Here is a 72,089-nt window from a genome sequence, read left to right as displayed (position 1 = left end):
ATGTATATATATTTTATTGCATTTTAGATTCTGGGGTATATGTAAAGAACATGCAAGATTGTTGCATAGGTACATACATGGCAATGTGGTTTGCTGCCTCCATCCCCCTTACCTAAATCTGGCATTTCTCCCCATGTTATCCCTCCCCAACTCTCCACCACCCCCGTCCCTTCCCTAGTCCACCCAAACAACCCTCAGTGTGTAATGCTCCCCTTCCTGTGTCCATGTGTTCTCATTGTTCTTCACCCACCTATGAGTGAGAACATGTGGTGCTTGATTCTCTGTTCCTGTGTCAGTTTGCTGAGAATGATGGTTTCCAGGTTCATCCATGTTCCTACAAAGGATGGGAACTCATCGTTTTTTATGGCTGCATAGTATTCCGTGGTGTATATGTGCCACATTTTCCCTCTCCAGTCTATCTTGGATGGGCATTTGGGTTGGTTCCAAGTCTTTGCTATTGTAAACAGTGCTGCAATGAACATTCATGTGCAGGTGTCCTTAAAATAGAATTATTTATAATCCTTTGGATATATACCCAGTAATAGGATTAGAACTGTCTCAGAGAATTTTGCTTCCCATCATAATCCAAAAAATAATAATTAATTAAAATACTAATCTCACAAAACATTGTTAAGTATGTTAAATTACTTTATTTTAAATGCTTTGATATTTAAACGCTGAGTCAGCTCTTGTAAGCACCTTCATGTTAGAAATTTGCCTCAATTCCTTACCCATTGCACTCCATATGTGCTGACTGCTGTGATTTCCCCAAATGTGGGAAACTCAACTGAATAATTTGTGGTAGTGGGGGACTGCGTTTGCAATTTCCCCTGAGGAAAAAAACAATTGCCACGATTCTTGCATAATTTAATCTCGGATTTAGTACATTTCAAATACTCAAAAAATTTATTTGATACAATTTATCATATTTTGCAAAAAAAACGTTTTAATGTTGTCAACAAACAATTCTAAAATAACTATAGTATATGTATATGCAATTTATTCTTCTCAATCTGTTTAGCAAAATATAAAAAGATTAACAATTATTTGCAGAATAAACAAATAATTGCATACTAGAAGAAATTATTTGACTTGATTAGATTATCCATTACCTTTTGGTAGACAAAATACTAGCTAAAGAACAAGAGATGTGCCTTCTAAAAAATGTTTACAAGTTTAAAAAAATGAGGCATATTTATTTTCTGGTAATAGGATTGTAAAATATATAACAAAAACACAGCCAGACTTTCTTTTACCATTAGCAGAAATCAAAGACATTTAGAGACAACTTCTAGAAGAAAAGGAAACATTTTATAAAATCTTTTTAACCTTGAAAACTCAGAAAAGAGACAAATGTTTCCATTATATATTAGATTGGGGGGGGAAAAAAACAAAAAAAACCTCTTAGAGGCTTCAGAATTGGCAGTCTCTAAAGTTAATGAGTAGGAGCTGTGGGGAAAAATGTTTTCTCACTTGGCATATCTACATTGTAGTTATATCATTTTCTGCATTGTATTGCTACAATATTCTAGCTACATATTGGCTAAAATAGCTCTTCAGAGTTTCTCTCTGGTGTCTTTTCATTAAAACACAATTATATTTCCCAAATAGCTATAAATTTGTTCAAGGTCATTCTGAAACTTTTGTGTGTAGTGGGAGAGTAGTGAGCCAAGTGATTTGCTGATGTTTAATGTCTCTAGTATTTAAGTAAGAATATATATGATGGTTCTATCTGAAAACATAAACAAAATTAGACATTTTACAAAGAAGGCAAGATAACCAAAATTTAAACAAAATTATGGACACATGTAAATATAATTTTAACTCTTTGATCACTAAATCTAGTTGGCACTCATATATCTGAGTACAAATAAAGGTACAGTCAGAGTTTTTATTTTCATGTATTAATATTACTATTTTAGATGGAGTCTCTCTGTGTGGCCTAGATTGGTGTGCAGTGGTGGAATCGGCTCACTCCACCTCCAAGGTTTAAGCAGTTCTCCTGCTTCAGCCTCCCAATTAGTTGGGATTACAAGTGCATGCCACCACACTCAACTAATTCATATTTTTAGTAGCGATGATTTCACCATGGCTGGTCTCATACTCCTCACCTAAAGTGATTCACCTGGATTGGCTTCCCAAAGTTCTGGGATTTCAGTTGTAAGCCACAGCACCTGGACAACAGTCACAGTTTTTAAATGAATTATACAAAACTTCTGAGGAAATTATATGCCATATCTTATACAATTTTTCTTTTTTCTTTTTTGAAAATTGCAGAAGGGTAAAACCTCTCACATATTTTATAATATTGATAGCAATATTCCCCAAAAGTCTGTGTGAAACAGTCACATATTCATTAAAATAAAAGTATACTTAATTATCAATGTGCAAATAAAATGATGATAGAAGCAGGAGAAGTTTTTCTCCTTAGTTAAGCTAAATCTAGGTTCTTGTCTCACGATCAGGAAAAATTGGGCACACAGACAGACTGAAGGATGAGGAGGTCAGAATTTATTAGGTGAAAGGGAAGCTCTGGGTAAAGAGAGGGATCCTGCATGCAGATTGGTTCCACCGAATTCCCTCAGTGCATGTGGCCTCTAGTCCCTGCAGGGGTGCCTAGGAAAATCCCCTGTGCAGGTTCCCTTATCTGCACAAAACATTTGGTGTTAACACTTGGGCAGGTTGGAGATTCTCCCAGGACCCTTTCTTATCTGCCTGTGAGTTTGTCTGCCTCCTTTGTATATCAATAACACATTGTAATCATGTAGCTTTTAAACTTGAAGAGCATGAGTGATAAACTATTAAGAAAATTGTTACTATATATATGAATATTAACCGAATATTACTCTTTGTCCATATTAAAAACACTTAACATATTCCAATAATAGAGACTTTTGGTAAACAACCAAAATATCTACATAAAACCTCTAGAAATAATATTATTTAATGTTGAATGATTAGGACCATTTTCATCTTAATTAAAACGTTAAGATTAAGATAAGAACTCTAATTACCTGACTTTCTAGTGACAATTTCATTGGCAATTCTAGCTGACATTCTAAAACAATAAAAAGTAGTATAAAGGTTAGAAAGCAATAAATGTAATTTAAAAAAGATAGGATTAAATATCAATAAAGTCGTTGTCTATATAAAAACTTACAGCTAATAGAATTCTAGTATACACATTCTGGGACCAGGCATGGTGGCTTATGCCTGTAGTCCCAGCACTTTGAGAGGCCAAGGAAGGTGGATTACAAAGTCTAAAGTTTGATGCCAGTCTGATCAACATGGAGAAACCCTGTTTCTACTAAAAATACAACAAATTAGCCAGGTGTGCTGGTGCATGCCTGTAATCTCAGCTACTCAGGAGACTGATGCAGGAGAATCGCTTGAACATGAGAGGCGGAGGTTGCAGTGAGCTTAGATCCTGTCATTGCACTCTAGCCTGGGCAACAAGAGTGAAGCTCCATCTCAAAAACAAAACAAAAAAAAAGGATCCACATTCTGAAAGATCATTGCACTAAATGTATCAATGCTCTTTTGTAACTACAAACAACATAGGAATAAACAAAAAAATATAAAATCTGACTGTAGCTATAAGTATTACCTTATGAAGGAAATAGAATAAGGCAAACAAATAATAATTTATACTTCTAATGAAATTTAAATCTGTATATATCAGCCATTCTACTTTCAGGAAAAACTTGAAAAACCTGGATAAACTTTCACCAATCTATATAGGAAAACTTGGACAAGGGTATTTATTTATTATACATTTTATGAGTTTTATAATAAACAAATTGTGACCCTTGCAGTGCAGCCCTCCGGCGGCTGGGATACTCTGCTGCCTCCCGTAGCCGCTTGTCAGCTCAGGGCCCGGCCTTCAGCCCACGAGTGGAAACCTGCCTGTTGCTTTGTCTTCTTCCCTCACAGTTTTCCCACCCTGAGAAAAGTGAGAGGCGCTTTCTCCAGTGTTTCCTCTCAGGAAGGGTCGTGTGACTGGAGCCGCGAGTTGGGCGCAGTCTCGCCGGGGTCCGGGAGGCGAGCGGGCTTCGGGACACTCACCCAGGCATCCCTCGGCATCCCCGCCCCCTCTAACTGGGCTTCCCCGGCTCCAAGCCGCGGCCGTAGCCTTTAGATCCGGGGCCCATCTAGCCCGGAAAGGTCCATTTCCCCCTGAGGCGGGTCCTCCATGCGCCCTGCAGCTTGACCTCAGGACTGTCCCCACGCGCTCTGCGTGCGCGGGGAGAGGTCACTTAAAACTGCGTTTTGAACATTGGGGTACCGACGGACTCAAGATGGCACTGTGAGAACAATCCAGGATTGGAGCTCTTGTTGAATCTGCAAACGGTGAGTCGAAGCTGCATTTCCAGACTGATCTTTGCTGCCCACAGAACGGGGAAACTCCCAAGTATAAAAAGGACACGGGACTACCTGGCGAAGCTGGCAGCCGGGGTGGCGGCAGCTGGCCTACCCAGCAATCCCCACAGGGCGCGCTTGTCCGGGTGCCTTGTTGAACCGGCAACCTGAGACTTGAGAGGGCTGAACTTGAGACTGAACGAGACTTGCACAGTAGGCCAGCCCAGGGGATTGCAGGGACAGATCGTTTGGGACACCCAGTGGGACGAACAAAACCGCGATTTCAAACTATCCCGAGCAGACGGTCCGAGACGCTCTGTGGGGGAGGGGCGTCCACCACTACCGAGGCAACCCGCCCCAACTGAGATACACGCCCACTGCTGACGCAGCCAGCCGTTGCCGAGGCAACCTGTCCCTACTGAGATACACGCCCACTGCTGACGCAGCCTGCCGTTGCTGAGGCAACACGTTACAACGAAGAGACTCCACCGCAGGGTGTGGTGGAGACCACAGCAGAGCCTGCAGGAACAGGGTGAATCACACAACAGCAGGGCAGAGCCTCGGCAGCCAAACAGTGGCTAGTCTGCCTTCTAGCTGGGCAGGACACCTCATTGGACATTAAAAAATAAAGCCCGAACCCCCCAACACAGAGCATTTGAGAAAAAAAGGGTTTTTTTTAATGAGCTCTGTTGCAGCAGAATCAAACATAGCAGCCTAACAGCCCTGAATGAACAACAGAGCTCCCAGCTCAGCAATTGAGCTCCTATAAAGTACAGACTGTCTTCTCAAGCAGCTCCCTGACCCCTCTATATCCAAAAGACTGACATTTGGCAGGCATCATCCTGGGACAAAGATAGCAGAAAAAGATTGGGTAGCATCCCGCACTGTGCCACAGCTGCTAGAGGTGCCCCCCAGACAAGCAGGGCCTGGAGTGGACCTCAGCAGTCATACAGCAAAGGGGCTAGGCTTGTAGAAGGAAAACCAAGTAACAGAAATACTTCATCATCAACAATCTGGGTGTCCACTCAGAGACCCAATCGAAAAGTCAGCAAATACGCAGACGACAAGCAGATAAACCCACAAAGATGGGAAGAAACCAGCGAAAAAAGGAGGAAAACACCCGAAACCAGAATACCTCGCCTGCTAGAAAGAACCAAAACTCCTCACCAGCAAGGGAACAAAGCTGGACAGAGAATGACTGTGACGAAATGATGGAATTAGACTTCAGAAGGTGGATAATGAGAAACTTTTGTGAGCTAAAAGAACATGTATTAAATCAATGCAAAGAAACTAAGGAACATAAAAAAAAGATATGAGGAAATGATAACAAGAATGGATAACTTATAGAGGAATATGAATGAATTAAAGGAGCTGAAAAACACAATATGAGAACTTCGCGAAGCATGCACAAGTTTCAATAGCCGAATTGACCAAGCAGAAGAAAGAAGATCTGAAGTCGAAGATCAACTCAATGAAATAAAACGAGAAACCAAGATTAGAGAAAAAAGCACAAAAAGGAATGAACAAAGTCTCCAAGAAATGTGGGACTATGTGAAAAGACCTAATCTACGTTTGATAGGTGTACCAGAAGAGGACGAAGAGAATGAATCCAAGCTGAAAAATACTCTTCAGGACATCATCCAGGAAAACTTCCGCCACCTAGCAAGACAGGCCAACACTCAAATGCAGGAAATACAGAGAACACCACAAAGATATTCTGCAAGAAGAGCAGCCCCAAGGCACATAATCATCAGATTCAACAAGGTTGAAATAAAGGAGAAAATACTAAGGGCAGCCAGAGAGAAAGGTCGGGTCGCCCACTAAGGGAAGCCCATCAGACTCACAGCAGATCTCTTGGCAGAAACACTACAAGCCAGAAGAGAGTGGGGGCCAATATTCAACATTCTTAAAGAAAAGAACGTTCAACCCAGAATTTCATATCCAGCCAAACTGAGCTTCATAAGTGAAGGAAAAATAAAATCCTTTGCGAACAAGCAAGTACTCAGAGATTTTGTCACCACCAGGCCTGCTTTACAAGAGCTCCTAAAAGAGGCATTACACATAGAAAGGAACAACCAGTACGAGCCATTCGAAAATCACACTAAAAGTTAAAGAGCATCAACATAATGAAGATTCTACGACAACTAACAGGCAAAACAGCCACTTAGCATCAAAATGGCAGTATCAAATTCACACATAACAATATTAACCCTAAATGTAAATGGACTAAATGCACCAATCAAAAGACATAGACTGGCAAATAGGATAAAAAGCCAAAACCCATCAGTGTGCTGTATCCAGGAAATCCATCTCACATGCAAGGATACACAAAGGCTCAAAATAAAGGGATGGAGGAAGATTTACCAAGCAAATGGAGAGCAAAAAAAAAGCAGGAGTTGCAATTCTTATCTCTGATTAAATAGACTTTAAAGCAACAAAGATCAAAAAAGACAAAGAAGGCCATTACATAATGGTAAAAGGATCGATACAACAAGAAGAGTTAATGATCCTAAACATATATGGACCCAATGCAGGAGCACCCAGATATATAAGGCAAGTTCTTAATGACTTACAAAGAGACTTAGACTCCCACATAATAATAGTGGGAGACTTTAACACTCCACTGTCAATATTAGACAGATCAACCAGACAGAAAATCAACAAGGATATCCAGGGCTTGAACTCAGACCTGGAGCAAGCAAACCTGATAGACATTTACAGAACTCTCCACCCCAAATCCACAGAATACACATTCTTCTCAGCACCACATCACACCTACTCTAAAATTGACCACATAATTGGAAGTAAAGCACTGCTCAACAAATGCAAAACAACTGAAATCATAACAAACAGCCTCTCAGACCATAGTGCAATCAAGTTAGAACTCAGAATACAGAAACCAACCCAGAACCGCACAGCTTCATGGAAACTGAACAACTGGCTCTTGAATGTTGACTGGGTAAACAATGAAATGAAGTCAGAAATAAAGAAGTTCTTTGAAACCAATGAGAACGAAGACACAACATGCCAGAACCTCTGGGACACATTTAAAGCAGTCTCTAGAGGAAAATATATAGCAATAAGTGCCCATATGAGAAGAATGGAGAGATCCAAAATTGACACCCTATCATCAAAATTGAAAGAGCTAGAGGAGCAAGATCAAAAAATCTCAAAACCCAGCAGAAGACAAGAAATAACTAAGATCAGAGCTGAACTGAAGGAGATTGAGATACGAAAAACCCTTCAAAAAATCAATAAATCCAAGAGCTGGTTTTTTGAAAAGATCAAAAAAATAGACAGACCACTAGCCAGATTGATTAAAAAGAAAAGAGAGAACAACCAAATAGATGCAATAAAAAAAGATAAAGGGGGAAATCACCACAGATTCCGCAGAAATTCAAACCATCATCAGAGAATATTACAAACAACTCTATGTGCATAAACTAGTAAACCTGGAAGAAATGGATAAATTACTGGACTCCTGTGTCCTCCCAAGCCTAAACCAGGTGGAAGCTGAAAGTATGAATAGACCAATGACAAGGTCAGAAGTTGAGGCAGCAAATAAGAGCCTACCACACAAAAAAAGCCCAGGTCCAGACGGGTTCACAGCCGAATTCTACCAGACACACAAAGAGGATCTGGTACTATTCCTTCTAAAACTATTTCAAACAATCCAAAAAGAGGGAATACTTCCCAAATCATTTTACGAGACCAACATCATCCTGATACCAAAATCCGGCAGAGACCCAACAAGAAAAGAAAACTTCAGGCCAATATCCATGATGAACATAGATACAAAAATCATCAATAAAATATTGGCAAGCCGAATGCAACAGCAAATCAAAAAACTTATTCAGCATGATCAAGTAGGATTTATCCCAGGGATGCAAGGCTGGTTCAACATACGCAAGTCTATAAACGTAATTCACCAAATAAACAGAACCAAAAACAAAAATCACATGATTATCTCAATTGATGCAGAGAAGGCATTTGACAAAATTCAACAGCCCTTTATGCTAAAAACCTTCAATAAACTCGGTATCGATGTAACGTATCTCAAAGTAATAAAAGCTATTTATGACAAACCAACAGCCAATATCATACTGAATGGGCAAAAACTGGAAGCATTCCCTTTGAAATCTGGCACTAGACATGGATGCCCTCTTTCACCACTCCTATTCAATATAGTTCTGGAAGTTCTAGCCAGAGCAATCAGGCAAGAAAAAGAAATAAAGGGTATTCAAATAGGAAAGGTGGAAGCCAAATTGTCTCTATTTGCAGACGACATGAGAGTATACCTAAAAGACCCCATCACCTCAGCCCAAAAACTCCTGAAACTGATAAGCAACTTCAGCAAAGTCTCAGGATATAAAATCAATGTTCAAAAATCACAAGCATTCGTCTACACCAATAACAGACTTAAAGAAAGCCAAATCAAGAGCGAACTGCCATTCGCAATTGCTACAAAAAGAATAAAATACCTTGGAATACAACTCACAAGGAACGTAAGGGACCTCTTCAAGGAGAACTACAAACCACTGCTGAACGAAATCAGAGAGGACACAAACAGATGGAGAAACATTCCATGTTCATGGTTAGGAAGAATTAATATCATAAAAATGGCTATACTGCCCAAAGTAATTTACAGAATCAATGCTATCCCCATCAAGCTACCATTGACTTTCTTCACAGAACTGGAAAAAACCACCATGAACTTCATATGGAACCAAAAGAGAGCCCACATAGCCAAGTCAATTCTAAGCAAAAAGAACACAGCGGGGGCCATCACACTACCGGATTTCAAACTATACTACAAGGCTACAGTAATCAAAACAGCATGGTACTGGTACCAAAACAGAGATATAGACCAATGGAACAAAACAGAGGCACTGGAGGCAACACAACATATCTACAACTATACAATCTTTGATAAACCTGACAAAAAAAGCAAGGGGGAAAGAATTCCCTGTTTAATAAATGGTGTTGGGAAAACTGGCTAGCCATGTGCAGAAAGCAGAAACTGGACCCCTTCCTGACACCTTACACTAAAATTAACTCCAGATGGATTAAAGACTTAAACATAAGACCTGGCACCATAAAAATCCTAGAAGGAAATCAAGGCAAAACTATCCAGGACATAGGAGTAGGCAAGGACTTTATGAACAAAACACCAAAAGCATTGGCAACAAAAGCCAAAATAGACAAATGGGACCTAATGAAACTCCACTGCTTCTGCACGGCAAAAGAAACAGTCACTAGAGTGGATCGGCAACCAACAGAGTGGGAAAAAATTTTTGCAATTCACCCATCTGACAAAGGGCTGATATCCAGAATTTACAAAGAACTCAAACGGATTTACAGGAAAAAAACAAACAAGCCCATTCAAAAGTGGGCAAAGGATATGAACAGACACTTTACGAAAGAAGACATATATGAGGCCAACAATCATATGAAAAAATGCTCATCGTCACTGGTCATCAGAGAGATGCAAATCAAAACCACATTGAGATACCATCTCACGCCAGTTAGAATGGCGATCATTAAAAAATCTGGAGACAACAGATGCTGGAGAGGATGTGGAGAAAAAGGAACACTTTTACACTGTTGGTGGGAGTGTAAATTACTTCAACCATTGTGGAAGACAGTGTGGCGATTCCTCAAGGCCTTCGAAATAGAAATTCCATTTGACCCAGCAATCCCATTACTGGGTATATATCCAAAAGACTATAAATCGTTCTACTATAAGGACACATGTACACAAATGTTCATTGCAGCACTGTTTACAATAGCAAAGACCTGGAATCAACCCAAATGCCCATTGATAATAGACTGGATTGGAAAAATGTGGCACATATACACCATGGAATATTATGCAGCAATCAGAAATGATGAGTTTGTGTCGTTTGTAGGGACATGGATGAATCTGGAGAACATCATCCTCAGCAAACTGACACAAGAACAGAAAATGAAACACCGCATATTCTCACTCATAGGTGGGTGATGAAAAATGAGAACACATGGACACAGAAAAAGGAGTACTAAACACTGGGGTCTATTGGGGGGAAAAGGGGAGGGCCAGTGGGAGTGGGAGGTGGGGAGGTATAGCCTGGGGAGAAATGCCAAATGTGGGTGAAGGGGAGAAGAAAAGAAAAGCACACTGCCATGTGTGTTCCTACGCAACTGTCTTACATGCTCTGCTCATTTTCCCCCAAACCTAAAATCCAATAAAAATTTAAAAAAAAAAATAATAAACAGATTGTAACTCATATAATGTATGGTGTGATTATAGTATACGAATAAGGAGGAAACCCATAAAATATTAAATAGTGGTTACTCTCAGGTGAAAGAGAGAAGAATAATACTGGGGAGTCAAACAATGGAGATATAGAAGAATTAAACAAGATGATTAATGAAATAGACTTATGGATAGGCATTGAATATACATGCTTATAGCAGAGGATGTGTCACCTTTTCAAATGCACATCAATATTTAAAGATGAATATATATTACATCATAGAGAACATCAGTAAGTTTCTTGAAATAGAAATATATCACTCCCTGATCAGAAAGCAAACAGGAAATTTTCAATAAAATAAACACAATAACATACCAAAGGCCATTCCAGCAGGATATTAAGTAAAACCTTTTACTAAAATAAAAACAAGAAGAAAACCTCTTGGGCAAAAAGGGAAATGCAAATCTTAAAATCCAATCAGATAGCTATAATGTTCATTTTTTAAAACCAACAAGGGACAGATATTTTATGAAGCATTTCTTTAAGCCATTATTAAGAGACTAGAAAAATGTCAATATCAAACTGGCTAATCTTACAACTGCAAGCCAGTATCACTTCTGCATTTAGATGTAAATATTCTTAAAAAATAAAAATGAAAATATCTGTTCTGTAGAAAGATAACAAATCAGAGCCATATACTACTTACAGAAGGAGTGAACATTGGTGAACAATCTAAAAAACTGTAATTTTATTAACTGTATTCACATATAATAGGAGAAAAATGTCATGGCCAACTTAGGAGAAATTCCTGAAATCCACTTTATAAAAATAAAAGCCTATTTCCTGACAGAGTGAGCACCAAATAAACACAAAAACTTTACAATAGCAGTTTGTGTTCATGTTAAAAAATGTATAGGACATCCAATCCCATTTGATAAACTTTAAAAAAGTAGTTTTAACATATATAAAGATGAGACCAAATTGCCATTTGCAGAAATCATGATTAAAACCAAACTCTTATCCATCTGTTTGATCATATTTTGGCGATATCTTCTTGCAATACACTTGTAGCAGATAAAGCCAAAAATGAGACATGTACAGTACACAAGCATATACACACATCCTAAAAGTAATAGAAACCAATTTACATTTATTGAAGTGACAGAATGACTCAGATCTATTCACAAGAGAAATACTGATTTGGCATTTTCTAAGTACTGAAAGAAAATAACTACCATTGTAGCATTTTATTTCCACTGGGAAATATCCACTGGGAAATATCCACCAGAAATACTGACAAATAAAATACAATTTCAGACAAAAAAATTGGGGAGGCCCTTTACCTGGTACCAACACTAGGATAAAGTATGTAAATATAGATGTATACATATCTATGTTTACATTCGTGTCTGTACATATGTGCTATTTATCAATTTATGTACTAATATTTTAGTAACTTTATTTTCTGTCACAAAAAAGGTGATTCACACTCATTTTTAATTCTCCATACTTCAGCAATGGAATCAGCATTATTAAATTTATTTGAGTATATAAGCTAGTAATATAAATATATATTACTATATATAAGCTAGTAATATAAATACATACTCATTTATAAAAATATAAATAAAATATACAGATATTAAATTGTAACTAATATATAAACTAGTTATATGTTTCCAAATGTAAAAACTATTCAAAATGGAAACTCTGAGATTGTCATCTCCATTTATCTTTTAAAACTTGTTTCCACCCACTCTTTGTAAGTGATCAATATGATTAGCACTTGCTTGCCTGCTCTGTTTTTGCTTTTACAAAGAAAAAAAAATAAAAGAAAAGAAACATTTGTATGTTTTACCACACTTTTTATTAAATGTAATTCATCACTGATTATTAGAGAAATGCAAATCAAAACCACCTTGAGATACCATCTCAAGTGGAATAGCAATCCATTCCAGTTAGAATGGCAATCATTAAAAAATCTGGAGACAATAGATGCTGGAGAGGATGTGGAGAAATAGGAACACTTTTACACTGTTGGTGGGAGTGTAAACTAGTTCAACCATTGTGGAAGACAGTGTGGTGCTTCCTTAAGGTCCTAGAAATAGAAATTCCATTTGAACCAGCAGTCCCATTACTGGGTATATACCCAAAGGATCATAAATCATTGTATTATGGTATTATGTCCTTATGAACACATGCACACATATGTTCACTGTGGCACTGTTTACAATAGCAAAGACCTGGAACCAACCCAAAAGCCCATCGATGATAGACTGGACAAGGAAAATGTGGCACATATACACCATGGGATACTATGCAGCCATAAAAAAGGATGTGTTCATGTCCTTTGTAGGGACATGGATGAATCTGGAAAACATCATTCTCAGCAAACTGACACAAGAACAGAAAATCAAACACCACACGTTCTCACTCATAGGTGGGTGTTGAACAATGAGAACACATGGACACAGGGAGGGGAGCATCACATGCTGGGGTCCATTGTGGGGGGTAAGGGAGGAACAACAGTGGGTGGGGAGGTCAGGGAGGGATAACATGGGGAGAAATGCCAGATATCGGTGACGGGAGGATGGAAGCAGCAAACCACATTGCCATGTATGTACCTATTCAATAATCCTGCATGATCTGCACATGTATCCCAGAACATAAAGTGTAATATATATATATGTATAATACAGCATTATATACATATATATATATTATGTATATATATATGTATACATATATACATATACATATATACATATACATTATATACATATATATGTATATATATATGTATATATATATATATATATAATGCTGTGTGGCACTAAAAAATTACTTGTTATAAATTTTTTTTACTTAGCACCTTTAATTTGAAAACATATCTCAGAAATAATATTATATCAGTTATAGACAGTTAATAGAAATTTTTCTGCTTTTCACAGATACAAAATGCTTCATTATGGGGATGTATTAATTTATTCAATTCACTGTTCTGTTTATGGGCATAGTGTTTTATTTTTCCTTTATCTTCATTTAGTTACAAATACTACATGAATATTTTAGTTTTGGTTGATATATCATTGGCTGTAATTCATAGAAATAAATTTACTGGACCTAAAATTAAATGTCAATGTACTTTTGTTGGATATTGACAAATTTCTCTCCAGTTAAAACTGTGTATGAGCAATGTTTTATCCATAGGCTCATTCTCAGATCATCATCATACAGTTTTGTACTAATCTGATAGGTTAAAAGTGAGAAATTAAACTACAGTGTAGTATAATTTGCATTTCTCTAATTATAAATAATAGCAAAGTTTTTGTTCTTTGCTTTTGTGTTTTAGATATATCTGTGAGCCAGCCTGAAAACTACACCAAAATTATTCTTGCCATAATACCATAATGGTATTATGTCCTTATGTAGTCCCCTTCTACTCTGAAACAAGGCTTGCTCTTGTGACCAACAGAATACTATATATGTGTTGGTGTGTGACTTCTAAGAACAAGCCATACAAGGCATGCCTGCCATAAAAAATAAACTTTCAGACTCTTGCTTTGTTCAACCTAGAATAATCCAACTGCTATTCTGTGACAACACTCAAGGTGTCTCTTAGAGAGAACCTATCAATACAACTGAAGTATTTAATAAATAGTCAATACCAACTCTCAAGCCTGTGGGAGTGATTCACCTTTATATCAAGTCATCCAGCTGCATTTCAGCCTTCATATAATTCTAAATCTGGATGATTTCTGAATACAACCTCATAAAAGATTTAAGTCAGAAATTCCCAACCACTTTATCCTAGTGTTGGCTCCAGGTAAAGGGGCTCCCCAATTTATTTTGTCTGAAAATGTATTTTATTTGTCAATATTCCTGGAAGATATTTCCCCATGGAAATAAAATGCCATAATGGCAGCTATTTTCTTTCAGTACTTAGAAAATGCCAAACCAGTATTTCTCTTGTGAATGTCTGACTTATTTTGTCACTCCAGTAAATGTAAATTGTAGGTTTCTGTTCATTTTAGGATTTTTGTCTGACTTTCTCTTCAAACAGTTTTGTTATGATGCTAAATGGGATTTTATTTGATCTATCCTATCAGGTTTTGTAGAACTTCTGAAGTCTTTGTAGATGGATGTATTTTGTCAATTATTTTTTAGTTTTGTAAACATCTCATTCATTATTATTTATAATTTTGTCTATCTGCTTCAAACTACATTTTTCTGTTGATAAATAATTCTGTTCAAATATTGTCTCTTTAGTTGTCTCTAACCTGTTGTTAAGCACATCTACTGACTTCATAATTCAAACTTTTTTATTTTTTGAAGTACCATTCATTATTTTTATAAATTTCAATTCGGTGCTGAAATTTGCATTCATTTATATTCTTGACCTTGCCATTGTCAATTAGCATTTTTGACAGTACTGATATCTGTATCATTCAGGAGTCCTTTTTTGGTGAATCTTGGTTTTATCTCCTGATGTGACCCTAAGTTTGCATTGAATGTATATTTGTATAAATACACATGCATACACAAACACAGAAAAAAAATGAGAGACTCTAAATAATGTCACTTTCCTGGCAAGAGTGGTTATTTTGCTTCTGGAAGCCATCAAAAAATGGGTAGGTGATCTTAATTTGTCTTGTGGTGATTCTAAGTTTTATTTTATTTTGATAGGCAATTTCTAAACTGTTCTTTCTTTAGTTTGTCTCATTTCAGAATCTGTACTAAAACCCTACAGCGTTTTCTAGAGATCCCCCATCTGCAGTGAAGTGACTCCATAGTCACCTTCCAAAAGCTGTTTTAGCCTCAGAGATGCTTAGCCACTGCTTATTTGCTTAGTTACTAGCCTTTTTTACTGCTACATTTAAAGAACAAAAATACCCTGGAAGGAAGGAGTGATGCAAGATGTAAGGCTCATTTGCATTTCTGTTTTCTCTGTGATCCTGTAAACTCTGTATCTGTCTACTATCACGACCCTGGACTCTAACATTTGTCTCGTTAGCGCTGATTGAAGACAATGCTGTTGTATTCCACATTCTCTAAGTTTTGGTTTTCTACATAGCTCTTCAGGACCTTTACCTCTTCAGGACCTTATGCCAAATGCCTCTAGAGAAAAATAGCAAAAACTTGAAGTATATATTGTTTTGTTTCCTCCTTCTTGCTGGAATGTCAACTTCTGATTCTAATTGAATCTTATTAACATTTTCCTTTTTAGAGCATAAGGTCCTACCAGCCAGTTTTATATAGCTAGAAGTGGGCATTTACTTGCTCTCTTGTTTGCAATATTCACAGTATCAAATTGTACTTAAATTATTTTCCTAATATGGGTAAATATGTATGTTAGCCTGTTTTGTTTTTTTTCTAACTGGTGTGAGATGGTATCTCAGTACAGTTTCGATTTGCATTTCTGTAATGACCAGTGATGATGAGCATTTTTTCGTATGTTTGTTGGCCTCATATATGTCTTCTTTTGTAAAGTGTCTGTTCATGTTCTTCACCCACTTTTGAATGGCTTTGTTTGTTTGTTCCCTGCAAATCAGATTTAGTTCTTTGAAGATTATGAATATTAGCCCTTAGTCAGATGGGTCTATTGCAAAAATTTTTCCCATTCTGTTGGTTGCCACTTCACTCTAATTATTGTTTTCTTTTGCTGTGCAGAAGCTCTGAAGTTTAATTAGATTCCATTTGTCTATTTTGTCTTTGTTGCCATTGCTTTTGGCGTTTTAGTCATGAAGTCTTTGCCTATGCCTATGTCCTGCATGGTTTTGCCTAGGTTTTCTTCTAGGGTTTTTATGGTGTTAGGTCTTATGTTCAAGTCCTTAATCCATTTAGAGTTAATTTTAGTGTGAGGTGTAAGGAAGGGGTCCAGTTTCTGCTTTCTGAACATTGCCGGCCAATTTTTCCAACACCATTTATTAAACAGGGGATCATTTCCCCATTGCTTGTTTTTATCTGGTTTGTCAAAGATCAGATGGTTTTAGATGTGTGGTGTTGCTCTGGAGACCTCTGTTCTGTTCCATTGGTCTATGTCTCAGTTTTGATACCAGTACCATGCTGTTTTGATTACTGTTGCCTTGTAGTATAACTTGAAGTCAGGCAGTGTGACGTTGCCAGGTTTATTCCTTTTGCTTAGGATTGTCTTGGCTATGTGGGCTCTTTTCTGGTTCCATATGAAGTTTAAGTCATTTTTTCCAGTTTGGTGAAGAAGGTCATTGGTAGTTTAATTGGGATAGCATTAAATCTACAAATTACTTTGGGCAGTATGGCCATTTTCATGATATTGATTCTTCCTAAACATGAGCATGAAATATTTTTCCATCTCTTTGTGTCTTCTTTTATTTCCTTGAGCAGTGGTTTGTAGTTCTCCTTGAAGAGGTCCTTTACTTCCTTTGATAGTTGTATTCCTAGGTATTATATTCTTCCTGTAGCAATTGTGAATGGAAGTTCGACCTTGATTTTGCTCTCTGTTTGTCTTTTATTAGTGTATAGGAATGCTTATGATTTCTGTACATTGATTTTGTATCCTGAGACTTTGCTGAAGTTGCTTATCAGCTTATGGAGAATTTGGGCTGAGATGATGGGGTTTTCTAAATATAAAATCATGTCATCTGCAAATAGAGGCAATTTGACTTCCTCCTTTCCTAATCGTATCCCTGGTATTTCTATTTCTTGCCTGATTGCTCTGGCTAAAACTTCCAATATTATATTGAATAAGAAGGTGAGAGAGGCTATCCTTGTCTAGTGCCTGATTTAAAAGGGATGCTTCCAGGTTTTGCCTGTTCAATATAATATTGGCAGTGGGTTTGTCATAAATAGCTTTTATTATTTTGTGATATGTTCCATTGATACCTAGTTTATTTTGAGTTTTAGCATAAAGAGCTATTGAATTTTGTCAAAGGACTTCTCTGCATCTATTGAGATAATCATGTGGTTTTTGTCTTTGGTTCTATTTATGTGGTGGATTATGTTTATGGACTTTCATATGTTGAACCAGCCTTGCATCCCCAGGATGAAGCCTACTTGATCATGATGGATATGCTTTTTGATGTGCTGTTGCAATCGGTTTGCTATCAATTGCAGATTTAATGACATGCCTAGTTCTTTTTTTTAAATCATATTTGCTTAAAATGTTCTACCTTTATGCTTTGTTGACAGAGATATTTAAATTAATTAATTGACTACATAAGATACTCAGACTAGGCTGGGTGCAGTGGTTCCTGCCTGTAATCGCAGCACTTTGGGAGGCAGAGGCAGGCAGATTACAAGGCAAAAGATCAAGACCATCCTGGCCAACATGATGAAACCCTGTCTCTACTAAAAATACAAATATTAGCTGTGCATGGTGACACATGCCTTTAATCCCAGCTACTTGGGAGACTGAGGCAGAAGAATTGCTTGAACCAGGGAGTGGAAGGTTGCAGTAGGCTGAGATCTTGTCATTGCACACCATCCTGGCAACAGAGCAAGACTCAATCTCAAAAAAAAAAGATACTTAGAGTAGCAGAAAAATTCGAATAAGAGGGGAATATTAAAGCAATTGAACATTTAAAAAAGAAAAAGAAATTAAATATATTATTAGAAGAAATTGTATAAAAATGTTTATAACAGATGTGTACTGGGGGGACGTAGGCCAAAAAGGTATTAAAACCAAAAATAACAAAGGCTACAATGACCTCATATCATTAAGAATAAAAGAAAGCTTAGTTGGAATACATGATTTTTTAGAATTATAAAATTTTATGTTACAAAAACAAGTCTCTCAACTGATTTTAGCTAAAATAAACTTCCCCAATTCTTCTATATATAAAAATTTTAATGAAAAGTACTTTATAAACTTTAAAGTCCATACAAATGATAAATACTTAAGATTATTTTATTAAAAAATGCTAATAACATTATCTTTTTAAAAATATTAATATACAAAGCTCTTTAAATATCAAATCTCTAAATATCACCAATCTGGTAATATAACTATGATAACAGCAATCTGTCAAAAACATTTACTATTGTTTACTACACAACAAACATGTGATTTCTGACATATGATCTACAGCAGTGGGGTCCCCAACTTCTTTGGCGCCAGGGACTGGTTTTGTAAAAGACAGTTTTTCCACAGACCAGGGTCAGGAGATGGTTTTGAGATTATTCAAACGCATTACACTTATTGAGCACTTTATTTCTATTATTATTATATTGCAATATATAATGAAATAATCATGCAAATCACTATAATGTGCAATCAGTGGGATCCCTGAGCTTGTTTTCCTGCAACTAGATGGTCCTATCTGGGGGTGATGGGAGACAATGTTGGATCATCAGGCATTAGATTCTCATAAAAAGCATGCGACCTAGATCCCTCACATGTGCAGTTCACAATTAGGTTCACACTCCTCTCAGAATCTAATGTCACTGCTGATCTGACAGGAGGTGGAGCTTAGTAATGCAAGTGATGGGGAGTGGCTGTAAATACAGAGGAAGCTTCTCTCTCTGGTTTGCCCAGTGGATTTCTTAACAGGCCACAAACAAGTACGGACTGGTGTCTGTGGCCGGGGGCTGGAAACTCCTGGTCAAGAGTCTATATTGCAAGTCTGTAAACAGCTCTTTCATGTTTGAAAAATGAAATATAAAACTTTAACTTGGGATTTATTTGTAAATGTTCCCACATCTGAGCTTCATCTTAAGTATTTATAACCCATGGAAAGCTGCAAAACATATTTAAGACTAAAGCACTTAGATGAGCAACAGTCAGTTTGGGGACTAGAGAAATACAAAGTCTGAAAGGACTTTTGCTGTGGTGATTCCCTAATATTATTAACTGCTCACACAGCAGGCAGAAAGGAACACCAGGCACTGTAAAACACCAGCATTGACCTGTATGTTTGGTTCAGAAACAGCAGAGCTAGCATAGCACAGCTCACCTACTGGAACCTCATTACCAGGCTCATTATGGACTTATTGCTAGAATAAAGCTGCTACACTGTGTTAACTCCAGCTAGGAAGGAAATTGGAGTACCAGGGGCAAAATCCCGTACGTGACCTGTCAGATTAAGACATATGGATGGTTAAAATTTAAGAGCTATTGTGTGGAATGGAGTTTCTACAATATTCATCAATTAAGGATTTAGTTAAGTTTCTTATGTTTGTTCTAAAAGGAAATGTGAACTTCAATGATCTATGTGTATAGACTTTCATATTCAATTTTCAACAGTTAATATCTATCATCTATTCCAGTTTTCCAAGTAGTAACTTTATGAAATGAAGTTTATTTGTTGGTCTTTGACCACCATAAATGAGGACTTCAGCTTCTAGGAAAATTGTCTGTAAACATGTTCTTCCAGAGAAATTAAAATTTATCAGGAAAGTATTTACATTTCAAATTGTCAAGTGTTTGCTTAATGAACTTACACTTCTCAAAAACAAGTCCTTTTAGGTTCTATTTTAGGCATGTTAATTCACTCTAATGTGGCATAAAGCCGTTTTTGAAACAGGACTAATGGAATTTTATTCTTTTTCTCCACTGAAGTGATTATAAACTGTCACTTAATAATATCACATTAGCTTTTATGGAAATCCCCAAGGGTTAAGAAATGGGCCAGAGAATAGCATAATCAGAATCATTTTTCTTACTAAACTCTTACTTTTCACACATCTAACCATTTAGAATAGTTATGAATCATTAATTTATGTTAGTGTATGGTTTTTAATCCCTGAAGCAGGCAGAGTCTTTTACCAGTTTTCACTGTAGCACTTCACTCTGGGCCACCTGGATCTTATGAATCAGCAGCTGCTTTCAACATCAATTGCACAATCAGCATCCATGGTCATAGGGCAAGGATCTTAATTATGAAACTTAAACTTCTATCATGGGGCCAACAATTTTGTTTTGATTCTTAAACTGTATGAAAGGAGCTTGTCTTTTCTATCCCAGTAATTCAGTTATTCAGTGTTTCAACTTGCCTAACTGATGAAGTACCTTAGGGACTTCATCAAAGTCTATAATCCAAGTGTTAATAACCACACTTTACACCTCTAACAGAAGTGTAAAATATCAGTAAATGATGACAAATCTCAGAGTGTGCAATACAACCTATTATAGTCAAAAAGCATACTTTTCTTATGCTAATGACTGTCATATGTTTAAAAACCAAAACTCTCAAAACTCCTGTGTATAAAATGAAACTTTAAAAACGTGTAAAAATGCAAATTCCCCTGGAATCTGTGAAAATAACTTACTGCTTTAATTTTTATCCCTTGTTTTTGCATCAGCAATTAAGGCAATATGAGTAAATTTAATGCTATCTGCTAATATTTTCATATCAATTGTGTTGCATATCACTTTCCAGACATATTTCTTAAGTTGATAACCAGATATATATCATATTTTTCCACAATATTATTTATTTTCTACATTTTTCATTTTATTATTCATATTTGCAGTAACTCAAACATGAATTACAAATAACAAAGAAGATACACTGCAATGAAAAAGTAGTTGTTGTAATGTTTATTTTATACCTTTTATGAAATTCAAATTTTTGATTCAACCAAAAGTAAAATGAACCAATAGGCTCATTTGATTCAATCAAAAGTATAATGAATCAAGGTTAAATTGAACAAATATTAAAAATTAAAATCAAAAGTGCTTCTAGATAATTTTGTTTTAATTTTTTTAAAATTTTTTATTGCATTTTAGGTTTTGGGGTACATGTGCAGAACGTGCAAGACAGTTGCATAGGTACACACATGGCAGTGTGTTTTGCTTCCTTTCTTTAATTTTTTAATTGTTTAATTAAGTTAGTTATAATGAGGACAATAAGAATATGATGGAGATTAATTTGTTAGTGGATTGAATATTATTATTCCTCTGTCTCTAAATATGTAAGACATAGTGAACTAGATTTCATGAGGTATCTGAGAGAGGTGGAAACTGGACTGGATAATAGAAAAGAAGTTAGAAAAATTCTAAAATGAATAGGACAGTGATCTGAAAAATAGTTTGTGGAATTAAAAAACTAGAAGTGATATATTTTTTTTCTTGTTGTGTTTCCACCAGCTTTTAGTATCAGGATGATGCTGCTCTCATAAAATGAGTTAAGGAGGAGTCCCTCTTTTTCTATTGTTTGGAATAGTTTCAGAAGGAATGCTACCAACTCCTCTTTGTACCTCTGGTAGAATTTGGCTGTGAATCTGTCTGGTCCTGGGCTTTTTTTGGTTGGTAGGCTATTAACAACTGCCTCAATTTCAGAACTTTTTATTGCTTTATGCATGGATTCAGCTTCTTCCTGGCTTAGTATTGGGAGGGCGTATGGGTCCAGGAACTTATCCACTTCTAGATTTTCTAGTTTATTTGTATAGAGGTGTTTATAGAATTCTCTGATGGTAGTTTGTCTTTCTGTGGGATCAGTGGTGATCTTCTCTTTGTTTTTTTATTCTTCTCTCTTTTATTCTTTTTAGTTTGTCTAGTGGTCTATTTTGTTAATCTTTTCAAAAAACAGCTCCTGGATTCATTGAATTTTTTTTTTTGATGGGCTTTTCGTGTCTCTCTCCTTCAGTTCTGCTCTGATCTTAGTTATTTCTTGTCTTCTGCTGGCTTCTGAATTTGTTTGGTCTTGCTGCTCTTGTTCTTTTAGTTGTGAAGTTAGGTCGTTGATTTTAGATATTTCTCACTTTCTTCTGTGGTCACTTAGTGCTATCAGTTTCCATCAACACTGTTTTAGCTGTATCCCAGAGATTCTGGTACATTGTGTCTTTGTTCTCTTTGGTTTTGAAGAACATCTTTATTTCCATCATCATTTCATCATTTATCCAGTAGTCATTCAGGAGTAGGCAGTTCAGTTTCCAGGTAGTTCTGCGGTTTTGAGTGAGTTTCTTAATCCTGAGTTCTAATTTGATTGCAATGAGGTCTGAGAGACTGTTATGATTTCCATTCTTTTGCATTTGCTGAGAAGTGTTTTACTTCCAATTACGTGGTCAATTTTAGAACAAGTGCAATGTGGTGCCGAGAAGAATGTATATTCTGTGGATTTGGGGTAGAGAGTTCCATAGATGTCTATTAGGTCCACATGGTTCAGATCTGAGTTCAAGTTCTGGATATCCTTGTTAATTTTCTGTCTTGATCTGTCTAATATTGACAGTGGGGTGTTAAAGTCTCCCACTATCATTGTGTGGGAGTCTAAGTCTCTTTGCAGGTCTTATAGAACTTGCTTTATATATCTGGGTGCTCCCGTATTGGGTACATACATATTTAGGATAGTTAGCCCTTCTAGTTACATTGATCCTTTTACTATTATGTAATGCCCTTCTTTGTCTCTTTTGATCTTTGCTGGTTTAGAGTCTGTTTTATCAGGGACTAGGATTAGAACTCCTGCTTTTTTTTTGCTTTCCATTTGGTTGATAAATATTCTTCCATCCCTTTATTTTGAGCCTATGTGTGTCTTTGCATGTGAGACAGGTCTCCTGAATATCCCTAATGAACACTGATGCAGAAATTCTCAGTAGAAAACTGGCAAACTGAATCCAGCAGCACATAAAAAAACTTAGCCACCACAATCAAGTCAGCTTCATCTTTGGGATGCAATATACAAATCAATAATATAACAAATTCAGGCAACAAACAATCTCATGTCCAGGAACAAAAATTTAATAATGTGACAACAACAATAAAAAAAGCTACAATTGACATTATCAATGGGTTTTGCAAAATGTAAGATGAAACCTCCCACAATTAATAATTATAAAATCTAGGTTAAAAATTTTAAAATAAACAGCTCTTCAAAGATGTCAGAAAACATCAAAATTACCATAAATCAAGTGTCTGAGATCTCAGAGAACAGATAAGGAAGCTGAAGAAATCCTTAGAGCATTTTTTACTTATAATTTTCTGATTCCTGGAAAATACTTAGAGATTGAAAAGAAAGTAATTACATAGAGTCTGAAGAGTTCTTGCTGGGCTAGAAAGAAAACAATTACATACAGACCAGGCAGGACCAAGCTGCCATGACTTGAGACATTATAAACATCATAAAAGGCTATAAAATATGCATGAACCTAATATTTTATAAAAAATGTATGCAGTTAAGGCATTGAATAACTCTTAAAGGGAATGTGCAGGATGCAAAAGCAGGCAAACAAAACAAAAAACTGCTGCTCTATGGCTAAAGAAAAAATCAGAAAAATATTCAACATCAAAGTACTGTGGAGAAAATTGGAGTTCAGTATCACCTAAAAAACAAATGTGTCCTAGAAAACACACCAGACTTTCATTTGCATTATCAGTGGAGCTTAATTTTAAGATTCTGATAATAATTAATAGGCAATTTTAATTGAATTAAAATTATTTGCTCATATTCTGTACACCTAGGAACAAGTCTGTTGTCTTCATAGGAAAAAGATATAATTTCACTTACAAAGTACAGAATTTAATTTAAAATTGCCAGGCATTCCAGATTTAAAAATAAAATTATTAAAAAAAACAAAATAATTGACGGATTATATAAACAAGCACAGCAGAACAAGATGTAGAAGCTATTATGCCAGAATTTTACTAGAATTTTCATTAATATGTTTGAAAAAATTATACAAATAAAGAGAATTTCATCAAAGTACTGAAGGGATTAAAAATAACTTAAAAAGTCTTAACTCTCAAAAATAGAATAATTGATATTATAAATGCAGTAGATGGGCTTAATCAAAGCTCACACAAAATAGGCAATAGATCTAAATTAAAGATGGAGATTAAAATCATTAGGAAATGGCTAAAATATAAGGACATGTTAGATAAGTTCTAGGTACTAAAAATAAACAAAGATTCAAAAGTGACACATATAGGACAAAAGGAAAGTGTTTACTAAATGTGCAATTGAAGTTTCTGAAGGAGGAATGAAGGGAGAAGCAATATTTCAGTAAATATTTATTGACCACATATTCAAGAAGCTCTGTTAAATCAAGTCAATATGAAGACAAAAATATTTACATCTTACCAGATCAGAATAAAACTGCATAAAATGGAATACAAAGATAAAATTATTCTAAATAGCCATACAAATGATATATTTATTTTAAAGGGACAAAAATAGCAAAACAAATAGCTTTTCAACAGAAATTATAAAAATTAGAAAGCAATAAATGATTTCTGTAATCTGCTGAAATAAAAAATAAATAACAATATAGATTTTTTTTTTTTAGAGATGGGGTCTTATTCTGTCGACCAGGCTAGACTCAGATTCCTGGGGTCATGCCAACCTCCCACCTTAGCCTCATGTGCTACCACCTCAGGCTCAATGTAGAATTTTGTATCCAACATTTAAAAAATATAGTCGAATATTTTTAAATGTATCCAACATTAAAAAAATATAGCTGAATAAGTCCTGCTTTTAGTTCAAGATGTAGAACTTCAAAGAGCACCACTCTACACTTACAAGAAAAAGCTGGAGAAGTTATAGGCTTTATTTTAGTCTTTAACTCAGTTCATTAGAGAACGGAAGTAGCTGGGTAAGCAAGAAACTTGACATATGAGAGACAAGCACATACAGGGAGAAGTGGAATCTGAGCATTTCCACACCTAGAAAGACATCACTGAGTGCCATTATATCCCTTAAGTGCTGTATAAGCTGGGAAGAAGATTAAACTAGAAATTTTTAATGAATTGCTAAAGGCCAGTTTTTGGCTAATGTGTAATTATGATGACTCTGGGAACACAGATATGAAGAAAACGGTTTTACCCAGTGGCAAGATAATCCTTCAGGAGCCCCACCAAGACTGGGAAGAATTCTAAGAAATTTCCTTCATAGGGTTACCTGAGGCAGAAGGGAGGCAATTGAAAACATTACCAGACATTACAAGATCTCCCCTACGTCACTTCTGTGGCTAGCTTTGATGTTTGCTTTGTGTCTTGGGAATACGTTGTTTTATGATTCTTATGTTTACATATCTTGTTGGTTTTGTCAAAATCTGGTGGTCCTGTGTAGGAGAGTAGAGATGAAATGAAGCTATTTTCTTCCTAGACTTGGCCATGCTTTTCCTGTCCTTAGGGCTTTAATACAGTTGTTTGACTTAATTCAGTTGGAAGTTAGACTAGGTTTGAAATGTGTTACTGCTTTAATCCTGCTTAGTTTTCATGCCTAGAAGTGGCTACACTTTTGCTATTGTTTGTTATGTTTCTAGTGTAGGGGTCTGAGCCAATCTAGTTAGAAGCTGGGCTTGGATTAAGGTTGGTTGTTAAATATGATTACCTCCAGTGCACCACAAGAGACAGGCTCTTCTAAGAATATCTTTTACTTAAAGTGGGATTTTATTTTCTCCAGGATTTTAAGAAAATGTGTTTCTATGCTTGTTTGTTTATTGTCTACCTTTAGCAGTGTATCTATACATTGTTATTAGTAGTGGTTAATTTTATGTGTCAACTTGTCTAGGTTACGGTATGCAAACGTGAGGTCAAACATTATTTTGGAGGTTTTGGTAAGGATGATTCTAGATGAGATTAAAATTTAAATTGATAGACTTTGAGTACAGCAGATTGCCCTCCATTTGTGGGGAGCCTCATCCAATCAGTTGAAGGCATGAACAAAACAAAACACTGACCTGCCCCAGAGCAAGAGGGAGTGCTGCCAGCAGAAAGCCTTCAGACTTCAACCTCAACATCTGCTCTTTCCTAGGTCTCCAGCTTGATGACCTTCAAAATTGAACCACAGATTGTGGACTTGCCAGTCTCTATAAATTGGAGCCAGTAGCTTAAAATAAAACTCTCTACATATGTACACATTCTATGGGCTCTGTTGTTCTGGATAACACTGAATAATGCAGTATCCAACTTTTATTACTTGGTGTTGAGAAGAAAATTCACTCTGTTCTAAGTTAGGCTTTGTCTTAGACAAGCACCAAGCCCTTGTGCCTCAGCTGTCTATTCTCAGTGCTTCTGCCCCTTTGCAGTTGTATTTCTCAGCCCACATTGTTTTTTTATCCCTTCTCCAGGGGTAGTTTTTGTTATTTTTTTATTTTTTTCATTCAGATGCAATATGTTTACTTCAGTGTCCTAATGGTGACAGTGTGTGTTGCTTTGACCTCCACATGTTAAAGTTTCTATTCCATAAGGGAGATGGTGAAGAAGGGTACAAACGGAATTGAATGCCCCTCCTACCATAGTCTCTGTCCTCTAGGTATACACCATAAAGGACCTTTTCTTATTACTTTATCCAATAAATGTTGTGAGCAATTGATGGGATTCATGGAGAAAACTCTCAAAAGGATATGAACTTTCTCAATTTCTGTAGCCTTCAGGGTCCTCACACTCCCTCACCAATGCGATCCTAAGATCCACCAATCTTCTTCCCAGTATCCAAATTCCTCATAAGCCATTACTTGTGTTTAGTCCCTTTCCACAGGCATATCTTTAGATTTCAGGTCAGTTCATTTGTTCTGCAACTTCAGGTTTAAGAAAAGTTGTGATTTATACTTTGGCTTTTTTTTCCCTGTAAGATTATAAGCAATAATCTTTCTAGGGGTTTATATCTCTGAACAGATACCAGATGTCAACAATAGACTTTTATTAAAATGCTTGGATAACTGTATCATCATTTGTAATGAAAGAAACCATATCTTACATTATATGCAAATAAAAAATTTTGTTAGATTAGAAATGCAAATATAAAAATGAAACCATACAACTATTTTTTTTTAAATTTTTTATTGGATTTTAGGTTTTGGGGTACATGAGCAGAGCATGTAAGACAGTTGCGTAGGAACACACATGGCAGTGTGCTTTTCTTTCCTTCTCCCCTTCACCCACATTTGGCATTTCTCCCCAGGCTATACCTCCCCACCTCCCACTCCCACTGGCCCTCCCCTTTTCCCCCCAATAGACCCCAGTGTTTAATACTCCCCTTTCTGTGTCCATGTGTTCTCATTTTTCATCATCCACCTATGAGTGAGAATATGCGGTGTTTCATTTTCTGTTCTTGTGTCAGTTTGCTGAGGATGACGTTCTCCAGATTCATCCATGTCCCTACAAACGACACAAACTCATCATTTCTGATTGCTGCATAATATTCCATGGTGTATATGTGCCACATTTTTCCAATCCAGTCTATTATCAGTGGGCATTTGGGTTGATTCCAGGTCTTTGCTATTGTAAACAGTGCTGCAATGAACATTCGTGTACATGTGTCCTTATAGTAGAATGATTTATAGTCTTTTGGATATATACCCAGTAATGGGATTGCTGGGTCAAATGGAATTTCTATTTCTAAGGCCTTGAGGAATCGCCACACTGTCTTCCACAATGGTCGAACTAATTTACACTCCCACCAACAGTGTAAAAGTGTTCCTTTTTCTCCACATCCTCTCCAGCATCTGTTGTCTCCAGATTTTTTAATGATCGCCATTCTAACTGGCGTGAGATTGTATCTCAATGTGGTTTTGATTTGCATCTCTCTGATGACCAGTGACGATGAGCATTTTTTCATATGATTGTTGGCCTCATGTATGTCTTCTTTCGTAAAGTGTCTGTTCATATCCTTTGCCCACTTTCAAATGGGCTTGTTTGTTTTTTTCTTGTAAATCTGGAATGTTTCTCCATCTGTTTGTGTCCTCTCTGATTTCGTTGAGCAGTGGTTTGTAGTTCTCCTTGAAGAGGTCCCTTAAACCATACAAGTATTACACATGCTGTGAAATCTAAAAAGGAACGAAACCTTATTGAAAACAATAGAAAAAATATGCATGGGCAATTCAACATAAAGATTTAAAAATGGATTTTAAAATATTTAAAAACTTACCTATATTTAAAGAAATACAGCTAAAACAACAACGTGACACTACTTCTTAGCATCATATTGGAACAATTTTAAAAGTATAAAAAGAAATGGTTGGTGAGTCTATACTATCAGGCATATTCCATATTGCTGGTAGAAATGCAAACTGGCACAACCCTTCCGGAGGGAATTTGACTATCCCTAACAAAACTATTTAGGAACTGAACATTTGCCCCAGAAGTCTTATTTTTGGAAATCTACCCTGAAGATGCATTTCTTATATGATGAAAATACACTTGAGCAGGGTTATCACTGGAGCATTGTTTGTAATTCGAAATAACATAAAGTCTATGTAAAAGGGAAGGTAAATAAATTGCTAGTTTTCTGTAGTTTTAGCTGCAAATATAGGGGAAGTGAAATGCCCTAATAATCCACACTACATGGGAAGTCAGAGAGCCTTATATTAGATAGTCCCCACTTGAGGCATGGCTATTACAGTCATTTTTGTTACTCATATCTCAATCAGCATTTTATACCTCACTAATGAAAATCATGAATATAATAAGTTTGTTATGATTAGTAAACTGTACCTTGTTTGTGGAGTGGTGGGGATTGGAATGGACTCTTTGGAGATCGTTTATGCTCTTACATGAAGACAATGTAAAAATTTAGTGAGGGCTTTACAAAATATTGCCCTAACTATGTTGGAAATGTCCTGCAAATTCATGGCCAGATAATATGCATCTTGTGAGACTTACAGTCCTGTCTCTTAGGAATGACACCTGTGTTATGATTTCTAAACGTTTCTGTTTCTAAGCGTTTCTCAGAAGTCTCCTTGCCTGATGTCAATTTTAAGGAACTAAAATCTTGTTTCTGTTATTGTGTCCTTTGGGCTTTAAGGGAAACTTTCCTGAGCTGGTAACCAAGTAAAATTTAAAATTAAGTTTTAGTAATCTACAATGGCATGAGAAAAATATAATCTATGAATTACAAATTTAGAATAACAAAATACATTCTTTTAAAAGTTGTGGGGCTGGGCACGGTGGCTCACACCTGTAATCCCAGCACTTTGGGAGACCAAGGCGGGTGGATCACGAGGTCAACAGATCGAGATCATCCTGGTCAACATGGTGAAACCCCGTCTCACTAAAAATACAAAAAATTAGCTGGGCATGGTGGTGCATGCCTGTAATCCCAGCTACTCAGGAGGCTGAGGCAGGAGAATTGCCTGAACCCAGGAGACAGAGGTTGCGGTGAGCCGAGATAGCACCATTGCACTCCAGCCTGGGTAAGAATTGAGAAACTCCTTCTCAAAAAATAAATAAATAAATAAATAAATAAATAAATAAATAAATAAATAAATAAATAAAAGTTGTGTCTAACATAAAAGGAATATATTCCAAAACATTAATTATGTTTAATCTACAAATGGTAGGTTATGAGTAATTTAGATATTTTTAATGTTATTTTTTAAATTTTCATAAAAGACCCAAGTCCATGTACATCTTTAGAATAAAGCAAGAGGAATAGGCCAGATAGTAGAAGTTATGCCATATACATTCACTGATATGCTGTCCACATGAATTTATAGGCTGTACTCTCCATGTTCAGATATTTGTAACCAGTGTTGAGTTTTATCCCATCTTCAACAATTTTAAGTCCCCCAAACACAATAATTTTTGCATTTTTTAAAAATGCCTGAGCAAATGTTTATTATAGGCAGGTATTATATTTTGTTCTTTTATTTCAATTTGATTCAAGATAGACTACAGTATTTTAATAGGGTCAAACTGCCTATGGAAGTAGTATGCACAGCTGTGTTAACCATTTCACATGTATATAATATTCACATGTGTGTATCTAGCCTGTGATATGCATTTTACTCTTTTAGAGTGTGAGCTGCAGTCCAGTTTAATGTCAGTTTGATAAATGGTCTCTTAGCAGATCAAAAATAACATGGTAAATACTTAATCTATTTTTTTTTGAAAACTTAATTTGTGTGTAAAATATTTACTTGAATAATTTAATATGTAAAGATAACTTTCATAACTTGCTATACTGGCTTACAGATTTTATTTTCTGTATTTTTTTTTCATTTTTACCAATAATAAAAAAGTAGAAAGTCAAGTATGACATTATTGTACAATAATTTATTTGGGGATTCATGTTCTCTGTTAGATAATCATGAGCTTTCTCTTTGCCTATTTATACATAAGTGGAGTTTCACTCGTTTAAGGATTGTTAAGAAGTTACTCTAAAGTGTAGATACTTTGTTCATCCGTCTGAATCCAAATAAATAACTAAAAGTTAAAAAACATAAGTAATTTGCCAGCATTCTAAATAGGAGCAAAAGTATAAATAAGAGGAGTCATAACATATTTTCTTTTTATTATAGGATGTAAAAGTTCTTTGTAAATTTCATTATTAGTCTATAAATTAATAGTTAATATCAACTGCAGAATAAACTTCTCTTACATTCAGCAAACTTTGATAGTTCTAAAAGTCAAATTTAGTACAAAGAATATTAGCACAAGTGAGTACCTGAAATGTAACATCCTCCATCTTAGCAACTTATCCACAGGATGTTCATTGTTATGTATATTTTCTAGGAAAAAAGAAATTAGGCATATCCAATTGGAAATTCTATACCACAGAACAAAATTCTGAAATAAAGGGAAATGACTTTATAAGAATTCAAGTCATTTTGGCTGAGAGAGGTAAAATAGAGAAAATTTCTAGTAACAGAGAGTAGTTAAAATCATTCTTAGAGAACTGTAACTTACATGATTGGCACTTAAAAGAGAGATAATAATTTTTGTAGACACTGAGTTTGGCAGAGCTATGGGGATAATATATCTTTTCAACCTCAAATATTATTTAATTTTGGATACTAAGTCTTTCCTGTAATATTAACTCTTCATGCCATTTTTCCTCAATGACCTTGACCACCGTGTGGGAAATAATAAACCTCATCTTCCTATCATCCTATGACTTTGAAGGGTTTGGTAATTTATCTTGGAGGGATGTCACTGCAAAATGTCCTCATCATAACTTGAAAGCTGTATCACAAAAACCACTAATGCTACATTAGGCAAATGTGAAACCAACTGAAACCATGAATTATTTTAGGTAACAGAATATTTTAGAATGCAGTAAGATAGCCTAGTTTCTGTTTCCATCCTGTTGTATTTTGTGAGAGCAAATGCATGGAGAGGTCTGTGAGACAAAGACAAGTTAATCTGAAACTTAATTTTGATTTTTTTACATTTAAGAATTTATTTTTACAATTGCATGTAGCTGTCAACTCACTATATCATCATATTAAATACATTTACCATGTGGCATGTCACTAGTTACTAATTCATTCGTTATTGATTACCAAATTTCTCACTTCACAGTCTTTAGATAATATAGTTTTTGCAATAGCTTTTGGAAGTCGTTGTTTCCTCTGGTATGTATTGCTGACTGCCTTATTTTGAAAAAAAAAAAAAAAAAAAAAGTAAGTGTTTGGTACTTCACTCTGTCTTTTAACCATTGCACCTTTTACCTTACCTCTCTGTGACATGAATCAGTCTTATTTCCATAGTATGATTCAGGAACCGGCTTTTTGAACCTTCCTAGAGGCTAAGAAATCCTTTGTTTCTTACAGTTCCAAGTGAAAATGGACCACCTCTGAACCTCCTTACACTTTGGACAGGAAAGGAGAAGATCAGGAAAATTCCTGGGTGACACCATTAAATCTGCCGTCTTCTCTTTTGTCTTTATCAACCCAACAACAGAACCTTCCACAGAAGCCATTTTGAATGGTATTACAAAAGACAAATTTACAGGGAAGCTAGAGAAACTTAAACTTCTAGGTCTCTCTTTTGCAAGCATCATTTCTAAAGCTGTGGGAGAAGCCCCATAAATGTGTTCACAATGATGTATTATTTTTAAAAATTTGCAATAGTAAGATTTTTTTTCTTATTCTTTAAAATTGCCGCTCAGATTGAATGGGCTTTAAGTGAAGCAAAACTTTTATCTGCTCTGGCAATTTTTGAGTACTTATGAGCACAGGAAGAATGAATTGATAATAATGATAATAATAGTACAATTTTTGAGCTAGGTGGAGCTTTATACTTAAGCTACTTCAACTCCTTTCTACTAAAGATAAAAGAATTAAGGTCCAGAGACGTTCTGTGACATGCATGAAGTCACAGAGCTTTTCAGGTGCAGAATTAGTAATTTAGTTGTCTAAATCCCAACTGATGTTCTTTTCAATATACTACTCTACTCCTTAAGAAAGAATAATCCTAATGGAAATAATGGAGTATTATGTTGTGTTGATTTAGTAATAGAATAAATACTTTAGAGTTTGGTGTATGCAGATTTAATTCCAGTACTGACATTTGCTGAATGAGAGAAATTTTCATACTTACACTTTTAAAAATGTTATATGGCAATGACATCTGTTTCAAAAAATTGTTGTAAGGCTGTATATTGAAATTTGCTAAGAAAGTGAATAGCAGCCCAGCTGGCACACTAGGCTGGCAAATTGCCCAACTGGCAACTAGCCATTCCCAGTTGAGACATAAACGATGCTCATAGATACAAGCCATAGGTAGGATTATCCTCCAAACAAACAAAAAATATATATTAACATTCCTCACTTCTGCTCAACCTCATTCAGTGCTGCATTACCAATGGTAACTCTACTCCACTTTAATCTACTCACCGAGTATAAAGAAAACTTTACAAATTTGCTTATTTCAATTACCCCCAGTTTTTGACATCTCATTCATATTGTTCTTTTAAACTCTCCTGTTTTCATTCAACATATCAAAATTCTACTTAAAATTTCCTCCTATACCCTCTTATAGGGATGCTCAAGGACCTGGAATATGCCCCTTGCTCAAAAAAGTTGAATAAATCTGACTTTATCCACTTATTTATGTTGACTACAGGTATGTTTCTGGTTGTCTATGAGCAGTGGGCTTGTACAGTCCTTATGAAAAAGTCATGCTAAAAACTTACTCCTAGTACATACAAATGCTAAATATTCAAGGTGATGAACACTCTAAATACCTTGATGTGATCATTATGCATTCTGTGCGTGTAACAAAATATCACATGTGCCCCGCAAATATGTACACATATGCATAAATATAAAATTAATTATTTCTTCCTTGCATTTCTGGCCAATCTCTGCTTTCTTCCTACTTTTTTTAATGCTTCTCTTATAATTTAAGGGTTTGGATTAGTCTGGGTGGCTTTATGCTTTCTTATGATTTTGCTTCCGCCCAGGTCAAGGTCATTCTGTCCATTGTGTTTTTATCCACTGTCCTTAGGATGTTCTTGATTAGTACCTCATATACGGCATTTATTTAAACACTTTTTGTGTGTCCTTTTCTTAAGTAAGATTTTTTTTTGTTCACAGATATTCTCTCTGTGAAAATTTTTACTTTACTTACCATATACTCATCACATTTCTTTTTCTCTGATAAATAATCCCAAATTATATATCTGAATAACTCATATTGAATTCCAATCAATTTGAAATTATAATTGCCACTCTTTGTCTTAACAAAATTAATCTGCTTAAAATGAAGAACCAATTTAAAAAACCTATTTCAGTGAATGTCATGACATATTATATTCTAGAAGGAGCTAACAATAGTGAAATTAGAACTAATATGATATACATTTTTCTTTTACTTTTGAGTTGCCAAAAAGCCAAATGTGACCCTTTGTAACACATAAAAAATTCTCTATAGTAATTTCATTTTTCATTTCTATAGATACTGAGTGTCAAATCCCCCACCACCAGCACTTCCCCTCATTCTGGTAACAAAGGAAAAAATAAAATGTGTCAAACTAGATAAACCATAAAATTGTTTCTAGCTATTTTTTAAATATGCATTGCAACATTGTAAGAAATTTTACATTTATTTGTGTGATTATCTAAATACCTATGTAAAATACAAACTGAACAAAAGTATGTGACAATTGCCTTTCCAAGTTTGATAATTACTCTTTTCAAGTTATCCAACCAGAATTGATGGCATTGATTACTATTATAGCATTTTCTGGTTAAGAGAAGACCTTTGAAGTGGCTTTGGGTTGGGGTTTAAATTTTAGGTTTTGTTAATCTTCTAACAGTCCTGCTGTTTCAGTTAATATCATTATCCAGCTTCACTATGTAAAAAACACAGAATAACTAAAAATTGCCATGGTTAAGTGCCATAATTGAGTGTATGGCCATTTTAAATGCTGGGCATTACTTAGGACAAATTCAAATTAGCACTCATCATTAGAGCAGGAAAACTTGAATCTGAATATGGAACGGATCCTAAGATTTAGGAGATCTCTACCCTAATGTTAGTGCATAAGATAAATTTAGAGGCACTTGCCAGTTTATTAGCTCATAGAAAGCAGATGCTTTTCTAACTCATTTACTTTTGTATTCAGTGTTTTGAGCAGTGCATATTACATAGTAAATGCAGCATGTTTAAATAAATGAAGCCAGAAAATTAAGAAGGACAAGTAAAATTTAACATAAATTTAATGCATAGTATAATTTTCATCTATATAAAGGAATGGCGAATTAATGCAATCCCTACAAAGACTAACTAGATATAACAATTTAATAAAGACAGTAATAAAATGTATTTAGCCTTATAGTCAATAACTTTGTCGGTTTAAAGTTAAATTTTTTGTTTTACAAAAAAATAAGCCAGTATATTACAAATATTTTTTTTGAATTAGATTTTAAAACATTTCTTGCACTTAAATATTATAGGTACCCTTGCAATCTTGTTTTATTAAACAAATATGCAATTCAGTGATGCTATAAAATGTATAGGAGACTGGGCACGGTGGTTCACCCCTGTAATCCCAGCACTTTGGGAGGCTGAGGGCAGGTCACCTGAAGTCAGGAGTTCAAGACTAGCCTGGCCAACAGGTAAAAACCCATCTCTACTAAAATTAGAAAAGTTAGTTGGGCATGGTGGCACATGCCTGCAATTCCAGCTTCTCGGGAGGCTGAGGCAGGAGAATAGCTTGAACCCAAGAGGTGGAAGTTGCAGTGAGCCGAGATCATGCCACTGCACTCCACCCTGTTCTACAGAGCCAGACTGCATTAAAAAAATTATAGTAGACAAAATATTATTCCAAAGTAATAATGAACTTAAAAGATGGTTTGGGTTCTGGAAAAAAACAGACACCAGATGTATTTGATATTTACAGTGACTGCATTTAGTATTATTTCACAGAAACCTTTAAGACATGTAACTAGTTCATTGACATTTTCTTGTCTTAAGTTTGGAAACAAGAAGTCAGCCTTCAAAATTACTCAGTGAAAATAGTCGACAGATTCCTGACTATATTCTTTTTGTCTCAAGCACACAGATACTACTTTTAGTAATAAAGAAACAAACAACAGCAATGACAAAACTGGGCATTGTGCTACCAAAGCAAAACAAAAAGAAGCAAAATATTGTATAGCAAAGTAACAAGATGATTACTTTATTCTTTATTTTAGAATATATTTAATATGATTTCACATGAAAGAAAATATTTTAATAAAATAGTTATTACTAAAATTTTTTAACTACAAAAAGCACCGAATTACTCTTTCCACAAGAACAGAATAAATAAGATGGTATTTATTTCATTTTCCTATGTGACAAGTGCTTTAATGCTAACTACATTTTTATTATTTTCTTTGTGATTTTTGTATTTTATTGCTATATTCTTCCTCTGAAACTATTAGAAGAGAGAATTTGAATGTACACACCTCAAATTTTGTATTTTTTCTGGAATCAGGAAGCTAATATGCTTCTTGTTTGTTTTTTTTTTGAGACGGAATTTCGCTCTTGTTACCCAGGCTGGAGTGCAATGGCCTGACCTCGGCTCACCGCAATCTCTGCCTCCTGGGTTCAGGCAATTCTCCTGCCTCAGCCTCCGGAGTAGCTGGGATTACAGGCATGCGCCACCATGCCCAGCTAATTTTTTGTATTTTTAGTAGAGACGGGGTTTCACCAAATTGACCAGGATGGTCTCGATCTCTTGACCTCGTGATCCACCCACCTCGGCCTCCCAAAGTGCTGAGATTACAGGCTTGGGCCACCGCGTCCGGCCTATGCTTCTTGTTTTAACATGAAAGTGAGTTGGTGGCCTAAAATAAGATGCATACAGAAAAATGTGTCAGATCTTAAAATGGCAATAGCTAAATTCCTGTCAGAAAACATAGATCTTATATAAAGACATACACTGAAAATATTTATAAGAAGGTAGGATATAGAAGTCAGTGTCACATCACCAAAAGAGAAGATACTCACCTCAGAAAAGAATATTTTAATTGATCTAATGTCCTTAATATGTGCATTTGGAAAGTTACCTGTTTTTATTTTTATTGTTGGCCTACCAAACCCTCAGTTTCTTCATTATTTAAGAAAAAATGTATTTAAATTATTTTATTTTAAAGTTAGCCATGTATTAGCTGTCAACAATGACAATTTCCCAGTAGACAAGTTGCAATTCTATTAAAATTTGAGATAAGAGTTGATGTTGGAATTTGAGGAAAGAAGGAGCACTTACTGGAAAGAGGGAACAAATAAGAATCCACTGCTTTTCCAAAATCACCTTTACTATCCATTGGTAAGGAGTAAAGTCTAAAATGGACCCTCTAATACTGTCTTAGTGTTGAAGATGTGTGTGTGTGGTGTGTGTGTGCAGTACACAAGGACTTCATAATTAAACCACCAAAAGCATTGGCAACAAAAGCCAGAATAGACAAATGGGATCTAATTAAACTCCAAAACTTCTGTACAGCAAAAGAAACAATCTTTAAAATGAAGTGGCAACCAACAGAATGGGGAAAATTTTTACAATCTACCCATCAGACAAAGGGCTGATATCCAGAATCTACAAAGAACTAAAACAGATTTACAAGAAAAAACAAACAGCCCATTCAAATATGGGCAAAGGATAGGAACAGACACTTTTCAAAAGAAGACATTTATGAGGCCAACAAACATAAAAAAATGCTCATCATCACTGTTCATTAGAGACATGCAAATCAAAACCACATTGAGATACCATCTCACACCAGCTAGAATGGCAATCATTAAAAAATCTGGAGACAACAAATGCTGGAGAGGATGTGGAGAAATAGGAACACTTTTACACTGTTGGTGGGAGTGTAAATTAGTTCAACCATTGTGGAAGACAGTGTGGCAATTCCTCAAGGACCTAGAAATAGAAATTCCATTTGACCCAGCAATTCTATTAGTGTGTATATATTCAGAGGATTATAAATCACTCTATTACAAAGACACATGAACACATATTTTCATTGCAGCACTCTTTACAATAGCAATACCTGGAACCAACCCAAATGCCCATTGATGATAAACTGGACGAGGAAATTGAGACACATATACACCATGGAATACTATTCAGCATTAAAAAATGATGAGTTTTTGTCCTTTGTAGGGACATGGATTAATCTGGAAACCTTCATTCTCAGCAAACTGACACAAGAACAGAAAACCACATGTTCTCACGCATAGGTGGGTATTGAACAACAAGAACACTTGGACACAGGGAGGGGAGCATCACACACAGGGTCTGTTGAGGGGGACTAGGGAAGGGACCAAAGGTGGTAAGGAGGGTGGGAGGAATAACATGAAGAAAAATGCCAGATATAGGTAATGGGGGGATGGAGGCAGCAAACCACATTACCACGTATGTACCTATGCAATAATCCTGTGTGTTCTGCATATGTACCTCAGATGCTAAAGTGCAATAAAGTATATATATATGAAGGAACATTCTAAATAATACATGATAATGAATAAAGCAAAGAGAAAATTCTTATTAGAATTTCCAACTAATACTTCCTCAAAGAGGTCCACTAATTAATGCTAAAATATGTGAGTATGTGAGTATATTTTAAGGAGAAACAAGATATGTGCATAATTTGAAATATACTTAGCCTCCAATGTATTTATTAACAACTTTGGTATTAACATAAGCTTATGGAAGCAATGAAACTCTTCCCTCTAGAAGGTGGAGCTTAATTCGTCTCCCTTTGAATATGGGATGAACTCAGTTTCACACTTATAGTGAACAGAATGTGGAAAGAGAAAAATAATTGCACAGTTGTGAAGCCTGACAGACATAACTCCAGTTGGCGAGGGTTACCCTCTTCAGTAATCAGTTACTTTAACACCATGAATTTCTGATATGATGCAATGGGAAGGCCACTCCACTTGTGGACTCTGGTTTCCTTAAATCCATAAACTTACTTTGATTATAAGCAAAACATCTGTCCAGGCATGGTGGTTCATACGTGTAATCCCAGCATTTTGGGAGGCAGAGGAAGGTGGATTGCTTGAGCACTGGCATTTGAGACCAGCCTGGGCAACATGGTGAGACGCTGTCTTTACAAAAAATACGAAAATTAGCTGGGCATGGTGGTGCACTCCTGTAGTCCCAGCTCCTCGGGATGCTGAGGTGGTAGGATTACCTAAGCACAGGAGGTGGGGGTTGCAATGAGCTGTGATCCTGCTCGTATACTTCTGCCTGGGCAACAGGTAAGACCCTGTCTCAAAAAACAAGCAAACAACAATCAGGCAAATACAAACCGAGGAACATTTTATTAAAACATCTGACTAGAACTCCTCAAGACCAATAAGATCATGAAAAAGCAAGGAAAGACTGGAAAGTGCTACACAGCAGAACAAAGTAAGGAAACATAAAACTCAGTATGTCTTGGCATGCTGGATTTTATCCCAGAACAGAATAAAGGGCATTAGTAAAATCAAACAAACAAAGCAAAACAAAACAAAACCAACAGTAACACAGTAACACTAGAGAAATCCAAATGAACTTTGTAGTTTAGCACTGTAGCAGTGTTTCTTAATTTTCATTAATGTGCTATGGTTACATGACCTTAATGGTAAGATGATAATATTGGGGGAACTTAGGTGAAAAGTTGGGTGAAAGGTAAACAAAATGTTCTGTAAATCTTTGCAAACCTGCTGTAATTCTTAAGGTATTTTAAGATAGCAAGTTAAAAAAACAAAGAGCTATAACAGACAACTGTTATTATCAGCCTAAAGAGCCTCCCACAAAAAGAGTCACAGTGGCTCATGGCTATAATCCCAGCACTTTGGGAGGCCGAGGTGGGTAGATCACAAGGTCAAGAGATCAAGACTATCCTGGTCAACAGGGTGAAACCCCGTCTCTACCCAAAATACAAAAATTAGCTGGGCTGGGACCTGTAGTCCCAGCTACTCAGGAGGCTGAGGCAGGAGAATTGCTTGAACCCAGGAGGTGGAGGTTGCAGTGAGCAGAGATTGTGCCATTGCACTCCAGCCTGGGTAACAAGAGTGAAACTCCATCTCAAAAATAAATAAATAAATAAATAAATAATAAATAAAATAAAATATTTGGAATATGACCATTAATGGGAGACTTTCAAAACAAGATAAAATTCCACTAAAGATCTTTATCCAATCACATAAAGTGTCTACTAAATCAGGAGAACATATTAAGATTTTTTTGCTAAAAAAAATAAATGTCTTCATTGATAAATCTAATGGGATTATGTTAGTTTTTGTCTGTTAGTCATCAGGATAAATGCTAATAGTTTTTCTTTCTGTTTCTCATACTCTTTGTCTATCTCTCCCTGTGTGCGTGTGTGTGTGTGTGTGTGTGTGTGTGTGTGTGTGTATAAAATTAACTAATTACATATAATATATAATCTATGTGTAATATTATTATATGATCATAATTACTGACATAGCAGTATGTATATGCCTTTAATAATCTCAGACTTCAGAGTTCCAATCTAAAGCAGTATATTATTTATTTTAATTTTTAATATATAATGTTTAGTGTGATTAACTTGTTAAATGAATTAAAAGTTTTACAGTACACTTCATGCTTAACAATTTTCTGATTGCTTTAGAAAAAGAAAATACAGCCATCTGAAACTAAGAAATGATAATAAGGAGCAAAATTAATAACATAATGAAAACTTATGTCAATCTCTTCACTAATTAAAGCTGTATTTGCCTTTTTATTACACAATAATATGATATATATCAGCAATTTTAGGAGAAAATAATGATCAAAGGTAGTATGAGAAATATTAAGAAATTGTAAGTGGACAGGTATATCATGTATCAAGAATATCCTCTAAAATGTATATGAAAAACTACCTCTTCAAAGACTCCTTTCAAGATAAAACACTATTTAAAATGTTTCAAAGAAATAAGATGAAATGTGCTAACGGGAAAATCTAATGGACCAAATTAAGAAATTGCTGTTAATATCAGATGTTGCTCTTATCATAGTACTATTGAAAATCCATCTTCTTTCTGAACAGGAAAGACAGGGTAAAATATGTCCTATAAATGTCTTTATGTAATTTAGACTAATAGAATTATATAACGGGCTTAGAAATCACTTGCATCTGTGAATATGACTTTTTTTCACACTGAATTCTTTTCCCAAACAAGCTACTTTAAAATTTTTCAGCTTATTTTCAAATTTTCACCTAAGTTATTAATCAAGTTAATCAAATTAAAATCTTGTTAGAAAATGTTATAAAGTTTCTGTTAAACAAAAAGCTTCTCACCATAAACCACAGATGGCATAATTTAAAAATAAAGAACTGCAAATCCTAGAAAGACTAAATGACAGAACCTTTCTCTCAAATTCTTTCAAAATAAATAAAGTCAAGAAGTTAAGAACAACAGCACAAATTAAACACACACTATTATATCTCAACAGAAAAGAAAGCATATTTAAAATTCAACACCTTTCCTAAGCCCCATCTATGATAATTCTGCTTCATCCAATATTAGGAGGGAAGGAAGGTGAGTGAGTGGTAAAAGCCTTGCATCCACACTTACTACCACCTAAAAATTATTTTGTGGAAGACGCATCCTGAGAAGATAGTCAGGGGTTCTATAGAAAAGAGGTTGAAAATTTTAGCACAGATGTCTAACTTAACCATTCAATATTTCACCACTGCTATCTAGGACTATTCTTTAAAGCTATGATGAAAAAGTTTGTGAGAAAAGGCAGCTAATTAAAGTATTCTCCCTTGAGACTTCCTCTATGACTCATGAGTTATATAGAAATGTGTTTTTTACTTTATAAATACTTTGAGATTTCCCAGATAACTTTCTATAATTGACTTCAAGTTTTATGTTGTCATAGTCTAAGAACATAACTTTGTATACAATTTCCATCATTTTTTTAAAAATAAGATTTGTTTTATGTTCCAGAACTCAGTCTATCTTGATGTATGTTTCAGTTACACATGAGACGATGGTATATTCTGCTGTTCTTGGGTGGAGTATTCTATAACTCTTAGATCCAATTGGTTGATAAGTGTTTTTCAGGTCATCTGTTTCCTTACTGACTTTCTGCCTACTGAGTTCTATCAGTTACTGAGAGCAGATGCCTCTAACTATAATTCCAGACTTATCTACTTATCTTTTCAGGTCCATCCATTTTTCCTCATGTATTTTGAAGCTCTATTGATAGATGCATATGTAGTTAGGATTCTGAAATCTCCGTAGAAACTTTATCCCTTTTAGCATTATGTAATACTTCTTTTTATTTCTGAAAAAACTTCTTGTTCTGAAGTGTAATTTGTCTGAAATTAATATAGTTAATCTAGCCCTCTTTTGGTTAGTGATTTTTATCTTTATCCATCCTCTACCCTAATTTATCTTCTTCCATCCTGGTTTATCCGTTCCAACCTTTTACCCTATTTTATCAATGTCTGAGGTTTCTACTTACAGACCACATATAGTTGGATCATTATTCTTTATCTAACATAAAATTATCTTTTAATTAGTATATTTAGATCATTCATATATAAAATGGTTATTTATGTGGTTGGGTTAAATTGGAACATATAGTTAGTCATTTTCTCTTTGTTACGATTGGCTTTTGTTTCTTTTATTTTTCTGCATTCTCTGTTTTTTTATAGCATCTTTTTAAGTGATTTCATTTTATCTAATTTATTGACTTATTGGTTATATTCTCTTTAATTTTTTTTGTGTGTGTGTCCACTCTAGGATTTGCAACACACATTTTAAAATTACTTGATGTTATCTTCAAGGAATATTACGCTACCTCACATGCATATAGCCAGTCCCTCCCTCCTTCCCTGCACCATTATTATCATGCATTTTATGCTATACATGTGCAATATATCGCTTGGTGTGTTTTTCCTCAGTTATCTTTTAGAAAAACTAAAAACATTTTCTTATCATCACAAATTCCATTTTTAGTAGTTTTTAAAACATTTCTAGCTTAATCTTCTTACCAATCTATATGATATTCTGGAGCATCTATTGCAGATAAGCAAGTACTTGGATCCTTTTTCTTCTTTAAGGGCAAAGATCATCTTTTCCAATTTTTTCAATATTTGAGGATAGACTTTCATCCTGCAACCTCAGTTTTCTATTGGGCTCAAGACAATTTGCATTTTGTCTAAATTGTTCTTATGGTAAGGGTGTGGGTGATGCTCTTTTTAGCTCTCTACATTTCCCTGCTGAAAGAAGTCTATTTAATTTAAAATAAAGATAAATGAATAAAATGAGACAATAATTAAAGGAGGCTTTTCTAATGCAATATAATTCTTAGAAGAAAGAATTTCAATGGATAATTTTTTCTTTACTTCTTACTAACAATGCCAATGCTAGTAACACACACATGTGCACACGCATAAAGGCTACATTTCCATCGCTTCTCGGCCTTTTGGCTAAGATCAAGTGAAGACTGCATTTCCATAACACCTCTCAGCTTGCTGAAAAGTGAAAATGACTGCTGGAAGGGGAGAAGTCCTGATGGTTAATGACTGAGATTTAGTCCCTCTGTTAGTCTGTTCTTACACTGATATAAAGAAATACCTGAGACTGGGTAATTTATGCAGGGAAAGGTTTAATTGCCTTATAGTCCCACAAGGATGGGGAGGCCTCAGGAAACTTGTAGTCATGACAGAAGGTGAAGAGGAAGCAATGACCTTCTTCACATGGTGGCAGGAGGAAGAAATGCATGGGAGAGGGCAGTAGAACTACCATTTATAAAACCATCAGATCTTGTGAGAATTCACTCACTATCACAAGCACTAGATGGGGAAGCATCCTCATTATTCAATGACTTCCCACCCTCCTCACATGGGGATTACAGGTCTCTCTCGACACATGGGGATTACAATTTGAAATGAGATTTTGATAGGAAGACAGAGCCAAACAATATCAGTGTCTGATCAAGTTTTAACAGAAACCTCTACCTATGATGAAGAGTGAACCTTGTACAAACTCTTTGACATTACATGAAGAAATTTAAGCAGTATATATATGAATAACCATTGAGTTGTCCTTGTTCTTTTGCATCTGTAAGAAAGTGTTTAGTAAAAATTTCTACGAGAGATATATTATCACACCTAACATATAACTAACACCTAACAGAACAGGTAATATCAAATAGAAGTCCTGTGATAGAGAGTTCTAGACTGGTTCAGACCATCAGAGATACAAATTGGAAATGCGACTTTAGCAACCTTTAATATCAGCCTGATTTATAGGCTTACTTTCTATTACTTGAAATACCGAACATCTCACATCTAAGTAAAGAATAGATTTATTTTCATTATGTTTTAAAGTTAGGAAGTAAGACCTTTACCAGAAATTATACCCCACGAAGACTTCCTCTGGGTCTATTACTACTACGAATCAAGATTTACTAATGTATCTCTTTGCTTACTGTGGTTGAAAGTGGAAAAGCTAGTGTGAAGATAAACTCAGCCAGATAGGAAAATGGGTGGGCCATTAGGCTTTTGGGTATGCAATTATTGGCATTATGAAACATACTTCTCCTTTAAAATATCTTGCTATAAAAGGTGGATAAAATCAACAATACTTACCTCTCAAGCCAAAATTTCAAGGGAAAGAAAAATGTCTTGGATTACATGGAAATAAAATATTACCACCTCAGTGACATCATCCTGGTTCAAGCCACCAACAATAGTTATAACATCCCATTATGTTACTGTGGAACGCTGGTTTATTATTAATGTAATTAGCTGAGTTATATATGATAGCTAAAGCTAATTCCAACCTGACATTTGTTATCTCAATATTTGGAAAAAAGTCATCATAGTATGTTACCTGGTTATAATTAAGCTAAAGTTTACTATAGGCCTTTAATTTTTACTGTTCAAAATGGAATAGAAAAGAATGATCTCATATTAGGTATTCACAGCTTTCTCATGATATCTTTGCTCTTTGAGTAGCATTCCAATTAGAAGATCTAAAGGGAAAACATTGAAAAATAAATCACCAATCTCAGCAATTGCACAATGTCATTAAACATAATAGAACTAATTTTATTCATCATCAACATATTATTAAACAAATGTATTCTGTATTTTAGGTTTTATTTTAATACTGAGAAATGTAGATCATGGCAAAAATAAATACATTTGTCTAAAATCACAAAGCACATTATGAATCAATTTAAAATTAAATCTTTCCTGCTATAAATTCAAAATTATATACTATTTTACATCCTAATGCTAAAGGAGTATGCTTTATTAAATCACTCTCCAAGAATATTTTTGCAGTGCAATTAGTGACATCATTAATGAATAATTCAAATTTCTTAATTCAAAGAACTTGAAAATGGCAGAAGCATTTCGTAGATCTCTGAAGCCAATACACTTTATGTTCAGTTATTCTATAGTTGTTATGAAAATTTTATAAACTACTGCAATTATTTGATCAATTAACAATCTAGAATCAATAGTTATGAGCCTCATCAATATTTATATACTAACCTTAAATAAATATATATAAAGTTTTATTTATTTGATAGACTAGAATATTACAAAGTATTTACAATATATATTTACATTCTGAAGACAACTGATAAGTGAAACATCAAAAATTATAGAGAAAGTTTCTAAAAACATATATATCTTAGTGGGCTGACAAAATGATTTGAAGAGTGAAATAGAAACACACACACACACACACACATATATATATTATATATATATAATATATATAACTCAAAATATTTAAGTCAATCAGAAAATTGATAACATATGAAAAATTTTAATAAATTTTCTTTAAGATAAAACTTTATTATTTTTCATTTCCCCGTCTCACAAGTATAGAAATTATCAACTCTTATTGAATGCCAATATGTTTCAAGCTTTCTACGGAGTCCACAAATTGAAAGAGTTACAATTTCCAAGGACGTCTTAGACTAGTAGAGATGATAGACAGCTAAGCAATTTCTGTTTAATTTAAGTATTTAATGGAAGATTAATATACAAGCCTTTATAATATTTCAAGAAATATGTTCTTCTCATGAAGAGAAAGATATGATAATTAAAGCCATTTATGGTAAATTGTCATCTAAGCTAAACTGTCAAGTTAAATAGGAGTTGGTCATGTGAAAGTAGTTTTCTCTCCACAGATGGACTACTATATCAAATACCACAGAGGCACAAGAAACAGGGCACATTCAGAAGGTTATATTTACCCTTCTGTTTTTCTGGGGGCATGATGTTCAAGAAAGGAAAGGGCAGAATAAAAACTTGGAAAAGTAAGTATGTTCAAAACGTTAGGGGTTATGTGTGAAGTCATAACACAGTAGCTGTCAACACTTTATCTCTCTAAAACTCCAAGCTTTTTTTTCTTTCTGGCTACTTGTTTCTTAGTTAGATTAATAGAACTGGTAGACATATGGAGTAAACTGACCATAATTTTATGCTAGGATACCAGCCTGCATATAGTTGCCTTTAAAATATATGTGAAAGTGTGAGACCAAGAACCACATCCTACTGACAAGAACAAGAGGGCAAAACAGAACTTGGCGGTTCTACTAACCCACCCAGAGCATTACCCCAGCACTCTCATTGATGTTTATCACTGAGAGCTTTTGATATATTCAAGATGGAGATTTTCATTTGCAGATGTTCAAAATGACTATTTATCATCTATATATTCATACAATAATGGTCTAAATGAAAACAAAAAAAGTTTCCATTGAATTTAACTATGGGTCTACAGTAAAATGGAAATAACACTGAAATATATAAACACCATGTATGTAGATTGCGATTTGAGAACTGCAACCACAGGGATTGCCTTTTCAGGTCTGAACAGAACTAGTAAGTAAGTTTTATACTATGTATACAGTTTTATATAATATACAGTATTGGTATCAAATGTATACATTGAAGCTTTTGTTTGGTTCTGATTATAGACAATTTCATAGTGTGCTCAGAATTTATATATATAAGGGAATATAGAAAACTCTCAAATAGAAACCATTGTAAAGATATAACTATTACTCACTGGCATTTTTCAAGGCATTACAGGGAGTGAACTGTCTTACACTGTAATTTATACAGCTAGAGCAGAATGTTAATATGTACTCTATCTGTAACTGATTTTGCTGAGTCCCAAACACTAAAAAATATACAAAGATTACAAACACCCACTTAGCCAAAAGCAGGATACAAGCTCATTTATGCTTCTTACAAATCAATTCCACCCACATTAATGATCAATCTCCAGGGTATAAATTGATGGGCGGTTGAAATTTCGATAAGAATATTTAGTCAGGAAAAGTTAGCATAATATATTTTCCCTCCGAATCATAGGGAGGAAAGAGAAGTCCTTCTACTCTCACTCCAAGCCAAGAAAAAGGAGCTTATGAAGTTACTAAAATAGTTAGATATTTGTACCAAGAAATTTGGAAAATATAAAATGTTCCTGGGAAAATGAGTGATAGCAAAAATTATCAGAAAAAAATACCCAAAACTTGACAAAAATAAGGTAAAAATTTTGGGGGCAGTTTATTTTGACACTAAAAAGACACAAAAGCTATCCAATGAGAGTATATGGTAATGAATTTTGTTTAATGATTTTAGATTAGTAAAGTTTCTTTTGAAACTTTAGGTTTTCACCAGGAGTAATACAAAATAATTTGTTCAGAGAAAGACACTAGTACTCCAAAGATGTATGGCCTATTCAGTATTGACTAGTTTCATATCTAATCCGGCAATCTTTGTCCAATTGTCTGCAAATAATCTGGATTCTCAAATGCTCATTAACTTAAATTTTTATTCAATAATTAATAAATCAAACAAAATTCAGTATATATCATTTTACATTTGTCTGAAAGTCATATTTTTACCATTTCGAAATGTACGCTTTTTAACTGGGGATGGTGGCACACACTTGTGGTCTCAGCTACGTGAGAGATTGTGGAAAGAGGATCACTTGACATTGGGAGGTTGAGGCTGCAGTGAGCTGCAACCATGCCACTGTACTAGGCCCTGTGTGACAGAGCAATACCCTGTCTCAAAAAATAAAAAATAAAAATAGAGAAATTTATACTTTTTTAGGCTATGCATGGCTTTGCATATCTGGTAGCAGAATAAAGAGGGAAGGCTGCAAAACAATAATCTGTCCTTCACGCAAAGGGTGTCATGGGAAGGGAGAAAACTTTGGAGTTTATTTTAAATTAATTTCTCACAAGTACTGCCTGTGATGGCAGTGGTGAGCCATCTGGAGTGGTGGCTGCCACCACACTGGCTGCAGCAGTGAGGCACGCTCAGGGAGCATTCATGCTCCATGGAATCAGGAAGAAACTCTGGCCAGGGACAAGTGGGAGCCTCACCCTTTTCAAATTGGGGCAGGAGCTCCTTGGGTGCTACTGTAGTCACACAAGCCAGGGCTGTGACCCTGGACATCCCTGTGCTCTCAGGGCTGGGAGCAGGCAGGGAACCTACCCTACCAGGCACAGCTGCAGTCACCCAAACCACAGCTGCAGATGGGGAAAGGTGGGGGGTTCCTTCTGCTCCATGGAGCAGGCAGGAGCCCTACCCTCTGGAGATGCAGCTGCAGCCACCCAAGTCATAGCCATGGACCCATCCCTGCACTCTTGAGTACCCAGGCAGGACCCCCTGCCCTCACGGGCTCAAAAGTGCCTGCTCCCACTGCCTGGCTTCTCCCTGTTGTTGGTGCATGCTCCAATCTCAGAGCAAAGTCAGGGCTGATCCCAGGTGCTGTCACAGACTGGCCAGGTGTGTACACTCTCACAGAAATGCCGACACACCAGCCCCCTGCCTCCTTGACCCCCTCTGGACTTTTAAAACTGATGATCATGGGAGGAAAGGCAAGGATGACTGAGGGCCAATCTGGCCTGCAGGTACCCCTTAGCATGAACAACCTGGGCTCCATCAATAGCAGTGGGAGGCAGACAGGCTCCTGAGTAGAAGAGGGCAGGTCCCCCGTGAAGCCCCACCTTCATGCCAGAGAAGGCATGAAGGCTGCGATCTGGGTTACCAATCCTGCTGATCAGAGTGGGAACCCGTGGTGCCCTTTCTGGGCCTGCCCATGACCACTCATGGTACAATTCCCATGCACTCCCTCCTTTTTAAGGACCATAAAAGTTCCAGGTTCAGCCAGAGCTGGGTAGAGGGAAGCCGCCCAGTCCACGACCTCCTCTCTGCTGAGACTCAAGCAGACATCAGGACAATCAGCTGCAGAAAGGAGCTAAACACTTCAGGTCCTCCTCTCTACTGAGAGCTGCAGAGATATTGGGATGACCTGTCTGCAGAGAGGAGAAACCCACTCCAGGGCTTCTTCTCTGCTGGGAGCTGAGCACTCATTGGGACACCTTGACTGTGAAAAGGAGCTATTCCCTGTGGAAAACTGAGCTCCCTGAAGCTCCTCTTTTTCTTGCTTACCTTCCAGTTGTCTGTGTACCTCATTCTTCCTAGTCACATGACAAGAACTTGGGGCCCATCAAATAGTGGGGAAAAAAGAGCTATAACACAAATAGGGATGAAACATGTCCCTTGCTTGTCATGTTGCCGACAAAGAGAAGGAGAGAAGAGCTGCAGTCCTTCAGGGAGCCCAGACATAGGAGTTCCCAGAGCCAGGGCTGTGTTTCTCTTTGGGGCCCTGTGGTTTCTAGCATCTCCAAGCTTCCGGGGCCACCATGTTCCTTTGCACAAGCTGTGGAAGCAACTTGCACTGAGTCTGGTCTAGCTGCAGCCTCCCAAACTGGACACCAATGCCAGCACCTGGAGCTGCCCACCCTGCACAGCAGTTGGCACATCGGACTGTGGGCAGTGTCTGTAGCCCATGCTTACTCATATACACCTTGCTGTTCCAAGCCTGACTTGTTCTTGGGAGGTGTGGGACCCAGGCTGATAGTGTGAGCAAAGCACAGCCTGCCAGGTCAAGTAGGTGAAATGAGTCCAGTGGGGCTGAGCAAAACTTGGGCTGAGGAGCTACTGACCACAGAGGTTTCCAGCTAGAAAAACGACACCCCAGAGATCCTGTAATACCTGAAGAATCAATATGATTCTGTTATACATAAGAGTTGTACATGATGGATTGCCAAAATCTCTCATTAACGATGAGTTAAACAAACTACCTGATATGGGTTGATTTTATATTTAGCTGAGTAAAAATTTTACTGTTTTAGTAATAAATATACTTTCTCAGTTTTGGAAGGCTTCTGCTAATTCCCAAGTGGACTCATGCAACAGTCAGTAAATGATTGAGAAAGTACGCTATATAAACTCTTGATGGCTAAATAAGTCTGTATAGACTCCTATAAAAGTATCCCAAGCAAAAACCAAAACTTCACCTTCACTGACTGTTTTCCTGTCACACATACTTCCCCATTTTTTTAACTGACTTTTATGCTTTTCCCCTGTTTTTCTAGTTTGCACATTGACATGAAGTTATTTACCATTGGTAATAGCAGTCTCTATTGTGTAAGAGATGATAAGAATCCCAATATGCAGGTTTTAACTAGTCCTGAGATTTTCTCTAAATGAAGCAATTAAAGCATCTTGATTTATGAGTCCAGAACAAACATCCGTCTTATTTACCATTGTATTGCAAATGTCTACCAAAGCTTTGTTCTACCAAGAGCAGGCATTTACCACTTGTTGAGCAAGTAATATTGTATCAGTGACTGAGTTTCTTCCTTGCCACATTTGTTATGTGAGTAGGTGATGATGTTTCTTTCCGTGAACTAACCTTTTTGCACTTTATCTTCCTTCTTTCTGAGTTCTAGCAGACAATATTGTGAACCAAATGGATTCGCTTTTGAACTACCACTCCGTGTGACCACATTGAGCTCTTATATGTCACTAAAACCTATTTGATAGAAGACTCTCATCTTAAGTTGAAAAATACCTCCTGGAAAATGTTATATTTTAGTAAAAATAAATGAAAATGAACTGTGGTTAAAACTCCATCTAAAATACATTGTTTTTTCATTTCTTTTCACAGACTTATCTAAATCTGAATATAGTAATGTTTTATCTCTGGCTTAAAAATGTAGCTGAATAGATTTGTTTAAACATTGCTAGAATATGTTGAGCTATTAGAAGTCTGGTAAGAATCAATGCACAAACATTTTTAATAATCTAATACAAGACTAGAGAAACCACTTATCCTTTCTCCTAATGAAAATGCTGAGACTCTGGCTAATCTTACTGCCTTACTCCTTGTGGCTTTTTTTTTTCTTTGTAGAGGTCATACTTTCTGTTATTTTTTTAGAGCTGTCAGTAATACTTTTTACTGAAGTGCCTCTTAAAGCCCAAGACTGCAACAATTAAAAGATCTCATGTTTTTATGTCCTATTTCCTTAACTTAAATGTGGGTGAAGGGGAGAAAGCAAACAAAACACACTGCCATGTGTGTACCTATGCAACTGTATTGAATGCTCTGCGCATGTACCCCAAAACCTAAAATGCAATAAAAAATAAAAATAAAAAGGTAGTTCCTTCATACATTAATGGTTTAATGCAAATCAATACAAGATTAAGAAGGACAAATTAACAAACATGGCAAAATGCAAAGATTTAGGCCACACAACTGGTATGTAATGTCTTGTTTATTATCTGTTTTATATCTAAAAGCCACAGTAGCATTCAGTGTTTTTAATTATTTAAATTATATGCCTTTCTCTTTCTTAAGTCCCTAGTACTTATTCATTGAACTTCTCCCTCTCTAAATTAAATTTTGTCAAAAACTAAAAAATCATTCAAAGTGATGGTTTTCTTGGTTGGACATTATATGTATTTCCATTAAGACAGGCCTAAAGATTCAAACAAGAAAGAACATATTAAAAGATTTTCTGTTACCTAAGCTTATCTTCTACTTAATATTTAACCAAGCCACATTCTTGAAAAGGCAAGATGGGGTGAATTGGAATAATATACCCCATAAAGATTAATTGAACAGCCAACTATTTATAGTAACTACCAGCATTGCTTTCTAAATACAGAATATGCCACTGTCCTACGTACTCTAATGAGATGGGAACAGTCATCTATTTTTAACAACTTCTAGCACTTCAAATTTCTCATTTTAAAAGTGGCTGGATGTGGTGGCTCACGCCTGTAATCCAAGCACTTTGGAGGCCAAGGCAGGCGGATCACCTGAGACCAGTCTTACCAACATGGTGAAACCCCATCTTAAAAAAAAAGTGAATATTCTACGCTTTTCTCAAAATCTATTCTTCCTTTCATGAACTGTATTCCATAAATGGCTTTAAATGTCATTCATAGCTAGGAAGCTAACAATGATTTTTTTCTCTTTATACATTTATTTCTGATTTGTCCCTGGACAGTGTACTCAGAATGTTTTTTCTTAAACCCAATCCTGGTTATATCAATTTTAAATATAATTATGCAGAGCACCCTTTAGAGTAATTACATGAACAATCAAATTACATGAATTTCCAAGTGGCATTGGAAATATCAATCTAAAACATGCTTATCAATTTTGGATATCAATATTGGATTATCAATTCATTAGCAAATTATTATGACAGGTACTATACACCCAACAAATCAAGAAAACTATTTATTGGCAACTTAAGCAACTGAATAGTAGTATCAAAAATATTTACAAGAAAAAAAACTATTAAAAAGTGTTTAAAGGATATGAACAGACACTTCTCAAAAGAAGACATTTATGTGACCAAGAAACATAGGAAAAAAAGCTCATCATCGCTGGTCATTAGAGAAATACAAATCAAAACTTCAATGAGATACCATCTCATCCCAGTTAGAATGGCAATCATTTAAAAGTCAGGAAACAACAGATGCTGGAGAGGATGTGGAGAAATAGAAATGCTTTTACACTGTAAAAACATTAAAAAGTAGTGTAAATTAGTTCATCCATTGTGGAAGACAGTGTGGGGTTTCCTCAAGGATCTGGAATCAGAAATGCCATTTGACACAGCAATCCCATTACTGGATACATACCCAAAGGATTATAAATCATTCTATTATAAACACACATGCACATTTATGTACATTGCAGCACTGTTTACAACAGCAAAGACATGGAACCAACTCAAATGTTCATCAATGATAGACTGGATAAAGAAAATCTGGCACATATACACCATGGAATACTATGCAACCATAACAAAGGATGAGCTCACGTCCTTTGCAGGGACATGGATGAAGCTGGAAACCATCATTCTTAGCAAACTAACAGAAGAACAGAAAACTAAACACTGTATGTTCTCATTCATAAGTGGGAGTCGAACAGTGAGAACACATGGACACATGGAGGGAAACCTCACACACTGGGGCCTGTCTGGGTGTTGAGGGGCTAGGTGAGGGATAGCATTAGTAGAAATATCTAATGTAGATGACAGGTTGAGGAGTGCAATAAACCAGCATAGCATGTGTATACTTATGTAACAAACCTGCATATTCTGAACATGTACCCCAAAACTTAAAGTACAATAAAAAATCAACATAATTAAAAAATCAGTAAAGTCTTGTAAATATATATAGTAATGTTTATTTTAATCAAAGAAGATATTGATTTGTAGTAAGAGCCATTAATGAATTTGGTTGAAATAGTGGCAACCAAAGTATTCATCTTATATTAGACATCAATAATTTCTGGATGTCCCTAACCAAGTTTACATAAACCAGTCAACATAAACTGATTACGTAGCACTAGGAATAATACATACACTGATTTGCACTTTTCCTTTTTGTAACATCTTTGTTGTATAATTTTAATGTAAGTTCAATGAAACAGCTAAACTATATTCATTTTATTTCAAGAAATTAAGTGTATTTAGAAATCTAGGTAGAACTATATTGCAATTTTGTTGAAATCAGATCATCCTTACATAATCAGTAAGACAATAATTGTATTATATCTTAAGTATTTAATGGTAAATCATACTTCCCTTAATTACATAATAACATCTCAATTCCATATTCCCATGTAGTGATGAATTCAACTTAAATTCAGATCACATACAAGGTGATAAGCTCTACTACCTTCTACTCATTAAACACTGAGGGAAACTTTGAGTGGCAGTCTTTAGGATTACTGTTGTTTTTAAAAGGCAAGGCGTTTACAAAACAGGTGCTCATCCACAAACACACCCAGAACATATTATTTGTCAGGATTTTAAAGCCACTTGAAAGAATCACTAGAGGAAACATTTATGCATCAATCCCCAAGGTGCTTAAGGTTGAATTAATTCCTGTCTTGCCATTTATTCTGTGGAGTACCAGTTTTAAAAACAATGTATTATCATGAGTTTGCATGTTATATTAGACCAAAGTTTTGATTTTTTAAAAGTGAAATTCTAGAGTAGAGATATTTCCTGAGTTTTTCTCATCCTATAGGCTTAATTAAGAACATTAAGTAATTATGTTGTTCCTTAAAATAAATTCCAAATGGGAGGGATAACATTAGGAGACATACTTAATGTAGATGATGAGGGGATGGATGCAGCTAACCACCAGTGCATGTGTATACCTATGTAACAATCCTGCACGATCTACACATGTACCCCAGAACTTAAAGTATAATAAAAATAAATAAATAAATAAATTCTAAAAATCTGAAAATAGTAGCAATGTATTATATCCCCTATCCTCTTTGAAGAGTCCTTATTTCTGAGCAACTGTGTTTTAATCTTCATTATTTAAAATTGCAAAAGTCTCAGAGGAAACTTGTGCAGAGAGACTGTGTCCTTCCACAATGTTAACATTATATTTTGAATATTTAATGGACGTTTGCAGTAACTCAGTTTAAAAATTGGATGAAATCAGCACCTCCACAAACTCAGCCTTTCACTAACTCAGTGGAAAGCTTAATGATGTCTATGGTTGCCAATATACAGTCACATTTTTCTATTTATCTACTCAAATAGTTCCAGAAAAGGTCAGATTGCATTTATAACAGTGGTTGGGCTGCTGTAGATATATATCACTAGAGGAATAAAATACAGTCTTTGAAATGATTTTACTGCCAACTGAGAAGAGCAATCAGAAATGTTAATTGTGACAGTAGTGGTAAGTGCTGTTGCACAATAAGCCCTAAAAGATCTTACTGTCTTAATTTTGTTGAAGAAAATGAAGAAATATGAATGCACAAAGAATACTGTTTCTCTTTCATGAAAAATTGAATTTTTAATATCTATTTTATAATTATACCCATCATACATATATTAGCTAGTACATATTTAGACTGGAATTCTGTTTTAAAAAGTAAATATATTTTCTGTAATTTTCAGGCATTTGAATGTCTTAGAAAATGGCATACACTAAGGTAAGCAGTGAATACAATGGAAGAGCAATCGTCTGATGGCTTGCAGCATTGGCACCAGTCAGACTTCTTCCATTAACATGATGTCTAATGTGGGGCTAGTAATATATTTCTTGAACCATAGAGGGTATATATATAAAACAAAGCTATTGAACTAGGTGAAATCTTAAAATATCTTACAACTTTAAACTTCAATACATGGTTTCTTATTTACTTTCTACAGTGCTAAAAATAAAAAGCATTGTTAACTTCTCCAGTTATATGGTTAAGATTAACTGAAATTGAAACTGTAAGGGTTATTGTCTTGTGAGGTTTATTGCCGAGTTTAAAATGAAGAAAATGAGGCCTGCATAAGAACAATTAGATGCTAATTTATTTGGCTCCTGGGCAAGGTTTTGTGGGGAAAGAGGCCAGAGAAGTCACAGCGGACTTCTCTCAGGCGTGGGGGGTTTTATAGGGAGGGAAGGTGTTCCGATTGGCTGTGGAGAAAAAGAACGTGGACATGGCAAGCTGCTATAGGTAGGTCGGCGGGATTTCCAGATGGGGCGGTGTGCTATTGGGCAGGTTTTGGCAGGGCTTTCCAAGGGCAGCCTTGAGTGCCCAGGTCAGAGGGGATTTCCAAGCGGGGCGGGGGGAGGGGGGAGTTGAGTGTTGAGTGCAGAGGGGATTTCCAAGGTGGGGCTAGATGATGGGTGTATTCTGGTGACATAATTTTCAGGTGGGGAGAGGGATGGACGTGTCTGAGCTCCCAGCGGGGCAACCGGACTTACAGAAACAATCCCCAAACACTTCAAGCTGAAAGAATATTATTTATTGAAGCAATGTAGTTTAATCTTCTTTTATTCTTATCTGTTGTAGAAAGTACATTTTATATTTAATGTGGCACTGGCCTAGGAGATATTGATTATAGCGTTTTCTTACAACATGAAGTGATAAAAAAGCATCAACTTTGAAATGCCCCATTACACAAGACTATTATTGCACCTAAATAAAGATCATTTCTTAAATAATTTGCAATGGTACTTATTTTAATAAGTTAAATACAGATATATTTGGAAATCTGTTCAGTTTTTAGTTAGCACAACCAAGATGAAATCCCTTTTCCTGCACTGAAAAATTTCTAATAATACCTCTTAGGAAACTGTTCAATAACTCCCCTCCTTGTCATGGGTTATCTTCTATGGCAAATTAATAGACTCAGATTTGTGTGTGTGTTAGTCATTATTGTTTGCTTTGGTTTGCTTTGGCTTTAGCTCCAGCAGTCATTTTAACAATCTCAAGTTTTCACGGAGACTTCCTTGGTGAGTTTCGCTCAAAAGTAGTATGCCACTTGCCCACAGAAATGAAAAGAAGTTTGCATTTATAAATCCTTTTGTTCTCAGTTGGTCTTCTGGTGGTCCTGAATCATGAGTGAGTTTCATACTGGATATTATAGACTCTTGTGAAATTTTGTTTTAACTCTATAATGATTTAATTTTTTGTTCATTTTTAATTTTGTGTGTAGGAACTTTCAGTTTGGTTAGTAGTCTGTGATCCTAAGTGGATCTAATTGGATAAGAGAAGCTATTGTTGCCTTTTCATTGATTTTTTAAATTCTGTTTTTCAGCTATAAAAGAAAACCTTTCTGAGTCTGTTCTATGTGAAGCAATTATTACACCTTCCTCCATCAGTGTAAGCTATTTTAATTTACCTTTCCATTTTGTCATAAAGTTTATCATTATATGTATACTTAATAAATATCTGATCAGTGCAGTCAGATGTAACACAAGAGTAAATTAATGCTTCAGATTATAAAGTCTCATAAATACTTCGGGAGCTTCAATGTTAATTTATAGAAATGTATGAATGTTTTTCTAAATTAAAAATATTTTTTAAGATAAACTTTGCTATTTAGGCAGGAATTAAAAAAGGTTTCTTCTTTACTTAGGTATAAAATATAAAAAATAAAACTTATTTTATGTTTTAAAATAATTTGAAGTGCTAATAGTGTCTTTTCTTTTTTTTGTGGAGTCTCGCTCTGTAGCCCAGGCTAGAGCATAGTGGCATGATCTGGGCTCTCTGCAACCTCTGCCTCCCAAGTACTGGTTCAAGCAGTTCTGCCTCAGCCTCCTGAGTAGCTGGGATTATAGGCATGCACCACCGTGCCCAGCTAATTTTTGTATTTTTAGTAGAGATGGGGTTTTACCCTGTTGGCCAGGATGGTCTGAATCTCTTGACCTTATTATCCGCCCACCTCATGTCATTAAACAATGCAAAGTATAACTGTATATGTATATGTAAATGTATACACACTAATATAATATTAATAGACAAAACTTTTAAAAGTGATACAAAAAAGGTTGGATTGCTTCGCTAGGAATGAGGCAAAAAAGGCAACTATTACATTTTTATTTGGAGGGGGGAATGGCTTATAGGAGATATATTCTATAATTTATAATACTGTTATCCTTAAATCCAACTTCCACATTTACAATAATGAAAAAAATAAGGTTTTTTAAACTTTTCTGGAAAACTTTTAGAAAAACATCAATATTTGCTTCTTCCACATAAAAATGGAGAGATATCAAAAAGGATTAGGCTTTTAAAATTAGCTTAAAATTCTACAGATTTAAATTAAATCAAAACTTTGTAGACTTCAAGACTCTATACATTTTTACTCCAATAGTATTTGGAGTACTACGATTAGACTGAATAACCCAAACCATTTTGATCGAATTGACACTTAATAATAGAAGTATTGGTTTATATTTAAATTCCTCAATTATTTTAATAATGAAATACAGACCTTTTTTTTTCCACAAGTTCCAAAAGGCTCCTTACATAAGCAAATCATTTGCTAGAGTCTGCAAAGTTATCACAGTATTAGGAGATTTAACTAATGGCTGAGTTTGTCATCTTTTATTAGAATACTGAAAATTAACAGTTTAAAAGGGTATTCTGCTTAAAATGTTTTTATTTGTAAATATAAAATTTATCCATTGACTTTTAGGATTAAAAAAATAGAACAAACTAGATATGGTGGACACTTTAAAAATGATAAAGCAACTTGTGTTAATTCTTATCATTATGACATGAATATTAAGCTATGAAAGATAATACTTTTTGCTATAAAGTCGTGAATATAAAATCTTGCTGATGTTGTCACATCACTGGACTTTAGTGACACTTTTTATTCAAAAGGTAATGTTCTACTGATTAGACCAATACAATGCTTCTATTATCAACTCAGTAATTTCTTATTATAATAGATCAGAGACATCTGAGAAATACATGTTTGAAATACACCAAATATATTTGTTGTGACCTGTGGCTTAGTGTGTTTAAGCCAAGATAACATTGTCACACGATGTGGGCTCTGGCAATATGGTTCTGCTAAGAAAAATTTCATTCAGTATTGGAATTTTTAATAGTTCTACACATTAGTATTCTATAATACTTAATCTTATCTGGAAAAAAATTCCCTTAGGATGAGAGACAATAAAAAATAAGTATACCAATTACAACAGAACTTGTTTAAGATAAAAGATGAAATATTTTCATCACAACTGACTCTAATCAGCTGAGGACAAAATGAGCCATCAACCTGGGATGACTATATTATGCTAGAATCTTCATGAGTGTAACCAAAGATGCGTTGCTGAACAATGTGCAGTGGTATTTCTTTAAAGATTTGTATAGACAACTGTGAACTCACTCCATTTTATCCAACATGTGAGTTTTTTCAGTAATTATGATAAACACTTTGAACTACCACTTACATTTAAATCTATGACTTTTCCCCTTAGAGAGATCTTCAGTGATTTTTTTTTCATTAAAACATGTTTATTTGTCCAAGAAGTTAATATAGATTTATAATGTTGACTTTTTTGTTTTATGGTTACTGTGTTAAAGAATAAAACAGCAACTCCTGAGACATAAGGAAACACACAAGTAAAGCAATCAAACAGCAGCAAGAGTGGCAGCAGCAAGAACCTACTAAAATTTTAATTTATAAAATTGTTTATATGGTCATATAAACTGATTATTATTTGCTTAATTCAAATTTAGAATAATTTATATTCCAGAAGCAAAATAAATAGCAGTGGGTAAAAACTAGGATATGAAGATTGTAGGTAAGAAATTTTCTGGAATTAATTTGTTAAATGTCAGAAAAAAGAAAGTACCAATTGGATGAATCTTGATAAAGAAAATAATCAGATTATTTTAAATAATATAGATGGTACAAATGTTCATTTAACTGGAAACTTACTATATAATTAAATACGTACTTAACATAGCAGTGCTTTATATAGTAACCTGTCTCTTCATGTGTCTACCAAAAAAGTATTTAAGTGTATGTCTATATTTGCAACATACGTTTTAAAATTAACTAATGAAGTAAATTATTACAAGTATCATGACAGTATTTTATATCAAAAACTTTTATGCTTGATTATCTTGCTTTTTGAAATATTATATTATACATATGTCCAGAATCACTCTAATAACTAGAAAATCTGATTCTATGACAGAAGCTAGCCAAAGTTTTGAAGCCAGGTTTAAAACAAAAACATTTCATAAATTGCAAATAAAAAATTAAATTGCCAAAAACGTGATAGATCATTCTTTGATTAAAATGCGATAAAGTAAAAATGAAACACATTTATTATATGAAGTTTGGGTAAAACAGAAAAGTAAAATTTCATTTACATATTACTAAATACATTTTCAAATAGGAATAAAATAATCATGCTACATAAGGGAGACTTCTACTCTAAGCCAATATGAAGTAGGTGGGACTGAATTATCCTGCCAATTAAAAAAGAAAATTATTTGAAACAATCGCTATATTTTTTCAAGATAGACTGTATGGTAATAAAAGAAAATAACTTCTAAAAATTGAAAAGCATTTAAATAAGCCTTATATTGCTCAGTTTACTGTCTGTAGAGAATTCTCCAGCTGTAATTTAAGAAAGGAAATAGGAACTCTATTATTTCAAACTCTGTTATTATGTACAGCAGATGATCTTCTTCTTTAAAAATTCAAAGATACCTTAGTATTTAAAGCAAAAATAGTAACGAAGTATTCTATTGTGTCTAACATGCAAAGTAAAGTTATGACAAACAGCATAAAGGCTGTATGGGAAGAACTGCCAGTATAATATTTTAGGGATTTTATGATTTATATCAAGCGGTATTAAACCTGTAACTAACCATACTTAATTATGGAAGACTGAATTATTTCACCCTAAGTTCAAAATGAATCTCAAGACACTTGTTTGCACCATCTTTGTTTCCTGGTTATATTATGTACTTAGTACCTGTATTAGGCCATTCTTACATTTCTATAAAGAAGTACATGAGAATGTGCAATTTATAAGAAAGAGATTTAATTGGCTGCCAGTTCTTCAAGCTATACAGGAAGCATAGACTTTATATGCTTCTGAGGAGATCTCAGGGAGCTTTTGCTCATGACAGAAGGCAAAGCAAGATCAGCCACTTCACACAAGGAAAGCAGCAGCAGGAGAGAAAGTGTGGGGTGGTGGTGGAAGAAGATGCCACACACTTTTAAAGGACAAGATCTCATGAGGGCTCACTCTCTATAGTGAAGACAGCACTAAGCCATGGGGGTTCCAGCCCTATGAGCCAAACACCTCTCAACAGGACCCACCTGCAACACTGGCAATTACAATCCAACATGAGATGTGCAAGGAGAGATATTAAAACTATAGGAGTACCCGAACAAAAAAAAAAATAAAAAACCAAGAAGTGACTTTCATAAATCTCATTAAAAGAGTTAAAGAAATGACATATAATAAAATACTTATAAATACATAGCTGAATTCACCAAAAAAAGGAAAATTTTTCCTAGTAATTAAAAATTTAGACAATGTAAGACTTCAATGTATATGCATGGCTGCCCCTGGAAAATGCCAGTCTTCAAATGCCTTGCCTTTAATGGTCACCCAGATACTGGGTACACAAAATTGGAAAGTCCTTCCTAAAGTTAGCAATCTTAAAAGTTCAGCTTTTAAAGATCAGCTAAACAAAGATATCTGGTTTGGCTTAGAGTTCGTGTGGGCAGAAAGTCACTTAAGAAGGTATAACAATGGGCCTTCTTATATGAGCTTATGGTTTGATTTCATATTAGCAGCATGATGTAAGGATTTTACACTGAAAAATTAATAATTAAAGGATTTTAAGAATTGTAACAGTTGTGCACCTGTCAGAAGAAAAACACTGTTGATATCAGGTCTCACACAATTGCTACAGACTAAGTAAATCATATCTTTGGAGGAAGGCAATAATTTACAAGGTGAATCACATGTACAAGGAGGAATTTGAGCTGAGAAACTGCTAGGCATGTGGGCAACAAACAAGTTATTTAAACATGTAAAAATATAAGCACAGATTTACAGAATTAAGTGAGTAAATTGAAAGGAAATCTGTCAATTCAGGAGGCATTTTTAAAACCCTTAGTAATACAAAGGCATGGAAAATTTCTGGATTATTATAATTTTATGTGAAAGAGAAAATTAAGGAGAGCTGTTTCCAAAATCAAGGAAAATGTTTCTTGAATTACGAATATTTCTCCATGTTGAAATGTGCTAAAAATTGTTACATGATAAAATTTGCTGTGATGAAGGTACAATTTTCATCTGTGTATTTTCTTGAAACAATTTAGTAATCTTTTTGTCAATATTGGAATTTATTTCTTCTCAATTAATCATGACAAACAATATCTAACCTTTCTGTATAGAAAATTACTAAGTTTGCAAACAATAGACTTGTCATACACTATAATTAATATATGGAGTAGACACAAATCAAAACATCCATAGACTTCTATTTTGTCATTCACATCCTTCTATTTAATCCTATGTAAACTTTCATATGATTTTTTTGAATTATTTTGTTCAAATATAAAATGTATCAACTTTTTTCTGTACAGATATGGTCCCTTGAAAATACAAAATCTACGAGTGAGGGACATATTAGCTGTATTTTAGTACCAATTTGAAATGTCAGTGCTTTTTTTCAAAAATACAGTTTTGAGACAAATGTGCAGCATTATGTCTTTTAAAAGAACTATAATATTTTGAAATCATTGATGTGATTTTCTGTAATGACTATCATTAGAAAACATTAATTAATAATTGAATAACTAGTTATCAATTTTTAATAAATGTATTTTGTTATTCTTAATGCAATATCCTAAATTGCTCTTAGTGGCAGTATATGAAATTAATAGAATTGTAATTATGCCTTCTTCAGGAACACCTCTGAAACATTAAAATTAAATATCTAATCATGTGCACTGGAAAGACCAATAAATAAGTAAACAAATTAAATAAATCTTTGTGCTGTTTTCATACTGCCTTTCACCTCTATTGCCAAACAATAAAAAAGAAAATTTTTTTGTGATCCAAAATTCTTTGGGTGTAGATAAACCTTTACTTTCTTTTTTTTTTTATAATTTTTATTGCATTTTAAGTTTGGGAGTACATGTGCAGAACATGCAAGACAGTTGCATAGGTACACACATGGCAGTGTGTTTTGCTTCCTTTCTCCCCTTCACCCACATTTGGCATTTCTCCCCAGGCTACCCTCCCCACCTCCCCCTCCGGCTGGCCCTCCCCTTTCCCCCCCGATAGACCCCAGTGTTTAATACTACCCTCCCTGTGTCCATGTGTTTTGGTGGGTGTTTTCATTTTTCATCACCCGCCTATGAGTGAGAATATGCGGTGTTTCATTTTCTGTTCTTGTGTCAGTTTGCTGAGAATGATGTTCTCCAGATTCATCCATGCCCCTACAAACAACACAAACTCATAATTTCTGATTGCTGCATAATATTCCATAGTGTATATGTGCCACATTTTCCCAATCCAGTCTATCATCGATGGGCATTTTGGTAGATTCCAGGTCTTTGCTATTGTAAACAGTGCTGCAATGAACATTCGTGAGCATGTGTCCTTATAGTAGAACGATTTATAGTCCTTTGGATATAGACCCAGTAATGGGATTGCTGGGTCAAATGGAATTTCTATTTCGAAGGCCTTGAGGAATCGCCACACTGTCTTCCACAATGGTTGAACTAATTTACACTCCCACCAACAGTGTAAAAGTGTTCCTTTTTCTCCACATCCTCTCCAGCATCTGTTGTCTCCAGATTTTTTAATGATTGCCATTCTAACTGGCGTGAGATGGTATCTCAATGTGGTTTTGATTTGCATCTCTCTGATGACCAGTGACGATGAGCATTTTTTCATATGATTGTTGGCCTCATATATGTCTTCTTTCGTAAACTATCTGTTCATATCCTTTGCCCAATTTTGAATGGGCTTGTTTGTTTTTTTCCTGTAAATCTGTTTGAGTTCTTTGTAAATTCTGGATATCAGCCCTTTGTCAGATGGGTAAACTGCAAACATTTTTTCCCATTCTGTTGGTTGCCGATTCACTCTAGTGACTGTTTCTTTTGCCATCCAGAAGCTGTGGAGTTTGATTACGTCCCATTTTTCTATTTTGGCCTTTGTTGCCAATGCTTTTGGTGTTTTGTTCATGAAGTCCTTGCCTACTCCTATGTCTTGGATGGTTTTGCCTAGATTTTCCTCTAGGGTTTTTATGGTGCCAAGTCTTATGCTTTCTTTCAGAGTTCTTGTATTCAGTTTTTTAAAATAGACATTATTTTTAGAGCAGTTTTAGGTTTACAGTGAAATTGAGCAGAAAGTACAGAAAGTTTCATATACCCTCTCCCCCAAGAACAGTCTCTCCCATTGTCAACATCCTTCACCAAGTTTCTAAGTTTGTTACGATCAATGAACCTACATTAACACACCATTATCATCCAAAGTCCATAGTTTACATTAGGATTTATTCTTGTTTTATAGTATGTGTTTTACAAATATATTACATGCCCTGTAGTTTAAAGTATAGTTTCACTTCCTGAAAATCTTTTGTGTCTCTACTATTCATTGATCCCTCCTTGCTGACAACCACTGATTTTTTTTTACCATACTTTTTGATAGTCATATAATTGGAACCATACAGTATCTTTCACTTAGTTATATACATTTTGGTTTCCTTCACATTTTTTCATGGCTGAATAAATAGCTCATTTCTTTTTAGCACTGAATAATATTTCATTGTCTCTCTGTATCAGTTTACTTATCTGTTCACCTACTGAGGACCTCTTGGTATTTTCCAAGTATTAGCAATTATGAATAAAGCTGCTATAAACATCCATGTTCAGTTTTTTTTTAATGTGTGTACATCTATGTAAAGGGCATGTTTTTAACTCCTTTAGGTAGGAGAGAAATTGCCTTTCTTGAATATAAGTGATGTGGAGCAGCTTTCCATATGCTTATTTGCCATTTGTATGTCTTCTTTGTATATCTGTTTTTTCATATATTTTGGCCATTTAAAAAATTTAGTTGCTCATTTTCTTATGGTTGATTTTTAAGTGTTTTTTATTTTGTGAGGACAACAGTCTTTTGTCAGATATACATTTTGCAAAAATTATCTTCCAGCCCACGGCTTGTCTTCTTATGCTCTTAACTTGTATTAAATTTTGACTTTCACTACAGCTATGCAACCTGGAGTCACACATAAATTAGTGTTATATAAAACACTTGACTAAATGCCTGTTTACTCTAGAATATTAGCATTAGTGTCAGATGCACTTCAATTCTAATCCCACATCTTCCACTGACTGTGTGACCTTTAAGTTACTATCAAATCCTTTTAATATTTATCTTATCAGATGATTTGTTATGAGAATTAAATAGCATTTGTGTTATCAAAGCTCTGTTGGAATTTAAGAAGCAGGACAATATATGCAGATACACAAGCCAATAAAGTGATATTAGAAGAATACATGAGAAATTCATTAAACCGTGCAATTTCAGCTGCAGTAGTCACAGTTCATGGGGGCTGAAACACTGTTCAGGGACTATACAATCACAGTAAAGTCATATGGACTCAGTTCTTTATTGCTTCCTTAGCAGCAGTTATAAATGTTATTCTAGTGCTTCCATGCATCATAATGGTTTCTCCTGACTCCACTATTTCTATGGTTCAACTTCTGATATTCTTATCTACTACTTATCCTCAATCTCTTCATGCTTTACCCACAAAGTCTTCAAGAAAGAAGAACTAATTTGTTTGGTTAGCAAAACGAATACATCAAAATAGTTATTAAATTACTGATTCATCTGTAGTTGGATGCCTTTGGGTCAGATATTGATTGCTTTTCCAATTAGGTGTTGCAAAAATGGTGAAGCCTTGGGCTCAGCTTTAGCAAGAAAATTTCTCTGTACCTTTCAAATATATTTCATTAAAGTTGAAAAAAAATATATATTTATGTATAAAATACATGTCATTTTGTACCATTATCTGTCAAAATTACTGCGTTTCAACCACACTGGCTTTATATTCAAAATTAGCAAAGATGTCAGTTCCATAGCATCTTTGGCTTTGCCTTTACATTGCTGGGAATACACTTTCCTATATATTTTCATAATTGGTCTGTTTTAATAATTCAGGACTCCCGTTAAATATACTTTCTAAAGTGTTAGACCTTCCTTGACATCTAAGGTCACTCCATATTCAATTACCATGTTTTATTTTCTCTACATTACATACCACTACCTAAAATTGTTTCCTTTTTTGTTTGTTGGCCTATTGAAATATAAGCACCATCAAGCCCGGGACTGTGGTCACTTTGTCACACTTAATCACTGGCACCACACACTGACTATGACAGAGGAGTTGCCTGTTAGGTGATTTTTGAATACATGAATAATTTATTGGCAGTCACTCAGAACAAAATCCTATAAAACACTTTGTACTACACAAGTATAAGACCTGTTTCTAATAAAGGCTCCCTAAAATTTAAGGTGTGATAACATTACATATTTTTACATTTTTGAAAATAGAACTTGCATGTATTTCCTCAGTGTGTGTAGGCATTGTTTGTTGTTTGGTTTTCCAGGACCACTGAGTGTACTAAAAGTCCAGAAACCCTGTTAGGTTGAGAACACCTCACAAATCATAGTGGTACTGCTCCCGGAACAAAAGCATCTAGCTTCAATGCTCTCAGCAACAATAAAAATAAGCCAAAAAAAAATTCAAACAAAAACAAAACTAAAAACAGACAAATGAAAATAACATTCTTAAATATTTTGAAATCTAGAAAGACTCATCTCCTTTTAAATATTCTATATTTTCTCACATGGTAAAAGTTTATTGGGCAAGGAAACCTGAAACTCCTCAAAAGAAATAGATAATAGCATTTCATTTTTGCATAGAAAGCAATTGATACTGTTATCCTTTCAGGGTTTTTATAACACTCTTTTTTTACCCATACCATATTATGTGTGTGTGTTTATATATTATATATACATATATATATTAGTCATATATATATTTAGTCATAAAATATATATGTATATTATATATACATATATATTAGTCATATATATATTTAGTCATAAAATATATATATGTATATTATATATACATATGTATGACTAAAATATATATACATATATAATATACATATATATGACTAAAATATATATGTATATATAATATACATATATGACTAAAATATATATATGTGTATATATATAATATACATATATATAATGACTAAATATATATATGACCAAATATATATTTAATACATATATATGACTAAAAAGTAAAAAATAGAATGTGAGGGGTAATGCAGAAACAAAAAAAGGGAATAGAACAAATAAAAATGCTCATATTACTGTTTAAGAAGTTTTAGCATTATCTTAAGTATTGAAATGCAAAGACAACTTTTGCTTCTGTTGCAAATGCTTTGGTCATTTTCATCAAGAAATATTTGCCCTCTGCATGTGTCCTGAATGGTATCGCCTAGGTTTGTCTATAGTTTGGAGTTTTACAACCATCTTGAGTAAATTTTTGTATAAGGAAGAACCAATGCCCCCTGTCAGCAGGAAGTAGCTATGACTGGTCATCATCCATATTCTCATGGCAATTTGAGCTACCTCTTCAGAGGGGGACACGATATGGAGGAGGACAGGGAAGAGCTGGGTAGAGAAGGGTGGGGTCCCTGGTGAGGGCTCCACCCTCCTGCCTGTGCCTATGGACCAAGTGAGGACAGGCACTCCTGTTATGGTAAACAAAGACATACAAATAAAGCCAAAAGACTACATCAGTGCCAGATTATGAAAGACTTGATGGTGACAAGGAATTAGTCTTTCTTTTATGGACTGTAGGAAGCTACTGTCACCTTAAACAAGTGGTATAACATGACTGTGAAAATGTTAAATTTGCTAACGATAAAAGATGCTTAATTTGTAGACCAAGTTGACTACCTTGGAATGAAAAGCCAAAAAACAGCATGTACAGTATAATTTCATTAATATATATTCTAGAAAATGTCAGCTAATCATTTTTCAGTAGTAATTGAAAAAAAAGGATTTGTGGTGGGATACCGAGGGACTCCTAAGGGGTGAAATTTTCAGAGTATTGGAAATATTCATATCTTGGTTAAGGGGATATTCAAATATAAAAATTGTCAAAGTATATGGTTTAAATATGTGCAGTCCACTCTATGTCAACTACACCTCAATAAAGCTGTTAAAAAAGAAATTGTGTAACAAAAGCAAAAATAAAATGTAAAAAGAGAGAAAGGAAAAATATAATGCATAAAATACAAATAATAAAAATGTTTAAAAATAATAAACTAAAATAAGGATAAATTAGAGTTTTATCACTAACATCAATTTTCATTAAAACCTTCAATGCTCAATAAAACAATTTTGCTTATTTTTCTGACTTCCAACTAAAATTCACATGACATTAGGAATTTTATAAACTTTCCACTCTATCCAAAAGGATACCAAAAGGATACCTGGCACACAGTATGTGCTTAAAACATAAAAGGAGGATAAGTTAAAAAGAATGACTTGAAAGCAACATCAACAAATTAATGAGAAAGAAATATACTGTCACTTGAATCGTTGTTAAACTATAAGTAGTGTGTAATTTTACACAGGATGCTTTCAGCATTTTTTCTTTGTCACTAGACAAATTTTTTTTTAGCAGTTTGATTATAATGTATCTAAGTATCAATTCTCTGTGTATCTGCTGTTTGGAGTTCAGTGAGTTTATTGAATCTATATGTTTATGTCTTGTGCCAAATTTTCCGGACTTTAATTAAAAAATTTTATTTTTGTTTCTTTTCTATGTAGATCTTTCTCAATTTAGATAAGTGGTCTCTCAAAGGAACTCAATGTTCTATTCATGTTTTTCTGTCTTTCTTTGGTCAGATTGGACATTTTCTCTTTCTTATCTCAACTTTTATTTTATGTTCATGGGTTACATGTAAAAGTTTCTTTCATGGGTATATTATATGATGTTGAGCTTAGAGGTACAAAGGATCCCATCACCCAGGTGGTGAACATAACACCCAATATGTATACGTAGTTATTTTTAGTTTTTTTAGCCCACACCACTCTTCACCCTCTAGTTTTCCCCAGTGTCTATTGTTTCTTTCTTTCTGGATATGTGTACTAAATGTTTAGCTTCCACTTATAAGTGAGAAATGCAGTATTTGGTTTTTTGTTCCTGTGTTAATTTGCTTAGGATAATAGCCTCACAGCTGCATCCATGTTGCTTTAAAGGATATGATTTTGTTCTTTTGTATAGCTACATAGTATTCCACAGTATATATGTACCATATTTTCTGTATCCAATCTGCTGTTAATGGATAACTAGGTTGATTTTTTCTTTGCTATTGTGAATAATGGTGCAATGAACATACAGATGCATGTATAAAATGATTGATTTTTGGAGGGATACATGCCCAGTAATGGAATTGCTGGATCAATAGGCAGTTCTGTTTTAAGTTCTTTAAAAAATCTCCAACTGCTTTCTCCAGTGGCGGAACTAATATATGCTTTTTACAGATCCATCTCACTGACTCTTTTGCTATCTACATGACTCTATTAAATTGAAAACAGTTGGAGATTCTTGTTTTTCTGGGTTAATTTTCTGTTTTCAAGTTTTTCACTTGTAAATTTTTATTTTTAAAAACGTTTCCATTTCTTATATCATTTACTACTTTGCTGAGAATTTCTCTTTTCATTTGTTTCAAGGGTGTTTGTTTTAATTTGTTGGAATATTTTTACAAGATGCTTCTTTAAGCCTCTCAGATAAATGTAACATCTGTTGTCTCAAATTTGATGCTTTGTTGATTGCCTTTTCCCATATGAATTGATATTTTTCTGTTTTTTTAATGCCAAGAAATTTTTGTCTGTTGTTTGTTTTCTATAGTATAATATGAGATTTGGGTGACTTTGAACAATTCTATGGTACATGCTGATATTTTTGTTGTTTGGATATAAAATCAACCTAACTGACTGAAACTAAGTTCTGTAGGTTAATGCTTCAATATGAGGGTTGTTTTAAATTTTTTTCAGAGCTATTCAAAACTACTTTATCTATGGCCCACTCACTGTGTAGTCTGGGATTTGGCAGTGGTTTATGTCAAAGCTCTGTTTCCAGTGTCTGTGCATGCCATTTAAATCAGATTCACATTTGCACACCTCAGGGGTTAGCTGGGGAATTAATACACAACTTACTGGGCTTAATTTCCCAGTTTTGTCTCTTTCTATGATGCCCCTTGTACACTGAGCTTCTCTGTAATTTCTTTTTTTCCATCCTTTGGCTAGAGAGCTGAACATTTGTTTACCTAGATCTGTCATAAACTTCTTACATCTGTGCCTATGTATGAGGCCAAGAGGCAAGAGAACAAAGAGAGAGAAAGAAAAGGAACAATAACAGCAGAGATATGCCCATCCTCTTGGGGCCACCATCCTCTGATTGGAGAAAATGTTTCACTCCCTCAGAGTTTTAGATACTGTAACCACCCATTCTCTCTGCTGCTGCTCCTAGTATAGGATGGACTTGTTCCAGTGCTGAGGTATAGAAGAAAAGAGAAAATATTAACAATTCATAATTTCTTTAACTCTCTCTAAATTTTGGAAGACCATTGTTCCTCTCCTCAAGCTGGAACCAAAATAATTTTCCTTGAGCTGTCAAGGCCCATGCTTACTCCCACATCTCCACCTGCATTGAGTCCTGTTCAGGGAAAAAAATGACAGTCACCTTTACTTTGGTGATACTTTGAATCCCCAATTCATTTGCTGCTATTTACTTTTCAAGGCCTTCAAATAGATGCTCCATGCATTCTGTCCAGATTTTACAGCTGCATTTACTGGAAGACACAGGGCAGGGTGTACTTATATCTACATTACATAAAACTAGAACCTTTGAACTTACTTATGTTTTCAAGAATCTTTTTAAAATATTTTGTCAAAAAGAGCCATCATTAGTCCTAAAAAGAGATATCGTTGAATTTGGAAATTCAGAATAACAAATTTTTAAAAATCACTTTCACACTTTATCTGTTGAATCTTCATCTGTTGTAATTATTTTTTGCTGTATTTGTATGGAAAATTAGTCAGAGTTCATTTTTCCAATTAATGTGCATTGCAATTGGAACAAATTCCTACACACCTTGGAACTTCATTTCTTCAGGGGTAAAAATGAATGAGTCAGAGCAAAATTTTCTATCTTATTAGTTTCAATTCAAATTATTTTATTTAAAAATCAAATTTTAAAAAGTAAAAAATCCTAACTTTTTAGTGTTTATAAGATCTCTATGGCATGTTAACCTTAGATTTCTTTGTTTTTTATACTAAAAAATGCATTCAATTCTATATTAAATTTATTCACTGATATGATAAAGTTTCTCATTCATGAGAACAAAATTGTGCAACATCTCTTTTTAAGTCCATATTCACTTATGACATGTTGGTAGGTTGAATTCAGCCAGAGTAGAAATATTTGCCCACTGAAAGTTATTAAATGTAACAAATCAGGTTATTTTTCTTTTGTTTCTTTCTTTTCTGAGCTGGTTATTAAATATTTACTAGAACAATATTCCTTATATTTCTCAAGAATAGGAATTTTACTTTATACATAAATAAAAACACATGGAGACACGGAGGGGAGCATCACACACTGGAACCTGTTGGGGGGGACTGGGGGAGGGACAGTGGGGGGTAGGGAGGTTGGGAAGGGATTACATCGGGAGAAATGCCAGACATAGGTGACAGGGGGATGGAGGCAGCAAATCACATTGCCATGTATGTACCTATGCAACAGTCCAGCATGATCTGCACATGTACCCCAGAACCTAAAGTGCAATTAAAAAATATATTTATATATTATATATATATATGAAAAATAATTTTATAGATGACAATGCTTAAAGATATGTTAGAATATAGATTACATATATCAGTTCTTCTAGCAATACAATTTGCTGTCACAGAATTTGGCTGTGAGTTTTGAAACCTTGCCTAGAATAATCAGATGTACTGTCAGATTCTGACTGCAAATAAATTGAAATTGTACAAAAAAGTTGTAGCTTACATAGCCAAAACCTTAGCTGTTTTCTCAAAGCCCCAAATGTTTGTGCTAGGAGCAAGGCTAGCAAATATCAAATATAGAACACGTACATACAGCTTATATGCTATATCCAACTGTAAGTCTAATAACTAAAATGAGAGAAATTATTGCAGCAGCTGTAGTAAATTTGTTTCCAAGTAACATTCAAATAAAAAGAGCCTGTGAACATATTCTATGTGAATCACCTTGAGGGAAACTAATCTTTTCCTTATAACAGTTCTTCCAAGAAGGTAGAGTTATCAAGACATATCTCCTCTGAACTTTGGAAAGAAGTTAATTGGTGGAAGGAAAAAGGGAAGTGCACATTAGTTTTGTATCAGGAAGTAGGAAGTGACGAATGGCTCTCATCGAAGAGGCATTTATGCTAGTGATTTTATTATAGTGCCACAATTCAAGTTATAGTCATCATGTAGAATAAACAGAACACCAACCATTTCAGATTTTGGTGATTTGGGAAAATAAACATGTACTTAAAGTTGAAAATATAATAGTGGTTCTATTTTTCCCCATAAATTAATAGAAAAAGAAAGAATAAAATAAATAAATAAATAACAGAAACCCAAAGTCATCAAAAC

Source organism: Callithrix jacchus, chromosome 2 (genome assembly GCF_049354715.1).
Source record: "Callithrix jacchus isolate 240 chromosome 2, calJac240_pri, whole genome shotgun sequence".
Classification (NCBI taxonomy): Eukaryota; Metazoa; Chordata; class Mammalia; order Primates; family Cebidae; genus Callithrix; species Callithrix jacchus.
The sequence above is the reverse complement of the archived record's forward strand: the minus strand, read 5'-3'. Positions refer to the sequence as shown.